Genomic DNA, 71,713 nt, shown 5'->3' with positions numbered 1-71,713 from the left:
TTAAAGGCATCATCAAAGCAGTTCAGAGGCGCGCTGTTATATTTGTCACTGGTTGGTTCGATCAGCGCACAAGTACTGCGGAGATCCATTGTGAAGTCAAATGGAAATCCACGGAGCAAAGACGACACTCTTTTCGCGAAACACCGTTAAGAAAATTTAGAGAAACAGTATTTGCAGCCGACAGCAGAACGATTCTACTGCCTCCAAGGTACATTATACAAAGGATGCAATTGTTAGTGGAAGAAGAGAGGGAATGACTAGCAGCAGTACAAGCAGAGTCAGTCAGCAGCAGCCGGCCGAGACAGACGCGGCAACAGGAAAGTAATCAGAAGCGAATTTTGTAATATCATCTGTATGCTTTAATAGTTTAGTTTCTTGAGTTTCTGCGTGTTAATTTAATATCTAATAGCCGCAGTTCTCGCGTTTTCGTTTGTGTCGGAAAGTAAACCAAATTTGTGACGTATTACAAGAATTATTTAGTTTCACCTGAGTGCTTGGGTAGTTAGGTTTTTGAATCCCTGCGTATTGATCTAATTTATTATACACAGTTCCTGCATTTTCGTCAGTGTCTACAGTAGAGTTCCACAGTACGCGCTAATACTCTGTTAATCTGGGTAGTTTAGTTTTCCACGGTCTTTAGTATGGATAGGGACTGTGACTGTTGCGTTAGGGTGTGAACCCAGTTATTGACACTTCGCTCTCAGCTCCAGGCTGTGATGGCTTCGGTTACACAGCTTAAGGCTGCAGTGGATCGGCGCCACTGTTGTGGGCCAGCTGTGGAGAACCAATGGACACCCAGCACATCTGATGCCTCCAGTCAGTCCTCACCGGTGGCCAGCCCAGTTACTGCTCACACTGAGATTGACCTCTCACTTTTGGTAGAGAGGGAGGTCGGCACATGGCATAGTAGGTAGTGAAAGACTTCCCAGGGGTTGCATGTAAGGCCTCCCCTGTTAGTCGGACAAACATGTTCCAGGTGCTGTCTGTGGCGGGCACTGTCGCTGAGCCAGATGCTGTCGCCTGTCCTCTTTCATAGGAAACCTCTCAGCCTGCAAAATCCGGACAGTCACAGAGGGTGGTATTATTGACAGTTGGCAGCTCTGACGTTACGCGCATTACGGGCCCCTTAGGGATATGGTTGCCAAGAAGGGGAAGAAAGTCAATGTGCACTCCAAGTGCATACCGGGTGGAGTCATTCAAGATGTGGAACAGGTCCTCCCGGATGCCATGAAGAGCACGGGGTGAAGCCAACTGCAGGTGACGGCTCAGTCGGTACCAATGATGTGTGTCACTTTGGATCAGAAGAGATTCTCTGTGGTTTCGGGTGGCTAACACAAAGGGTAAAGACTGCCAGTCTCGCTTGCGAAATGAAAGCAGAGTTGACCATTTGCAGCATAGTCGACAGGACCGATTGCAGACCTCTGGTACAGAGCCAAGTGGAGGGACTGAATCAAAGGCTCAGACGGTTCTGCAGATTCCTCGACTTGCGCCAAAGGGTGGTTGGGTTTCGGATTCCACTGAGTAGGTCAGTAGTCCACTATACACAGGATGCGGCTACGGGGGTGGCAGGGGCTGTGTGGCGTGAATTGGCCGGTTTTTAGGTTAGAGGGTCTCGGGAAAACACAAAAATGGCTTCATTCACAAAGGCTGCAGGCCGAACACAGGAAGAACGCAGATACAGGAACCATTGGGTCGAAACTTTGTTGGGAAAGTATCAGAGCTCCAAGCGCGAATAGAAAGCACTGCTGCTCAAACCGTTATAGGCACTGAAAGCTGGCTAAAGCCGGAGATAAGCTCAGGTGAAATTTTTGCAAAGAGCCTAACGGTGATCCGAAAGGCTAGACTAAACACCGTTGGTTAAAAAAAATGGTGCAAATGGCTCTGAGCACTATGGGACTTAACTTCTGTGGTCATCAGTCCCCTAGAACTTAGAACTACTTAAACCTAACTAACCTAAGGACATCACACACATCCATTCCCGAGGCAGGATTCGAACCTGCGACCGTAGCGGTCACGCGGTTCCAGACTGAAGCGCCTTTAACCGCACGGCCACATCGGCCGGCGAAACACCGTTGGTGGTGGCATGTTTGTTGCTCTTAGGAGTAGTGTATCTTATCGTGAAATTGATGTAGATAGTTCCTGTGAGTTAGTATGGGCAGAGGTTGTTTTTGGCAACCGCAATAAAATAATAATTGGATCCTTTCACTGACCTCTCAATTCAGACGATACAACTCTTAAAAGGTTCAAAGAATACTTGAGTTTGATTTCAAACACATACCCAGTTCATACGATTACAGTTGCTGGTCACTTTAAATTACCCTCGATATGTCGGCGAAAATACGAGTACATGTTTAATTTGGAAGGTAAGCATAAAACATCATCTGAATTTCTGATAAAGGCACTCTGAAAATTATGTCGAGCAGTTAGTTCACGAGGCCACGCAAATGGTCAACGGTTGTGAAAACACACTTGACCTCTTAGCAGCAAATAATCCTAAGTTAATAAGGAGCATCAAAATAGATACAGGGAGTAGTGAACACAGAGTTGTCGTAGCTAGATTGAATATTGTAACCCCCAAATCCTCCAAAAATAAACGAAAAATATACCTATTCAAAAATGCAGATAAAAATTCACTTGACGTCTTCCTGACAGACAATCTCCACTCCTTCCAAATTAACAATATAAGCTTAGACCACATGTGGCTTGAATTCAAAGAAATAGTATCGGCAGCAACTGAAAGATTTATATCAAATAAATTAGCAAACGACGGAACTGATCCTGCTTGGTACACAGAACGGGTCAGACCACTGTTGCAGAAACAATTAAACAAACGAGCCAAATTTAAACAGACGCAAAATCGCATAGATTGGCGATCTTTTAGAGAAGCTCAAAATTTAGCGCGGGCTTCAATGTGAGATGCTTGTAATAGTCTCCACAACTAAGCTTTTTCTCGAAACCTGGTAGAAAAACCAAGGAGATTCCGGTCTTTTGTGAAGTCTGCTAGCGGCAAGACACAATCAGTGCCTTCTGTGCGCGATAGTAATGAAGGTAGTATCGAAGACAATGCTGCCAAAGCAGAGTTACTAAGCACAGCCTTCCGAAATTCCTTCACAAAAGGAGACGAAGTAAATATTCCAGAATTCTAATCAAGAAAAGTTGCCAACACGAGTCATGTAGAAGTAAATATCCTCGGAGTAATGAGCAACTTAACTCACTTAACAAAAGGATGTCTTCCAGTCCAGACTGTATACCAGTTAGTTTCCTCTCACAGTATGCTGATACAATAGCTCCATACTTAACAATCAAATACAACAGTTCGCTCGACGAAAGATCCGCATCAAAAGACTGGAAAGTTGCACAGATCACACCAGTATTCAAGAAAGGCAATAGGAGTAATCCACTTAATTACAGGCCCATATCATTAACGTCGACAGGCAGCAGGATTTTGGAACGTATATTGTGTTCGAATATTATTAATCACCATCAGGTTCCCCTCCATTCAGAGGCTGTTGCACGCAGCGACTGTTATTGACTTGTAAATAACAGATTTCAGCTATCAGTCGTCCTTTTGAAATTTTGTTGGTAGATCTAGATTTCAGCTAGAAACTAGCCATTCTCAATGCACTATCATTTTTGATCAATGCATGTAATGCCTGTTGGTCGGACTTCATTCACAGTTCATTGAATACTCAATTCAATGAACTGTGAATGAAGTCCGACCAACAGGCATTACATCCATTGATCAAAAATGATAGTGCATTGAGAATGGCTAGTTTCTAGCTGAAATCTAGATCTGCCCATAAAATTTCAAAAGGACGACTGATAGCTGAAATATATTATTTACAAATTATTAATTACCTCGAAGAGAACGGTCTATTGACAGTCAACACGGATTTAGAAAACATCGTTCTTGTGAGAGACAAGTAGCTCTTTACTCACATGAACCGTTCAGTGCTATTGACAAGGGATTTCAAATTGATTCCGTATTTCTAGATTTCCAGAAGGCTTTTGACACTGTACCACATAAGCGGCCTGTAGTGAAACTGCGTGCTTATGGAATATCGTCCCAGTTAAGTGACTGGATTCGTGATTTCCTGTCAGAGAGGTCACAGTTCGTAGTAACTGACGGAAAGTCATCGAGTAAAACAGATGTGATTTCTGGCGTTTCCCCAGGTAGTGCTATAGGCATCTTACTGTTCCTTATCTATATAAACGAACTGGGAGACAATATGAGCAGCCGTCTTAGGCTGTTTGCACATGACGGTGTTTTTTATCGATTAACAAAGTCATCAGAAGATCAAAACAAATCGCAAAACGATTTAGAAAAGACATTTGTATGGTGCGAAAGTTGGCAACTGATTCCAAATAACGAAAAGTGTGAGCTCATCCACATGAGTGTTAAAATGAATCCGTTAAACTTCGGTTACACGATAAATCAGTAAAATGTAAAGGCCGTAAATTCAACAAAATACCTAGGAATTATAATTACGAAGAACTTAAATCGGAAGAAACACATAGAAAATGTTGTGAGGAAGGCTAACCAAAGACTGCGTTTTATTGGCAGGGCGCTTAGAAAATGTAACAGATCTACTAAGGAGACTGTCTACACTATGCTTGTCCGTCCTCTTTTAGAATAATCCAGCGCGGTGTGGGAAACTTTTCAGATAGGATTGACGAATACATCGAAAAATTTCAAAGAAGGGCAGCACGTTTTGTATTATCGCGAAATAGGGGAGAGAGTGTCACTGAAATGATACAGGATTTGGGGTGGACGTCACTCAGACACAGGCGTTTTTCGTTGCGACGGTATCTTCTCACGAAATTCCAATCACGAACTTTTTCCTGCAAATGCGAAAATATTTTGTTGATACCGACCTACATAAGAAGAAACGGTCACTATGCTAAAATAAGGGAAATCAGAGCTCGTACGCAAGATATAGGTGATCGTTTTTTCCGCGCGCTATACGAGATTGGAATAATAGAGAATTGTGTAGGTGGTTCGATGAACCCTCTGCCAGACACTTAAATGTGGTTTGCTGAGTAGATACCCTCCGGCATACACCATATGGTGGCTTGCGGAGTATCTATGTAGATGCAGATCAGATGTAGATCCGTCAAAATACTGTGCAGTTAAATGAAATAAACTCGGCTAAACTTCCGAAGGTACACCGTTTATTACTCAAATCTTATACTATAAAAATGTACATCATCATTATCTTCATTATCATACCCATCAGCCATCTGACATCCACTGCAGTATAAAGATTTACTCTCGACCTGTCGATAGTTAATGTCATCTGCTGTACACACTTATGTTCCACCTGCATTTTTTCTAATGTAATCCACTCACTTTCCATGAGGTCGTCAACTCGGCCTTTTCATTACTTTTGGAATCCAGATTATAAGTTCTTTGGTCCATCTGATACCCTTTCGCCCGACAGTCATGACTCCAGCTTTTTCTACGTTTGTTTGTTATCCTCTCCTCCGTAATAATTTGCAGCATACGTTCTGTAACGACCCACCCTTACAACTTCCAAACAGCAGCTGGAAACGTGTCAGACTCAATCGGAGAAGTATACCTTTGTTGTTATACAATCTCAGTACAGAAATACACATGCTATGTCTCCATCTAAATAAGTACTCCGCAAGTCACCTTACCGTGAGTGGCGGAGGGTACTTCGTGCAACATTCTCACTTCCCTTCTTTTCCGTTTTCCAGTCACATCCGGTTCGGGTAAAGAACGATTGCTGGTAAGCCTCCACGTCGGCTCGAACCTCTCTGATTTTATCTTCATGATTTTTTTCGAGGCATACAGAGGATAAAGCAACATATCTGTAGTCTTTTTTTGGAACGAACGCTCTAAGAATTTTGACAGCAGGGCATACTGTGATGCTCATTCAGGTACATCGACAAGATAAGCTATTAACTGCTGCCATATTTAAATAAGTAACTACTAACGCAGGGAATTAAAATGAAACTAACTACATTTTTATTGTCAAGCGGAGAAACTCAAATTCTATCTCCTCTTAGTTACGTGAAACGTATCAAAACGTTATTCCTAAGAATTGAGTCAGTAATATTTGGATAACGTCCTTCACTGTAAGAAGTAAATACTTAAAGACTTTGTGCTCAGTTGCATCGAAATCTGCTCATTTTGCTGGAAACAGATTAAGTTATCGTACCATGTATGTGACCAGACAAAGGGAGGATCTACATAAAAAGTATCATTCATAATATAATAGTGTTATTGCAGACAAAAAATTGTGTCGCCTTTAAAACAAAAGCTAATAAGTATTATAATTGTAAATAAGCTTTCTTATTATAAATTTTCTTGTTGTCAGTTGCACTGTGTAAACGCCTTGCAGGGTAGAAGCTCCAATGTGTCGGAAAAGCGGTAATGTAATCCGACAGCTTTTTGCCAGATGGCCCATCTTCGCAATATGCATTATAGAAGAAGGAGAGGAGAAAAGGTTTTAGTGCTGTCTTATTGGCTTAACTAATCTGCACGTTAATAACAGCATTATCCTCTAAAGTAACAGAGACGTTGAATCGTTATCCCTCAAATTTATTCAACAGCACGTATGGGAAACATAAATAATAATGTAACGAAATCACGCACGCTGCTTTCAGGGGGTTAGGTAATGTCCGCTCGCTGTAATCTCTCTCGCAGCCTGGACCATTACAATCCATTCGTCGCTGAGCAATAGTCTATTTACTTTGAAATTGCATTCACACTCAAAAGACAAGAAATAAGAGTCACAACTAAAAAAAGGAAAGCTATAGATAACAACAGGGATCAAAATATCAAGTGCGAGGAAAAGAGAATTACTCAAATACAGGAAAAACAATAACATACCCCCTCTTCTAAATAGTTACATACAAGAATACATTCAAATCTACAGAAAAGTGATACGACAGGCAAAAAAAAATGGCCAATGATAAGTTCATAACAGAATCACCAAATAAAAGCCAAGCAGTATGAAAAGTCATATAGACGGAAGCAAATAGTGTCCCACAAAATGGAAAATATCACTCTTAACCATGAGAACAAGAGTACAGCTGATACCCAACACATCGCAAATCTTTTAAATGTTACTTTGCAGAGATCACAATTAGTTAAAAAGTCAGTGACAAAACAGATACTAGAAAGACACAGGAAAACAAAGTGCACTCATATTCCTTTTCACTCTACATTGGTGGAACAACCCCAGATGAAATCATCAGTGCTGCACAAGCTCATATGAAAATGTCATCAGTGATTGATGGTAGTGCTGATTACATCATAAAGCAATATATTAAAAATATTTTATTTCCTCTTGCAGAGATGGCAAATTCACCTTTTCTGACAGGCACATTTCCAGACAATTTAAAAATTGCTGAAGTGGTCCCTACCCATAAGAAAGGAGACAAAACAAATATAGAAAGCTATAGACCAGTTTCATTATTATCAGGCCTTAGTAATATCATAGAAAAAGTAATGTATAACAGGTTAATGAAATTCTTAGAGAAAAATAAAATTCTCACTGATTATCAGCATGGATTCAAGAAAAATAAATCAACAATCAGTGCAATCTATGATTTTTTAGAAAATGCCCTGCAAGCAACAGACAAGAAACAAAAAGCCACTGGCATTTTTTAGACTTAAGTAAAGCCTTTGACATAATGGACCACAACATACTGTTTTATAAGCTCCAAGTAAATGGCATTAGAGGCACTGCACTAAAATGATTCACTTCATACTTGACGAACTGGAAACAAAAAATACAAATAAAATACGAAGGAAAACACCAGGAAATGCTTCTCAGATGCAGAAGTTCTAAATAAACGAGCCCCTCGGGGTTCCATTCTTGGGCCAATCCTCTTTCTCCTGTATATAAATGATCTAGACCTGAACATTGAGTCCCAAACAAAAAACTTTCTTTGCAGATGACACAAGCATCCTAATTACAGGAAATACCGCAAGGCAGCTTCAAACAGCTCTTAATAATAAGGCTACAGAACAGCTGAATAGATGGGAAATAAACTTATGATAAACACCAAAAGAACAACATTACTAAACTTCTGTTTAAAAGGTGATGCGTGCTGCACCAGTGTGACAATAAACTCCAACAAATTTCATCTTCTTTGGAAACAAAGTTTTTAGGCTCTTGGCTTCAAAATAACCTCAAATGGCACACACACATAAACAAAATTAATGGAACACTTGTGAGCGTGGTGTTGCTATTCTGTCATTCTGTGCAACTGATTAATCTGAGATGTACTCTTTACCCTGTGGCTTCTGCAAGATGCAATTTCCACCCCCACAATACTACAGAAGTCAAACAGACGCTCCTAACGTTCTAAAGAGAAATGCCTGAAAAACTTTCAGCAACAAATATCTTCTGGAGTCGTCCGCTGTAAGGAAATGACACAAAAATTCACAAAATTTCTTACATAACTAGTGGGATACTTGGGTACTGGAGTAGTGCTAGTTAGTATAAGAGAAACATGAAACTAACGAAAATTATTATTTATTTTGCAAAAATTCTGAGAAATCACAATGGCACTTTTAGTTATGAACTGAACACGTTATTTCTGGGTTCTATTCGGAATGTTAAGTTACCTCTCAAGGATAGAATTCGCTAATGAAAATTCTATACAAAGTTTAAGATTGTTATTGACTTATCAGAATGGTTGAGAGCTGCGCCTACTTAACTTGAATAATTATTTGTTAGAACGTTGCTAGGTACGGTCGAGGCGGTCGTGTGTGAAATGCAGTGAAGTGTACTGTTATGGAGGAAATATGGGGCTCGCAAGAGCTGTAGCGCACAATACCATAAGCTGCCATGACTGCTGTCTGCGCCGCTCGCTGCTGACAAATAAGATAACTTTCGTTCTATCTGGATTGACCTTCGCCAATCAAAATCTCCCTATGCCTTGATGAAGTCAAGGACTCCTATTCGCCCCTAGTCTAACTATTGGCGTGGTACACCGGTCAGATAACCAGTCCACCGCGATGCCACTCAAAAATTCACTAGCAGGCGTTTAACTATAACTCTGTCCGTTCACACAGGACAATAAGTGTGGCGGTCAACACAGTGAACAACGCTTAATCGCAAGGACTCAATGTAGAGTCGCACTCCAATTCGCTCTCGACAGAGGTGCTCTCCCAGTGAAGTACTGAGAAAAGACTTGTTCCTCACTCTTTGAGTACACGTACGAGCACGCACGCTCTCGTTACGTGTTCTCGCTCCAAGACCGACAACGGAACGGCCCCTCTCCACGCCAGACGTGAAGGGGTATACCTTTCGGTCTCTTCCATTACTCCTTCAGCTCAAGTTGTCAGAAATATCGTCTGCCAATCAGCATTGCTCTTCTAAAATGGGAGAATGACGTTTCGTTTAAGGCGACCAATCTGGAAATCTGTAGCATCGGCGTTTGGCGTTTGCTGTCTCCCTGTGAAAATCTCTGAAACTGCATGCTATGTTGTAAAGAATGCGTAGGCTGGGCGCTCCCACACAATGTAGCGGAATTTGCTTTTAAGCCGAACACATGGTCGTCCTTTCACTCGGGCAAACGCTGTCTGCTCTACGGGTGGTCACTGGCCGACGTAGATAGGTTGGGACCGGCCTCCTGGCGTGCGGTTGCGCTCCCGAACTAAAAGCTCCTGTGACCATAGTGTCTGGAATGTATGTGTGTATGCCAGCCTCGAGTATTTCAACCACGGTGCACTTACTTGTTATTTGCATATTGTTTACATGAATTCATACGACATTGACTTTATCATGTCGAGTTTGGAATCGAATGAAGCGTCTTGATGTGCGGAATATGATTCTGAGGGCGGAATATGTAAGCAAGGAAGGTCAGGAGACCACGACGTCTTACACACTAAATAAAATATGTTACAGTCTGCATTTACTCTCTGTCAAAGCAAGTTATAGCAGTGTCCAAACTGCCTACTTTGCCCAATTCCACAGCATCCTACTGTACGGAATTATATTCTGGGGTAATACACAACCTAGTTCAGTCATCTTCTTAACTCAAAAAAGAACTGTAAAAGCAATGCAACATGCTTGAGAAACAGTTTCTTGCAAAACCCTCTTTCAAAAGTCATCAGTTCTCCCTCTTCCCTGTATGTATATACTAGAAATCTGTAAACATATTAGTAAGAATTTAAAAGTTGTAAATGAAAATTTTAATATCCATGAACATGATATAAGACAAAAGTCAATAAAGACATCAGCCTATAAAACCTCCGCAGTAAACATCGTTATACAAATTTACAATAGTCTTCCGTCAGCTTTCTTACTCTTTTGTAAAACCCTAAGGGCATTCTTATTGGATCATTGCCTCTATTCAGTAGCAGAATTATTAGATCATTTGAGATACAAAAGACCAAACAAGACAATGCAGCTACTGCAAGAGTCTTTGTGGATAAAGCTAAAATTCATCCATCTGTTGAAATAATTACTGTATTCTTATATATATATATATATATATATATATATATATATATGTGTGTGTGTGTGTGTGTGTGTGTGTGTGTGTGTGTGTGTGTGTGTGTGTGTGTGTCTGTTCTGTGTCCCCCACAATCTGGAAAGATTTGTAGAATGAATCAATAAATCAATCATTAAGTCAATAACAATAGATAACACTTTCAAAGACCATGACTCAGTGTTAAAAATGTAACTATTCTGCAGATAAAGATGATATTTTATTTACTTTATTGTGCATGATATACTGACATAATAAAAAAACACATTAGCCAGGTAACTTTTCATATTGTTTCCCTACAATCGTCCTAGCTGCAGGACATTTCCAGAAGACAGCGTTTCGTGAATTCTGCTTGAAGTTCACAACACCACATGCTCTTACTCTTTGTTTTCTCTTCCCTTTGTGAAGACTCGATAAACAAGAGAAGCTTCACAGTAATGTTTCCAGTGGACCTACATATTCTGGAGGCTGGACTGACTGCTGTGCTATAAGATATACATTATATCGTTATAGGTATCAAGATGGCAAAAGATAACTATAAGAGCAAGTTTAAAGTTTACTACAAAACTAAATTTCTGTTTCTGTGGCAGGTTCAAACAGACATAGATGCAGAATGCACACTATGCAAGTGAATAATTTACTGTGTATCGTATTGTTTCTTATTTTTCTATTCCATTATACACATTACGTTGTGAATATTGCAATATAATATATACGGATATGTATGCGCTAATGCGGTTTTCTGATTGTTAGTTATGGAATTTTTCTCATTTTGATGGACAAACCTCAATACCTTATAACTAGAACTGTCAGTGCCGTGGCATCTTGTGCATAAAATATTATAAACAACATAGCCAACACGTCTAGCACCTAAATAATTTAATAGTGATACAGCACAGTAAATAAATAAGTAAAATAGGTTTGTATTAATATAGGACTTTAAAACTTATTCTTGTTCCAGCTGCTATTTGAGCATCTCGCGTGGAGAGCATTCTGATTTATTAAACCATAATGTGAAAACCAAACTCAAGAAAAGTAAAGCTGCACAGGATGCAACTCGAAGTGCAATTAAGTTTCTATCTACTGAAACTGATCCAAAAATTGCAGCAGAAGCTTCTCATTCTTTTCACACCATTAAACACCACTGGAGCTTTAATTCCATGGACTACACCAATAAATGTACCAAATAAACTTTCAGTGGCTGAAATATTGAGGCAAATTTCACATGTGAAAGGACAAAATATGAGGCAATAGTGACCATAGTAATTGCACCTGACTGTCGTAATGAACTAAGAACGATATTAGAACCAGTTCATTAGATTTGTGTCAGTACTGATGCCAGTAATCATGGAAATCTAAAGTTTTTTCCTTTTAGTATTGGAGTTTTTCGCCCATCCTGAAAGTGGTATGCGGACTAAACTTATTTATTTGCTGTCTCTCCCTAATGAACATTGGTAGTTCTTAATAATTACAATCTGTTAAGAAAGGTAGTTGCTTTTTTTTTGGGGGGGGGGGGGGACAATGATAATGCAAACGCTGGTGGTCTTAATCGGACTGGATCAAGAAAACTGTACAGAAGACCGAAAAATGAATTGAGTGATCGTATGTTCTTGCCATATTTTTCATAATGCTGGGAAAGCTGCCTGTGATTTTCTGAATTTGGATGTGGAAGCATTTATACGCTTTGTATCTTCACATTTTTCAATCTACGTTGTAGGAGTTTAGAAGTTAATGGAATTCTGTGAGTTTGTGCGAACAGAATACAAGGCAGTATTTTGTCTCACTGTAAAACAAAATGCTTGTCACTGTCACCTGCAATTGGGTGGATACTGGAGATGTATGATGCTCTAAAAAGTTATTTCTTATCCAAACCAAAAGTTCCGCAACTATCAGGCGCGTTTTAGCGTAACCATTGGCCGAAGGCTACTTATAGTTTGTACACAATATAATGAGTTTTTTTGCAGAAACAAATTCTGCATATTGAAGGCGACAATGAAGTAGTTGTAGAAGTCTACTCTGAGAGAGCGCTGTGTCTAGTTTGCACGCATGGACAGAAAACAATTTTCTTCCTTAAAACGTAAAGGAAATTACAATAAGGTGACAGAAATCATGGGATAGCGAAATGCATTTTCACAGATGGCCGTAGTATCATGTACTCGGGGTACAAAAGGGCAGTGCATTGGCGGATCTGACATTTTTACTCAGGTGGAAAGGTTTAAGACGAGATTATGATCACACAACAGGAATCAACAGACATTGAATGCGGAATGGTAGTTGGAGCTAGATATGCATGGCACATTCCATTTCCGAAATCGTTAGAGAATTCAATATTCCGAGATCCACAGTGTCAAGAATCTACCGAGAATACCAAAGTTCAAGCCTTACCGGTCACCACAGACAAAACAGTGGCCGATGGCCTTCATTTAACGACCGAGAGCAGCGGCGTTTGCATAGAGTTGTCAGTGCTAACAGACAGGCATCACTGCGTGAAATAACCCAGGAATCAATGTGGGACGTACGACGAACTTATCCATTAGGACAGTGCAGGGAAATTGGGCGTTAATGGGCTACGGCATCAAACGATTGAGGCGAGTGCCTTTGCTAGCAGCATGACATCGGCTGCAGCGCCTCTCCTGGGCCCGTGACAATATCGACTGGACCCTAAATGACTGCAAAACCGTGGCCTGAACAGATGAGTCCCAAATTCAGTCGGTAAGAGCTGATAGTGGGATTCGAGTGCGGCGAAGAGCCTACGAAGCCATGAAACACAGTTGTTAACAAGCCACTGTGCAAGGTGGTGGTAGCTCCATAATGGTGTCACTCTGCTTACAAGGAACAGATTGCGTCATCTGGTCCAACTGAATCGATCACTGACAGAAAACGGTTATTTTCGGCTACTTGGAGACCATTTGCAGCCATCCTTGGGCTTCATGTTGCTAAACAACGATGGAATGTTTATGGACGACAATGCGTCATGTCACCGGGCCACAATTGTTCGCTATTGGTTTGAAGCCCATTCTGGACAGTTAGAGCGAATGATTTGGCCACCCAGATCGCCCGACATGAATTCCATCGAATATTTATGGGACATAATAGAGAGGATAGTTCGTACAGATAATCCTGACCCGAACACACTTTTGCAATTAAGAGGCAGCATGGTTCAGTATTTCTACAGATGACTTCCAACGATATGTTGAGTCCATGTCACATCGAGTTGCTCCATTACGCCGAGCAAAAGGAGATCCAACACAAGTTAAGAGGTATCCCGTGACTTTTGTTACGTCACTGTATTAGTAAATACGACGACGGAAATTTAGTTAACGTCTTTGAAAGTTAAATGTACACTTTTACACTGTTAGTTATAATTATATTAATAAGTGGATGACTCAATACAGTGTTATGTCTGTATTTCAGTGGTTAACACTGGATAAAGGGCTAGGGTGGCAAGCAGTCGAAAAAACTACGTTTTATTTAAGAGGTATTAATATCGTTATTGATGACCCTATACTCCTTGATGAAATAAGTGCTCTAAGAACATACTAGTTGTTGAACACAGCATCTGTAACGTCTCGAGTCAATACGCAGTTGCATTTATTGCACTACTTTGCAATACGGCTCGTAGCTTTGAGCCGTTGGCGGTGATAGAAACAGCCGATCTCAGTGTGACTCTTTCGCACCTGTCGCTAGCCTAGGCGTGGGAAGCGGTACCTGCATCAATTCGAGCGACAGAATATTCAAGCCCCTAAGAATCTAAATAAACTATATTAAATATTATTCAGTTTAGTTAAAAGTTAATTTACTGATCTTTGTTATTAAAAAGAAGATTATGTAAAAATCTCAGCTTTCTAGCTGGCATACTTTCAGACTCTTACAAGATAAAAGTCAGTTAGGATTCATAGCAGTTTGTCTTTTAGTATCATTTGGAATTAGTACTGAAATGGTAGAACAATTTATTTAGATTTTTTATAATTGAAAACGTTCACTATTTTTCATTCTCATAACATAAAATTCAGAAAGGATTAATATTTATTTAATAACTATTTGTTTTGTTGTGTGAATAAATGAGAGTGAGTGAGAGTGTATACGTGGGACATACGTAAAGATTCAGTATTATCGTATGTTAAACATTATGTAACTGTATCATGGGAAAGTGTTAAGCAAGCAAGTTGCAATGAAAAATGTAGTTTCCCCACCTTGCTGACGACGTATGTTCAAGGGTGCTTGCTTTTGTAAGAAGGCAGCCAGAATAGCCATTTGCAGAGTAGTAGTTTTCTAAAGTTATTTCAAGATTAGTTTTCTTTTCATTTGGTTTTGTTGAACACTTTATTAATATTTGCATGATGAAGTAACATAAATGCATCTGTGTATGTTGATTGGCAAAAGGCAGTTTTAGCACGAAAAAGAACTCGAAGAATTGTTTTGATTGGCTGGTCATTTTGAACAACCAATCTGAGTTAAGCATTTCCTGCGCATTGCAAGTAGTTATAGGCCCTTGAGAGAACGGCAGTGGGTGAGTCGCTAGTCAGCTATCGGACGTGCAGGTCATGTTGAACGCTTCCATCTTTATTATGCGTAAAATGTAGAAATAATTGGCTTCTCACGTACAGATTGTGTGGCCATAATAGCATATGCAATTATGGACAGTTTTGTGAAGTTTGGAAGTTTTTGGATTGTTTTGTTGGAAAGAGAACCGCGTGTGAACTTTCGGCCTTTGTAAAATTCCGCGTGGCATGTTTCATATTCGTCTATGGAATATTAGGCGAGCAATTTCTTTATTAGATATCCACTGGAAAAGGACCGAATATGAAACTCGTATATTGTAACAGAGTAATAACTGTAAATCGCGCGATAATTTGGGTTGGACTTAGTACATTCCTGACTGCCTTGCGTGTGTACTGGGTTGTATAAACTGTGAGTTGAGGATAGTGATATTATTCGTTAATTAAATACGGGCTGATGGCAAGTGTTTAATTTTGAACCCAAAGAAATAAAAGAACGCGTCGCAGAATTCCGCCATTTTTTCTAAAGAGATGAAGCAATCGTACTCCAATTTGTGGTAAGATATTATAGGATAGCTTGCTACCAGAGTTTATGCGAACTTTGCAAACGTCAGTTTTGACGGTGTTTTTCCTCAACGCTGCTTTTAACATCGTCTGGACAGTATCTACGTATGCAGAGAAACGGGCTGGTGATCGGACGCCGTACTGAGGTAGGTGTAACTTTTGTAGTGCACAGTACGACGAGAGAAAGTGATCAAACATTTACGGTTCATTTTTAAACCGCCACGCCGCAATAAAAGTTTCACAGGGAAAAGTGTCGCTGAGTAATGGTACTAATACATGAGTGTTGCTTGCACTGAATTGCTGAAAGTGGTACAGTACTATTTTGCCATACCTGTACATAAAACAGCTGTAGAGTGAATATTTTCTCTGCTAAATGTTCAGTGGGCGAATGAGCGGAATAAGCTCTTTCAAACTCGTTGTTGTTTGTAGTGTACGACATGAGAAATGAAACGTATGTTTAGTACTACTACAGAATTATAGGTAAAAAAAATCCTAAAACGGATTCAAGGAAATGAAAAATATGTCAGATAAATCACATTATCTGAATTCCCTCAGTGTTTGATCATGAAGATATGGTAACCTTAAGACTGTGAGCCAGGCAAACAACGGAAGCGGCTTTGTCCGGTGTGTAACGGTGTCTGTGAAACAGCTGCAAAACGCTTGGCCTTGTTTTGACTGTTTGTCTACGTGCGCCGCACATGTGGAGCATCACACCGACCTTGAATACTACTGTATAAAAGAGAACCCTCGCACCCTGTCAAGCACAGAACAACGCAGAATCACTAAAAGTAAGTATTTGTCTGCCACTGTCTGCCTCATGCACTCTACCAGCTTCCCGGAATAGTGCACAAATAATCGGTACGCATGCGACAGCATTGCTCCTTATATGTTCCAAAACGCCACGCATAAAAATGAGATTTTCGGCGGCTCATAGCTCGAATTCTCTTGGTGCCAGAAAGGTAGGATCGAGCGTTCTGGATAGCGCTTGTGCTAGGGACCACTTGTATACTCGTCTTACCGAAAGTATCCTACAGTACACGGTTCAATTTTGAGTGTAACAGTCTTCTTCTCCAGTTTAGGGGAATGGAGCAAATCGGTTGATTCTCTTTTGCATTAGACGTGGTCTCCGCTGCGCCTTATGAGGCTTATGGAGGCTTTATTTAGTTCATAGGCGATTCCTGAGAAAACCCGAAAACATGATTTTCGCGTACCATAACCGCGCCGAGGATTCAAAGATGGCTATGCACAGCAAATGGCTGAAATTTATGCGTTAGTTGTGGTTTCTGGTGCATCATATGGGGCTTATGGAAGCATTGTTTAGTTCATAGGCAGTTCATAGGCAGTTCCCGAGAAAAACACGAAAAACATGGTTTTTGGGTACCAAAACCTCGCCGAGGATTCAAAGACAGGTATGCGCAGCGAATGGATAAAATTTTTACGATATAATCCTGAGTTCCCTATCTCGAGCAGCTTCTAAAACTGTTTCTTTTCTGAGATACAGAGGTTCAAAGTTACCCTACTTGATACATAAAATACGCACGTACAATCCGGTGGGGGTGGGGGGGGGGGGGAACGTAGTTTATAAAGTGACGTACCACGGAGAAATATTCTGTACAGTGTCCCCGTTATCGTCAGAAGTGTTCTGAGAACCCTATGATGATGTAGTACTGAAGTACATGCAAAATTATTGTGCACATAAAATCCGGTCTGAGCTGTAAGATTATATAGTTTTGCGTTATTTCTATTTCACATAAGTAAGCTATCAAAATTTTACTGATTCATGGAGTTCTTCCATATGAGTGACATGCCGTGCTGTATCAGGGAAAAGAAGGGAACCAGTGGAAAATGTTCCTGTCGGAACACAGGAAAGGCGAATATGCTCATGTTTACTACAAGAGAGTTGGGTACCAACTGTTTCATTCCACATTGCTCTGTTTCTATAAAAAAATTTCCGAAAGCTCTGGCACGCGAACGCATTCGCGCTTTTTAATGTTGAGGGAGGAACAGGCAGTGGAAAAGAGACGGGAAAGTAATGTGTACTGCTTTATGTCTACCTGGAGTGGCAAACGTAAGTTGGAATTGGTAACAGGACGTGACCGGGGTGTGACGCAAGATCTGATGGCCGAGAAAAGATTAGTCTCAAAGTGAGGCGCCAGCGATCAGGAAGATTACTTACCTTTCTTCTCCATACTGAAGCAGGCACCGACTACTGCTCTCATAGCAAGTAGCTACGTAATTAGGTTCACAATACAAGTCACAAATCCACAGTGCAATCCAAATCGTAACTAAGTTCTAAGCCCAAGGTTGTCGTATAAGATCTATACAATAACACTTCGATATTAACACAGCTAGCGAGCAAGAGCGAGTGGTCATCGTCAGGTCTGTGCTCCCGTTATATCTTGTGGCCATAGAGGGAGCTTCAGGCAGGAACTATTGAATGGCGCGACGTCTTCAGCCGGAGATAACGCCAAGAACCTCCGGCGGCCGCGACGTGAAGCTAAGGCCGACCACCGCGCAGGTGCGGCCGGGCTGATCGACGGCAGGGCGCCGCTGATTCGGTTAGGTGCGCGGATGTAGCATACTGGATGATAATAGACAGTGGTTGTGGTAGAGAAAGAGCGAAGGAGGCAATCGCTGTGTGAAAGAAATAAAGGGACGCAGTGGCAGTAGGACGCAGTTGACAGTGAGAGAATAGCGCTAGGAAAAAAAGTGAAGGAGACAGTGCCAATGGGAGAGGAATAACAGTGACAACGAGGAACAGGAAGATAGTGACAATGAGAAGAGACAGCAGCAGCGGGAAGCAAGGAATGAACGAGATTTTAGTAGTAAGAGAGAGCAAGAGGGAAACAGCTACAGTGAGAGGAAACTGTAGCAGTAGGAACAACGAAGGAGACTATGACTGTGATGCAGGGGACAGTGACACAAAGAGATAACGAGTTGAGCTGAATGAGTGAGAGGGACTGGGAAAGTAGTGATGGGTGGGTATGAGAGACTTACAGCGCTGGACTAGTGGGTATGAGCAAGTTACAGCTAGGGAAGCTTGTGGAAGTGAGAGCAGAGTCGGATGTTAAAAACAGCGCGTACAAGTTGGAATACCAAAATTTTTGGGAAAACTTTTTAAGACGCTGAGGATGGTAGAAAGAGGCAGCTGGTACCCCACTTTTCAGTCACAATCTTTTAAATGAACAGGAACGTGTTCGCCTTTTTTGTGCTCCGATAGGAGCATTTTTCCGCTGGTTTATGACACTTTCATATTTCCCACTTCCGTAGCAGAGGTCGCTAACGCACGCCGCAGAACCTATAGTTCTGTATGAAAATTGTCCCCACCATATTTGGCCAGCATAGAGAGAAGAGGCTGTACGTTAAGTTTCCGCATACATGCCTTAGCGTCAGTGCTCTCGGTTAAATTCGAAATCTCTCAGCACCACATCACTGGGTCACGACTCTTGGCGCTGTCGATTTACATGTTCAGACGCTGTTCGCAAATCCTTTTTTCGTAAATCAGTGTCCAGTACCGCTTCTGGGTGGTCATATAAATACTCCAATACAGATGTCACAAATGCAATATTTGCCGCAGGATTATCTCTCCCACAATCAAAATTCGCTCCCATGTAAACGCTTACCGTTTTTGATTAAACGCAGCGACTTCGTCTCCATCGAAGGGAATGACGAAATATCGCTCTGAGCAAGAAATTATCCTGAAGATAAACGCGCCGGCCGGAGTGGCCGTGCGGTTCTAGGCGCTACAGTCTGGAACCGCGAGACCGCTACGGTCGCAGGTTCGAATGCTGCCTCGGGCATGGATGTGTGTGATGTCCTTAGGTTAGTTAGGTTTAAGTAGTTCTAAGTTATAGGGGACTGATGACCTCAGATTTTAAGTCCCATAGCGCTCAGAGCCATTTTTTGAAGATAAACACTCATCGTTCTGAGTAACTTTTAAACCGAAAGAGCTGATTTTCAGAGGCCATTCGTGCGAAACAGCTATTGGAAACTGATATTTGACTCTGCTAGTAAAAGCGATTCAGGATTTAACACGTAATCTCGTCAGAGAATATTGGTTTCCGGCGTTTGGTTTAAGTCGTCCACAAACTGTACTGTGGATAAACGTAGCAGTGAAGACTTCAAGCTTGGCGTACCCCTTGGTGCTGTTCGAGAGGCATAGGCTGCGTGCTGGCACTGAAGTTCATTCCCTCCCTTCTCTCATAATCATACAAAGCAAACGTCAAACGCCACTCACACTCACTTAAGCAGAGCCTTCCTTGTGCGTTTAAGAAGAAAGTCCTCTATAACTAGAGGGTTGAACCTATCCCTAAAAGCTGTCGACACACGGGAAAAGTTAGGTAACGTTGACGCGAAGCTCTACTTGTTTTTTGACGTCACTTCCTGCTATTTCTGGTTGAGATGCCACTTCGTAACGTGAAACACAAAACAAGTTCTGCGGTATTTCGGCAGTGTCACATGTAAAGTAGAACCAACAGTAAGCAAGAACGCCCCCTTGTCACGAGCAGAAAGCAAGACGTCATACTATACCTGTCGTGTTCAGATGAAGCTCATATTCGATACACGTTACACCCTACGAATATATGCTGTTTCTAGTCACCAGCACGCTGAAGTGTCGACGACGTATCGTTCTTGATACGATTTGTTGTAACAGAATGACCGGAAATGTCATATTGGTAGTTAAAGAATTTTCACATTTACTTATTCTCAACTCGTATGTAATGAGAATAAGCCCTTTTAAGACAATGACCCATTTTAGTTTCATGAAAACATGTCGTTCTAATTATGATTTGTTATACAATTCTCAATAACATTTCGGGAACAAAATTAAAGCTAAAGAGAGATGTTTAGAGACGACTTGCAGCACACCGTAGTAAATAAAAAGCTAATAAAATGAAATCGGATGAGGGTTCTCGTCCCGGTAGGTCGAATTTTATTTATTTATTTGTTTTTTCACCTTCGTGTTTCCCGAAACGTTGTGAGAGTTTCACATGAAACCACTAGAAATAATTTCTGTAATATTTGATGTTGTGTGAATAGAAGTGCGCTCTCGGTCAGGAATGACAGTGATTTGGTGAAGCTGACGGCTTTCCTGAGTGGACATGGATCTTCCATTTTTATCTAATTACATGTTCACGGACGTTAAAGTTTTTATTTATATGTGCCACAGAGAGAACAACGGTAGTACCATACGGTCAGGAAAGGAAATGTTCATTTTAACAGAGCTAACGCAGGAATTCTACACACTTCCATTTTTGTGAACTAACTGTATGGTTTGCGAGTCAAATACATGCGACAACCACCGCTGGAGAGAGTGCAAAATCACGTCAATAAACGCGTCCCGTGTGCCGACGGCTTAAGATGTCTAGTCAGCCACGAGATACATTTTCTTCGTAAGATTTCCCACAGTGTTTGCTACCTATTTATCAATTTTTGACTCGAACAATATTCTGCCATGCTCCAGGAACCAAATTTTTCATTTGTAGTAGTCAGTTGCTTTCGCATTTCAATTGCAGTTGCTTAAGCTATTCCAAAAATAGGTGTTTATTATTGGCCTTTACTGTCGTTCATGCAAATACGTATTGCATCAGCTTTACATATAAGCTGTTGTGTATTGCATGGCCTGTGCTTATTCTTATTAAATTGTTGACACCTTGCGCCTGTACGGCAAGAACACAGAAATGCAGCTGTAAAAGCTTCCGCTCCTATGAAAACATACGGAAATGAAACCGGTCAGCAAGTGGTCGTCGTTTAATCTTGTGAAGCATATATGAGCTTAAAGCCATTCAGCTCGTTAGATTTAGATGTTCAGAATAACCTGCTCTATGATTCGTCCTCCCTTCGATAGAATGTTGTTTCTCTATCTTGATTCTTGATTCTTTATTGGTTCAAATGGCTCTGAGCACTATGGGACTCAACATCTATGGTCATCAGTCCCCTAGAACTTAGAACTACTTAAACCTAACTAACCTGAGGATATCACACAACACCCAGTCATCACGAGGCGGAGAAAATCCCTGACCCCGCCGGGAATCGAACCCGGGAACCCGGGCGTGGGAAGCGAGAAAGCTACCGCACGATCACGAGCTGCGGACAAGAACTTTATCTACATCTACATCTACATCTATACTCCGCGAGCCACCTTACGGTGTGTGGCGGAGGGTACTTATTGTACCACTATCTGATCCCCCCTTCCCTGTTCCATTCACGAATTGTGCGTGGGAAGAACGACTGCTTGTAAGTCTCCGTATTTGCTCTAATTTCTCGGATCTTTTCGTTGTGATCATTACGCGAGATATATGTGGGCGGTAGTAATATGTTGCCCATCTCTTCCCGGAATGTGCTCTCTCGTAATTTCGATAATAAACCTCTCCGTATTGCGTAACGCCTTTCTTGAAGTGTCCGCCACTGGAGCTTGTTCAGCATCTCCGTAACGCTCTCGCGCTGACTAAATGTCCCCATGACGAATCGCGCTGCTTTTCGCTGGATCATGTCTATCTCTTCTATTAATCCAACCTGGTAAGGGTCCCATACTGATGAGTAATACTCAAGAATCGGACGAACAAGCGTTTTGTAAGCTACTTCTTTCGTCGATGAGTCACATTTTCTTAGAATTCTTCCTATGAATCTCAACCTGGCGCCTGCTTTTCCCACTATTTGTTTTATGTGATCATTCCACTTCAGATCGCTCCGGATAGTAACTCCTAAGTATTTTACGGTCGTTACCGCTTCCAATGATTTACCACCTATGGCATAATCGTACTGGAATGGATTTCTGCCCCTATGTATGCGCATTATATTACATTTATCTACGTTTAGGGAAAGCTGCCAGCTGTCGCACCATGCATTAATCCTCTGCAGGTCCTCCTGGAGTACGTACGAGTCTTCTGATGTTGCTACTTTCTTGTAGACAACCGTGTCATCTGCAAATAGCCTCACGGAGCTACCGATGTTGTCAACTAAGTCATTTATGTATATTGTAAACAATAAAGGTCCTATCACGCTTCCCTGCGGTACTCCCGAAATTACCTCTACATCTGCAGATTTTGAACCGTTAAGAATGACATGTTGTGTTCTTTCTTCTAGGAAATCCTGAATCCAATCACAAACCTGGTCCGATATTCCGTAAGCTCGTATTTTTTTCACTAAACGTAAGTGCGGAACCGTATCAAATGCCTTCCTGAAGTCCAGGAATACGGCATCAATCTGCTCGCCAGTGTCTACGGCACTGTGAATTTCTTGGGCAAATAGGGCGAGCTGAGTTTCACATGATCTCTGTTTGCGGAATCCATGTTGGTTATGATGAAGGAGATTTGTATTATCTAAGAACGTCATAATACGAGAACACAAAACATGTTCCATTATTCTACAACAGATTGACGTAAGCGAAATAGGCCTATAATTATTCGCATCTGATTTATGACCCTTCTTGAAAATGGGAACGACCTGCGCTTTCTTCCAGTCGCTAGGTACTTTACGTTCTTCCAGCGATCTACGATAAATTGCTGATAGAAAGGGGGCAAGTTCTTTAGCATAATCACTGTAGAATCTTAAGGGTATCTCGTCTGGTCCGGATGCTTTTCCGCTACTAAGTGATAGCAGTTGTTTTTCAATTCCGATATCGTTTATTTCAATATTTTCCATTTTGGCGTCCGTGCGACGGCTGAAGTCAGGGACCGTGTTACGATTTTCCGCAGTGAAACAGTTTCGGAACACTGAATTCAGTATTTCTGCCTTTCTTCGGTCGTCCTCTGTTTCGGTGCCATCGTGGTCAACGAGTGACTGAATAGGGGATTTAGATCCGCTTACCGATTTTACATATGACCAAAACTTTTTAGGGTTCTTGTTTAGATTGTTTGCCAATGTTTTATGTTCGAATTCGTTGAATTCTTCTCTCATTGCTCTCTTTACGCTCTTTTTCGCTTCGTTCAGCTTTTCCTTATCAGCTATGATTCGACTACTCTTAAACCTATGATGAAGCTTTCTTTGTTTCCGTAGTACCTTTCGTACATGATTGTTATACTACGGTGGATCTTTCCCCTCGCTTTGGACCTTAGTCGGTACGAACTTATCTAAGGCGTACTGGACGATGTTTCTGAATTTTTTCCATTTTTGTTCCACATCCTCTTCCTCAGAAATGAACGTTTGATGGTGGTCACTCAGATATTCTGCGATTTGTGCCCTATCACTCTTGTTAAGCAAATATATTTTCCTTCCTTTCTTGTCATTTCTTATTACACTTGTAGTCATTGATGCAACCACTGACTTATGATCACTGATACCCTCTTCTACATTCACGGAGTAGAAAAGTTCCGGTCTATTTGTTGCTACGAGGTCTAAAACGTTAGCTTCACGAGTTGGTTCTCTAACTATCTGCTCGAAGTAATTCTCGGACAAGGCAGTCAGGATAATGTCACAAGAGTCTCTGTCCCTGGCTCCAGTTCTGATTGTGTGACTATCCCATTCTATACCTGGTAGATTGAAGTCTCCCCCTGTTACAATAGTATGATCACGAAACTTCTTCACGACGTTCTGCAGGTTCTCTCTGAGGCGCTCAACTACTACGGTTGCTGATGCAGGTGGTCTATAGAAGCATCCGACTATCATATCTGACCCACCTTTGATACTTAACCCAGATTATTTCACATTCGCATTCGCTAATAACTTCACTGGATATTATTGAATTCTTTACTGCTATAAATACTCCTCCACCATTGGCGTTTATCCTATCCTTGCGGTATATATTCCATTCTGTGTCTAGGATTTCGTTACTGTTGGAGCGTTCTTCTTCATACTGTCACTCGCTACTGAAGCAAAATGAAAGTTCAAATTTAAGATCCCCACAGCAAAGAAGTCACTGGAAACAGAGCAGTACCTCGTCTTTCAGGCGAGAGTACGGAAGGGAATCAGCCACTGTCCTTTTCATGGAAACGTCTCACCATTCTGATAAGTTACATAGGAAAACAAGCTGAATCAGAGCAGTGTCTTGTCCCAGTGTCGTAGCAACGCGCGGTTTCGTTCTATCTCAAAGAATTTTCTTATAGCCTATTTGACAGTATCATAGAGTGGAAATGTCAGTGGACATTTCAAGCTTGTGACAGCATTGAGCCTTCATACGCACCTATGTTGGTTCTTCTCTGTGTAACTTAGAACGTATTCGTTCTGAAAATTGTGCACTAATTTGAACAACACTGAACTAGCAGACAAAATATTCTTAATAATGTGGACTTCAAGAATGAACTTTTCACTCTCCAGTGAAGCGTTGTTTCGAAATCTGCTGGGAAATTAAAGTTGTCTTCCGGACAAGGAGTCAAACCCGGAATCTTACCTGACGCTTGTGATGCTCTTACTGAATCATCCAGGCATGACTTACGATCCAGCCGTAAGTTACAAGTCAACCTCTGCCTTTCCAGACTTCAAAAATCACACTTTCATACGTTCTGGACTAGTAGTCTGGGACGGAATAATGTCACTGATGAATATCTTAGCCACACCCCACTGGAAGTTCCCAGAGTGAATTTATCATTCTGGAGAGGGGTGTGCGCTTGCACTAGCTTGGACCATAGGAGGAAGGCAGTGGCAGAATTGAAACTGTGAGAAAAATTAGTGAGTTGCGAATGAACAGCTCAGCTGATAAGATGAAAAGCAACGTGCAGACAGGTATCGAATTTTAATCCCTCAGTAAGTTTCAGTTTCTGAATCCTCATTTCTGAATACGTCCACATGCCTACTCTGCAGTTCACATTTAAGTACCTAGCAGTGGGCTCATCGAACTACCTTCATGCTATTTCTTTATCGCCGCACACTCGAACAGTGCGCGGGATAAAAGAGCACTTAAATCTTTCCATGCTTGTTCTGATGTTTCTTACTTTATTACGACGATAATTTCTCCCTGCGTAGGTGAGGGTCAACAAAACGTTTTCGGATTCGAAGGAGAAAGATGGTGTTCGAAATTTCGTGAAAAAGTATCGCCGCAAAGGAAAACGGCGTTGTTTTGGTCGTTGTCACCCCAGCCCCGTGAAACTCTCTCCAGTTTCACAATACAAAACGTGCTGTCCTTTCTTTGAACTTTATAGGTGTCCGCAGTCAGTCCTATCTAGTAAAAATCTCATACCGCACAGCAGTACTTCAGAAGAGGAGGGACAAGGGTAATGTAAGCAGTCCCTTTACCAGACCTGTTGCACCTTTTAAATGTTGTACCAATAAAGCACAGTCTTCAGTTAGTCCTTTCCCACAACTTTAGCTGTGTGGTAGTTCTTTTCTTCGTCTTTAGTTTCACCCTCTTTGGGGTACGATGGATCAATCATTTCTTTGTGCGTTGTTCTTTTCTTAGGGCCCAGTATTTCTTCATTCTTTCTGATCTTCTTCTCCCCTCTTCTTCCGAGATGAAGGATTTGGACTTTTGTGTGGATTTGTCTTGGAACCTTATGTTTTCATCTTTAGTAATTAATTTAGCAGTTCGATCAATAAGTGAATTTTCTGAAATATTTAAGTCCACTAGGTCTTTCTCAGTTTCTTTAAACCAGCTGGGCTTCGTTTTTCGGTTACGGAAGAAGTCAAAGATTTGTTTAGTTAATCTGTTGGAATTCATTCTGAGAAGGTGACCATAAAAACTTATTCTCCTTTTTCGCATAGAATCTGAAAGTTTTTCAGTTTTCTTGTAGAGAGTTTCATTTTTGATGTATATAATCTTATTGTCTTGAAATTTTGGCCCAATGATTGTTCTTAAAATTTTTCTTTCCTTTACCTCAAGTTTCTGCATTTGGCCTTTGAAATTCATGTTAAGTGTTTCTGCTGCATACAGTGCTTCTGGCTTAATCACTGTCTTGTAATGTGTAATTTTGGACCCCCATGAAAGGGATTTTTTGTTGTATGTATTTTTTGTTAGTTGGAAGACCAATTCAAGTTTATTTTTTCTGGATTCCATTGCTCTGCTTTCCCCAGAATTCCAAGTAATCCATTCTCCGAGGTATTTGAATTCTTTTACTATTTCAATCTTCTGTTCTTGAACTTTGAGGTATTTACAGGAGTGCTTGATGTTTGTCAATATCTTAGTTTTTTCAGAGGAGATGTGAAGACCAATTTTAGCTGCTTGTTTCTTCAGTTCAAGGATTTGCTCTCGTGCTTCTTCCATTGTTTCAGCAAACAGGGTCATATCATCTGCAAAAGCAATGCAATTTACTTTAAGGTTCTTCTTTTTGCAACCCAGTCTTATACCACTCTTAATATTTGTGTTCCATTCTCTGACTACTTTCTCAAGCGCACAATTGAACAGCAACGGTGAGAGCCCATCGCCCTGTCGCACTCCCGTTTTTATTTCAAAGGGTTCCGATAGTTCGCCCATAAATTTAACTTTCGAAAATGTATTTGTAAGGGTCGCTTTTATAATTTTAGTTGTTTTCTTATCCAAACCCATTTCTTCCAGTACTGATAACAGAGATTCTCTATCAATCGAATCATTGGCTTTTTTGAAATCAATGAAGGAGATTACGTATGTCTTTGCCCTTGATTTTTGGTATGCCATAATGTTTTTGAGGTTTAGTATTTGTTGCGAACATGATCTACCCTTTCTAAAACCTCCCTGGTATTCCCCGATTTGCGGATCCATTTGCGGCTCTGCCCTGTTCAAAAGGACTTTAGAAAGAATCTTGTACATTATATCCAGCAGTGATATTCCTCTGTAATTGTTGAGGTCTGTCTTCAAACCTTTCTTGTGGATAGGGTGGATGAGAGCTGTTCTCCATTCTGCGGGGATCTCTTCTTCTTTCCAGATTTGATCGAAAACACACTTTAGGGATGTAACTGCATTTTTGTCAGCCTTTTTCCATAGTTCGGCCACTATTTGATTTTCTCCGGACGCCTTGTTGTTTTTAAGTTCTGAAATGACCTTCTGTAGTTCTTCAGTCGTCGGTGGTTCTGAATCCGATGTCTCACGGTTGTTTGGAATGGATTCAAATTTTTCAAGGATGGGTTCACAATTCAAGAGTTTCTCAAAGTAGCCTGCTAGTATTTTGCAGTTTTCCGTGTTGTTGTGAGCGATGGTCCCATTTACATCTCGAAATTGGGGGGTGGGTGTTTTGTATCTTGATAACCTTTGTTTGAAAGTTCTGTAAAAGCTCCTTGTGTTGTTTTTAGCAAATTCTTCATCAATTTGGAGGAGAGTTTTGTTTTCATGTGTCTTCTTAATCCTTTTTATATTTTTATCTATCAGTTTTCTAACTGTAATGAAATTCAGTCTACTTTCTTCTGTTTTCTGTGATTGCCAATTTTGCCATGCCTGTTTTCTTGTTTCAATGAGGGCATCACATTCCAGCGACCACCAGGCATGTTTTTTACTTTTTTTGTTAGGTGCTATCCGTTCAGCTGTAGTAATGAGGTTTTCCTTGATATCCCCCCAGCTTTGTGTCTGAATGGTTTCTGTTGCTTTTGTGAATTCATCTCATTTTAATATCTTTTCTGTGCCATACTTCCGACCCCTAATTTGTTTCATGCTGCGTTTCCTGTTTGGGATGACTTTGAACTTAATTTTAGAAAGGTAATGGTCTGAATCCAAGTTTGCACCCCTGAGTACCCTAACGTTCATGATTTCTTTGCTATAAATCTTCTTGATTGCCACATGATCAAGTTGAAATTCCCCAAGGCTAGGATTTGGGGATACCCATGTCTTTTGTCTTCGTGGTAGTTTCTTGAAAACTGTGGATTTAAGAATTAAATTGTGTGCTTGGCAAAGTTCTATTAGTCTCACACCATTTCTGTTTGTTCTCTTGTGTGCAGGATAGTTTCCAACTATTTTCTTATATCTTTTTTCTTTACCAATCTGTGCATTAAAATCTCCAAGAAGAATGATGATGTTTTTATCTGGAATTTTCTGAATAATGTCATCTAGATGATTCCAAAAGGCCTCCACTTTTTCTTTGTTTTTCCTGTTATCCTCGTTTATAGGGGCATGTGCATTGATAATTGTGTAGATTTTGTTTGTGCTTGTGAATGTAAGACTTGAGATTCTTTCTGATTGGGAATCAAAGCCAACTATTGAGTTCAAGATTTGTTTGTTGATTATAAAGGCTGTCCCAAGATGTGGTACATTTTTCATTACTCTCGGTCCCACTTTCCCTTTGTATATCCTAAAACCTTCGGAATCGAAGGTATCTGTATCCGTGTATCGTGTTTCTTGAATGGCTGTTATGAGTATGTTGTGGTTCTTTAGCGTATCTGTTAGATGTTTTAGTTTTCCGGTTTTCAACAATGAGTTTGCATTGAAAGTTGCTAGGTACGTTGATTGCCTATATTGAAATTTGGATGAGATTCCAAGACACTCCGACTTGTCTTTGTGCAATGTTGCAGACTCCCCAGAATCCGAATGTCTGCTGACGTACTGGCGTACGGTGGATCGTCCACCTGGGGTAAAAAGTTTACATCACACACTTCCATGATTGATGAAAGTTATTTTGGGTGTGGCCCAAAGGCCACAAAATGTACAACCAAGATTGTGAGTCCTGGAGGTAGTTCTTCCGCTCTCTCCGCCGTTGGGAATCTGAACTTCCTCTTCCGCCTTTGAGACCGTTGACCAGGTTTCACCTAGTAACCCTAGGCAGGGGCAATTACAGGGTGCTACCATCCGGAGCCAGATGGACCCAGGTTTTTTTAACGAGGTGTTACTCCTCCCCCTCCTCCTTCCTCATCACTTGTGAAATGAGGCCCCGGACTTGGGACCGGCAGTGGTGGAGTTTGTGGTAGTTCTAATTTAAGTTGCTCGTAATTTTAATGATAAGGTATTTAGTTGAAGATAGAGCCAATAGATTTGTGTAATTTATCGCGTAAGCGGAATTTTGGTGGATTCCTTTTAGTAGGCCTACTCATGTAGATGACCTCATATTTTTCATTATTTAGAGTCAATTGCCACTTTTCGCACCATACAAATATCTTGTCTAAATCATTTTTCAATTGGTTTTCATCTTCTGACGACTTTACTGTATGGTAAATAACAGTATCGTCTAAAACAATCTAAGAAGGCTTCTCACATTGTTTCCTAAATCGTTTATACCTAATATGAACGGAATAGGTTCTATGTATAACAGTTCCTTGGGGAATGTCAGACATTACTTCCGCCTTATTCGATAACGTTCCGTCTATTACTACGAACTGAAACCCTTCTGACAGGTAATCACGAATCCATTCGCACAACTGAGACGATATTCCATAGGCACGCAGTTTAATTAGAAGTGGTTTCTGAGAAACGCTGTCAATAGCCTTCTGGAAATCTAGAAACCTGAAATCAATTGAAATCCCCTATGGATAGCACTAATTACTTCGTGTGAATAAGTGTGTTTCACAAGAACGATATCTATATACAATACTGGCCATTAAAATTGCTACACCAAGAAGAAATATTGGACAAATATATTATACTAGAACTGACATGTGATTACACTTTCACGCAATTTGGGTGCATAGATCCTGAGAAATCAGTGCCCAGAACAAACACCTCTGGCCGTAATAACGGCCATGATACGCCTGGAAATTAAGTCAAACAGAGCTTGGAAGGCGTGTACAGGTACAGCTGCCCATACAACTTCAACAAGATACCACAGTTCATCAACAGCAGTAACTAGCGTATTGTGACGAGCCAGTTGCTCGGCCACCATTGACCAGACGTTTTCAGTTGGTGGGAGATCTGGACAATGTGCAGTCGAACATTTTCCGTATCCAGAAAGGCCCGTACAGGACCTGCAACATGCCGTCCTGCATTATCCTGCTGAAATGTAGGGTTTCGCAAGGATCGAATGAAGGGTAGAGCCACGGGTCGTAATACATCTGAAATGAAACGTCCACTGTTCAAAGTGCCGTCAATGCGAGCAAGAGGTGACCGAGACGTGTAACCAATGGTATCCCGTATCGTCACGCTGGCGCCAGTATGGCGATGACGAATACACGCTTCCAATGTGCGTTCACCGCGATGTCGCCAAACACGGATGCGACCATCATGATGCTGTAAACAGTACCTGGATTCATCCGAAAAAATGACATTTTGCCATTCGTGAATCCAGGTACTGCGTTGAGTACACCATCGCAGGCGCTCCTGTCTGTGATGCAGCGTCAAGGTTAACCGCAACCATGGTCTCCGAGCTGATAGTCCATGCTGCTGCAAACGTCGTCGAACTGTCCGTGCAGATGGTTGTTGTCTTGCAAACGTCCCCATCTGTTGACTCAGGGATCGAGACGTGGCTGCACGATCCGTTACAGCCACGCGGATAAGATGTCTTCATCTCGAATGCTAGTGATACGAGGCCGTTGGGATCCAGCACGGTGTTCCGTATTACTCTCCTGAACCCACCGATTCCGTATTCTGCTGACAGTCACTGGATCTCGACCAACGCGAGCAGCAATGTCGCGATACTATAAACCGCATTCGCGATAGGCTTCAATCCGACCTTTATCAAAGAAAGTCGGAAACGTGATGGTACGCATTTCTCCTCCTTACACGAGGCATCACAAGAACGTATTTGTGTATGAGAAATCGGTTGGAAACTTTCCTCATGTCAGCATGTTGTATGTGTCGCCACCGGCGCCAACCTTGTGTGAATGCTCTGAAAAGCTAATCATTTGCATATCTCAGCACCTTCTTCCTGTCGGTTAAATTTCGCGTCTGTAGTAGCACGTCATCTTCGTGATGTAGCAATTTTAATGGCCAGTAGTGTACTTCGGCAAATTAAGAGCTATTTGTGTTTCACAAGAACGATATCTATATATATTATAAAAATGAATGTACGGGCGTATGTGTAGTCCACATCTCCTCCCAGATCACTGGACCGACTTCAACCAAACTTGTTACACATATCACGTACTGTCTGGTAAGAATCACTGTGGGGGGTAATAATCACACGTCTACCAAAGAGGTGGCGGTGAAAAATCAGTGTAGGCCACGACGCATGAGCACCCTCATTTTAGTCATCTAGTATCACACAATTTAAAACCTTTGCGAAACTTTTTCTGGCCCCACAAAATGATGAAAGGAGGAAAGTTTATAGCTTATCCCATTTTCGCTGCTCTTGCAGTAGCACTGCTACATGTAGGATGACAATCAATTTATTGCTTCTTTATTACTAACTACATTCGTGACACATTTTGCACACAGCATTCATATGTACCATTGAATGTACCAGGAAAATTTTATCATTGCACGACACTTAGTTCAGGAGATATGATGTCGTAAACAATGAGATGAGTAAGGAACTACCGCAAAATGCAAGAGGTTTACATTTACTGCTACGTTGCTACCAATTCTACTCGCAACAGTTTTCGCAAACAGTACGCACATCTGCTGCTGCATGTACCTACAAAAATACATCTTTGTCCGAGACATACTTCAAGGGATGCAACGGCAAATACTGAGATGCGTGAAAAACTCTGGAATGACGTATGACGTTTTAATCTATTATCTTTTTTTACTACTAATCCTATTCACAACGCATTACGCACATAGTAGGCACATATACCAGTGCATGTAACTGGAATATTATATCATCGTACAGCACATAGTTCAAAATATACGACGCCATAAACATTGAACAGTGTACGAGGGCAGTTCAATAAGTAATGCAACACATTTTTTTTCTGAAACAGGGGTTGTTTTATTCAGCTTTGAAATACAGCAGGTTATTCCCCAATCTTTTAGCTACACAACACTATTTTTCAACGTAATCTCCATTCAATGCTACGGCCTTACGCCACCTTGAAATGAGGACCTGTATCCCTGCACGGTACCATTCCACTGGTCGATGTCGGAGCCAACGTCGTACTGCATCAATAACTTCTTCATCATCCGCGTAGTGCCTCCCACGGATTGCGTCCTTCATTGGGCCAAACATATGGAAATCCGACGGTGCGAGATCGGGGCTGTAGGGTGCATGAGGAAGAACAGTCCACTGAAGTTTTGTGAGCTCCTCTCGGGTGCGAAGACTTGTGTGAGGTCTTGCGTTGTCATGAAGAAGGAGAAGTTCGTTCAGATTTTTGTGCCTACGAACACGCTGAAGTCGTTTCTTCAATTTCTGAAGAGTAGCACAATACACTTCAGAGTTGATCGTTTGACCATGGGGAAGGACATCGAACAGAATAACCCCTTCAGCGTCCCAGAAGACTGTAACCATGACTTTACCGGCTGAGGGTATGGCTTTAAACTTTTTCTTGGTAGGGGAGTGGGTGTGGCGCCACTCCATTGATTGCCGTTTTGTTTCAGGTTCGAAGTGATGAACCCATGTTTCATCGCCTGTAACAATCTTTGACAAGAAATTGTCACCCTCAGCCACATGACGAGCAGGCAATTCCGCACAGATGGTTCTCCTTTGCTCTTTATGGTGTTCGGTTAGACAACGAGGGACCCAGCGGGAACAAACCTTTGAATATCCCAACTGGTGAACAATTGTGACAGCACTACCAACAGAGATGTCAAGTTGAGCACTGAGTTGTTTGATGGTGATCCGTCGATCATCTCGAACGAGTGTGTTCGCACGCTCCGCCATTGCAGGAGTCACAGCTGTGCACGGCCGGCCCGCACGCGGGAGATAAGACAGTCTTGCTTGACCTTGCGGCGATGATGACACACGCTTTGCCCAACGACTCACCGTGCTTTTGTCCACTGCCAGATCACCGTAGACATTTTGCAAGCGCCTATGAATATCTGAGATGCCCTGGTTTTCCGCCAAAAGAAACTCGATCACTGCCCGTTGTTTGCAAAGCACATCCGTTACAGACGCCATTTTAACAGCTCCGTACAGCGCTACCACCACTCGGAAGTCAATGAAACTATACGAGACGAAGCGGGAATGTTTGAAAATATTCCACAAGAAATTTCCGGTTTTTTCAACCAAAATTGGCCGAGAAAAAAAATGTGTTGCATTACTTATTGAACTGCCCTCCTAGAAATGAATCTGTAGGGCGAAAACCGCTAGACCTACACGTGAAATAAGTGTACAAATACGCATGATATATGCATAAAAAGTTCTCGGTTTACTTGCCGCGTCAAATTGGGATAAAATCCCAAGCTTTCGATGACTACCTCCGTCATCTTCGTCAAGGGTAAAACTGACTGTCGTGGACCGGTGACGTTTCCGATTTTATAAGTAGTGGACGGCTTCTCATTGGCTGGATGACGTCACGGTGAAAACGGCGAGTACGGAGGTGGCGGCCTCTATGTCCATAGATTCTGTTTGCGCGCTTTATCCAGCGTTGCTTGGAGCGCCATCCATCGCAACAGGCGGAGAACTGCGAGGAATGTAAGAAGTCTCCCTCTGCGCTTTTTCTTTGTCAATTGCGCGCTTCCATGCATTGCTGAGTGCATAACCGGAGTCTCTACTGAAATTATTTTCACAGAGTCTAATTTCAACTGCTTGCCTGATGACAAAGTCCCAATAGTTTGAAGCGTGAGCAAGTGATTTTGTTTCATCGAATAAAATCTCATGTTTATTTAACAAACTGTGCTCAGCCACCGCTGATTTCTGCTAGATACCTGTATTTCAGGTGACGCTGTTGTTCCACACAGCGATCGGCAACAGTTGTTACAGACTGCCCCACATAATTTTTGCCACACTCGCAAGGAATGCTGTAAATTCCCGGTACTCTCAGGCCGAGATTATCTTTCACGGGTCGCAACATTTCCTTAATCTTCCTGGGTGGCCGGAAGACTGGTCTGATTCCCTGCAGGCTGAGGACTCTGGCGATCTTGCTGGTCGTTGCACTGCAGAATGGTAGCCGCGCGATGTGTTGGTCCTCTTGATCTGTTCGAACAGCATCCTTCCTAGGTTTATTCGCCAGAGTAGATCTGATATCACGATTAGAATATCCATTTTTTCTTAATAACGTCGTCAGATGGTTAATATCGGAGCCGATATGATTCTTGTCTGAAATAGTCCTTGCTCTGTGTACCAAGATATTCAGCATAGCTCTCTTCTGAGCTGGGTGGTGAAAACTACGCGCGTTTAGATATAAATCTGTATGCGTCGGTTTTCTGTACACAGAATGTCCAAGACGCCCATCTGATTTTCGCACCACCAGCACATCTAAGAAGGATAACTTCCCATCCTTCTCCACCTCCACTGTGAATCTTATGTTCTGGTGTATACCATTCAAATGATCAACAAACTGTTGCAGTGCCTCATTGCCATGTGGCCAGATTAAAAACGTATCGTCAACATACCTGAAGAAACAGGATGGACGTAAGGGAGCACTGTTCAACGCTCGTTCTTCGAAATACTCGATGAAAAAATTAACTCTGGCTGGTGACAGTGGCGAACCCATGGCTGTTCCGTCAGTCATTTCATAAAGAGGTGGTCGTCAAAGTGTGTCGAAAGCTTGGGATTTAATCCAAATTTGACGCGGCAAGTAAACCGAGAACTTTTTATGCAAGGACTCCGTCGCGAAAGACTTCGTAGTCACGCCTGATATATGTTAAGTATGTGAAATATATTTGGCGTATTTGGCATGAGAGTGTGAGGGCAAAGCCATGGGTAAAAAGCTCATGCGAAACACCTTGAACGATATCAGTAGAATCTGGTACACGTAGTAGTTAGGATCTAAAAAGAAATACTTTATGGGGAAAAACTACCAGCCTGAGAGAAGGGAGGACGTGGAGATGGACAGACAGGGGGAAGGAGGAGATAGGTATGGTTAGGACGAGGAAGAGATGGACAAAGAGAGGGGAGAGGAAGTGTTGGATAGAGAAAGAAAAGATGAGGAAATAGAAAGGGGGGAGGAAGAGACAGGCAGAGAGAGGGAGAGGATGAGATTAACAGACCGAGGAGGAGGAACAAATGGACAGAGAAAGGAGAGGAAATGGAGAGGGGAGAGAAGAAGGGAGATATAGAAAGAAAAAGTGAGTAGATGGAGAGCGGAAGGAGGTGGGCAGAAAGAGGAGAGGAGAAGATTGACAAAGAGATGGTGAGGGGGAGTTGGAATTAGAGAAGGGAGGAGGCTAGTGACAGAGGGAGAAGGAGCAGATGGACAGAGGGGGAGGAGCAGATTGACAGAGAGGGAGGAGGTGATGGACAGAGAGAGGGGCAGATGGAAATGGACAGAGTGGAGAGGGGTGGAGGAGATGGACACAGAGAGGCAATGCTGAAGATGAAGGTGAAGGAGGAGATAGAGAGGGGTAAAGAGGAAATGAACTGATAAATGATTGAAATAACGCCAGGTACTCAGCTAGTTTTCTTTAATAAATGTGTCAATAATTCATTTTCTTCAAGATACTGTCCGAATAAGATATTTGTCCAATAACCCTACAGCGAATCGACGTCAGTGATATGGGTCAGCGGATTACTGCTAGGTCCTTTCCTGAGTACTGGTGAGACCGGTGCTGCTTTCCACTCTTTAAGTACGTACATTTTGTCGAGTAGATGTCGAAGGAATCCACTGTAACTCCATACCACTGTAGATGTTACAGCAACACGACTTGAAATCGGAAAAAAGTGAGAGACGTTTAAGTAGTTACTAGTGAAGGCATAGCAATGGCTCGAGAGTATAACTGCAGTAAAGCTTGTGTAACAAAAAATCCTGAACTTGGCTGCAGATGTTCCTGGGTGTGCTGCTGCTGCTGCCTCTGCTGGCTGAGGGTTCGTTCCTCAACGACCTCTTCTGCAACCTGCCTGATGCCTCCACTGAGAGCCTCAACATCACCACGGTAAGCTCTGGAGAAAGTGTAACGGAGGAAGATGGATGCTCTCAGTAAAGTGAACTGTTTTTATCCTGTCTTCCGACCTATAGACAGTGGTTTGAGTCATAAACGTGACAAACGAACTACCAAAGCAAACCAACAGATTCAGCCTCAGACAGGAATGCAAATAGAGCTAAAGGAAATTCCAGACGCCTAGTTATTATGTGCTGGATGCATACCATTGAACAAAATTTCTATTGGAAAAAGGTTGTGGGATTTGTTACTTGTAATTTAATATTATCTCACATGATGATGCTTTGATCCATAAAACTGATCTAAGCACCACCGTGCATGGAATGCAGAAATATACCTCGAACGTACGGACTTATATAAAATAATGAAACATTGTAATTCGTGGATGTAGTATTGTTAGATACATGTCATAGATTTCGGAATTAGCCAACATCGTTATGCTAGAACTGGCGTTTGTGGACTGAAAGAGCCGTGTCATATATTGTTTAGATGGTTGTTCCACATGTGGTCTACTGTAGGGTTAGAACTGCCTCAGTGCCAGGTTTGAACCTCGCCACTGTGCTTAAATTTTGAATAAAAATCACCAGCAACGGCAGCCGATATCTTTCGGAATACGAAGTCACCCTTGTTCTGCCAACGGCCTTGTCAAAGAGGACGAAGGAACCGAAAGAGGTTCACAGCGCTCTCTTGCTGTTGGGGTGGGAAGCTGTCCCTAAAGGCAGAAGAATCAGCAATGATCAACGGCATGAAGATGCGGATTGCAATGGAAACCACTGCATTAAACGCACATAATGTGCATCCACAGGTCACATGACCGTTAATTGGAAAAAAATGTGTCATGATGATCTCTTATAGGCAAAAGACGCCGGACTAGTCCCATATTCGGAACTCCTGGAGGGGCTGCAGTAGGGCAGGTGATCATGAGGAAAAGACCGAATAACCAACGATAGGGTAACATTCTACGAACCGTGGCGTGGAAAGTAAGAAGTATGAAAGTGGTACAGAAGTAGGGAAGTTAGAAAATCTGAAAACGGAACTGCAGGGGTTTAATCTAGATAAGGGGGGGGGGGGTCGCTGAAGCGAAATGGAAAGAAGACAAAGATTTCTGGATATATGAACATAGGATAATACCAACAGCAGCAGAAAATCATATAACGAGAGTAAGATTCATTATGAATAGGAAGAAAGAGGAGAAAGTGGGTTACTGTGAACAGTTCAGTGGTCGTGTTGTACTCATCAGAATCGACGGCAAACGAACAGCGACAGCAACAGTTCAGGTGTACATACCAACGTCGCAAGCAGAGGATGAACCGACAGAGAAAGGATATGAGGGTAGTGAACGGGCATTTCATTACGCAAAGAGAGATGAAAATCTAGTAGTCATGGCGGAATGCAATCCAGTTGTATGGGAAGGAGAAGAAAAAAGAAGAATATGGGCTTGGCAGGAGGGACGATAGAGGAGAACGACTAATTGTGTTACGCAATAAATACCAATGAGTAATAGCGAATACTCTGTTTAAGAATCACAAGAGGAAGACGCACACTTGGAAAAGGCTGGGAGATACGGAAACATTCTAGTAAGATTACATGATGGTCCGGCAGAGATTCGGAAATCAGATACTGAATTGTAAGGATTACCAAGCAGCAGATATACACCCCAATAGCAATTTAATAATTATGAAGAGTAGGTTCTTTAGTTAGTTGATTTGGGGGAGGGGACCATATAGCGAGGTCATCAGTCCCATTGAATTAGGGAAGGATGGGGAAGGAAGTCGGCCTTGCCCTTTCAGAGGAACCGTCAGGGCATTTGCCTAAAGCGATTTAGGGAAATCAAGGAAAACCTAAACCCGGTTGGCCGGACACGGGTTTGAATCGTTGTCCTCCCGAATGTGAGTCCAGTGTGCTAACGACTGCGCCATCTAACTCGGTATGAAAAATAGGCTGAAGTTTGAGGGTGGCGAGCAACAACCAGGAGTAAGTGAAACCAATTAGTAAGTTACAAAGAGAGATGGAAATCGGCGACTTCTAGTCGATACTACTGAACTAAAGGAGTAAATTACTCCAGGAGTAAATTTTTCATTTGCTTCGGAAGTAAACTTATTTACTCCATTGCTGGTGGAGAGCACCATTTAAGAGTACGCTACTGCGTTAGTAACATGAGGAGGAAATAGGACCAAAATTTACTCCTACGCAGTAGTAGGAGTAAAGTAAGAGAGTTAGGTGCGATCTTTAAGTTCTGTGTTTTAAATGTCGAATTCTCTATATTGACTGGACTACGAAGAATATATGGAGATGGAGGAAGACGTGAACCATCCCAAGAACGAGAGTAGTAATGAAGAGAAGAGACCCGTTTGTGACGTATAGCGGCAGTGATTTCAAAGAGGGGTTTAGGTTTCGTAAGGAATCTTTTGAGATGCTGCTCGGTTTGCTGGAGCCGTTACTGCAGCATAACACTGGCAGGAACTGTGATTTGTCTCCTGTGCTGCAACTTCTTTGTGAACTGCGAATCTTTCGCACAAATACTTATCAAATAGTAGCAGGGGATCTCATTAATATCCATTGTACTACAGCTGGAAAAGCTTTTAATAGTGCGATAAACAGTTTAATTGTCTTAAAGCCACTGATGTGTCCAAGCCACAGAGCCAAGAAAATATATCGAAGAACAAAAGGGAATACTATCGAACTGGCGAATTCCCAGGTGTTATAGGGGCCGTAGATAGTGTACTTATACCCATACTTTGTTCTTCTGAAGCACAAGCAGAACTATACAGAAACTGCAAGAATTTTTTTCCTATCAATACAGAAATCATCTGTGGTGCCAATAAGAAGATTTTGAACGTGGTAGATCGTTGTCCGGGTTCCACGCATGATGCACGCATTTGGGACAATAGTAGAATTGCTGCAGGATTGGAAAATGGACAATAAGATGGGTTCCTTGTTGGAGATATTGGTATGTTCTCTCCAAACATCTTATGACGCCTGTGTTCCGGGCCCAAACAGGAGCAGAACGGCGCTGCAACAGAGCCCATATTGCTACCAGATGTGTAATAGAGCGAGCGTTCGGTGTTTGGAAGCAACGTTTCCAAATTATCACCAAACAATGCTATTTAAATCAAACAAGTGTGGGGATGTTATTGTGGCTGCTGCAGTTCTACACAGCTATGGAATAGAAGTTAGAGATGTGTTTCATCCTGATGCTGTGGAGGTGTATGACATCGAACAATATGCAATTCAGCCAGAAGCAAATGCTGCAGGCCCAGCTGCCAGAAGGTCTATGATACATAATTACTGTATTTAAAATTGTACCTAGTTTGCTCGTAAAATTAGAAGTTAGTGTAAAGACTTTCCCTTCTTAAATAAATAAATAAGCCAACGTATTGTCACTACTGGAGTGAAAAGTGATTTATATTATTTATGTGTAATTTTATAGTTATGCTGTTTTTTTATTTTTTATTTTATATATATATATATATATTTTTTTTTTTTTTTTTTGCTAGGAGATTAACATTCTCATTTTATTTCTTAACTGAGTATACAGAGTCATACAATGTTTCGATTATTTCTAGAAAACGGGCTTAGTTTATAATATTGCAAATTCAGATAAATATTAGAATGTGGTATTAACAAAAATTAGTACCGCTCCTGAAATGATAAACACAAATATTATGCCTTACAAGAAACAAGAACATATTAACCATTTGAAATAGATATCAAGGAAATAGAAGATGTTTCATACATATGAATATTTTCTAATTCATTCACAAAAACTTACATTCCTCGAGCTCATTGTCTGAAGAACTGGGGTCTGAGGTTTGCTCCATTACTTTCTTGAACTTATTCATAATTTCCATTTTACGATTCTGCTCTTCTTCCATGATTTCTCTATGTGTTTCTATTTAATTTTATTCCTCTCGTACTAAACACATTTTTAAGGAATGAAGCTCGTCACCTTTTTTCAACAACTCTCGGCTCTTCACTTCAATCGCATGTTCTCTCCCTCTGGGTGCATCTTCTGCTAAGCTCCCACCAGAGAATGCAGGCCGACTTCTATCCATGACTATGGGATAAAGTTCGACCTTTAGCAGTTTCATTGCAGCCTAATGAGCAGTTATCGTCATCGAAGTTGCTTGAAAGTATCATATTATCTTCAGATGTGTCATTGTCGTTAACTGCACCTATTCCCTCGAAAACTTGAGGAATCATATCGACAACCATTTGGCTTATATCGTCAATCTTCGTCTCACCTACTCCACCGTCAGATTGAAATTGTTCTCATTATACACTCCTGGAAATGGAAAAAAGAACACATTGACACCGGTGTGTCAGACCCACCATACTTGCTCCGGACACTGTGAGAGGGCTGTACAAGCAATGATCACACGCACGGCACAGCGGACACACCAGGAACCGCGGTGTTGGCCGTCGAATGGCGCTAGCTGCGCAGCATTTGTGCACCGCCGCCGTCAGTGTCAGCCAGTTTGCCGTGGCATACGGAGCTCCATCGCAGTCTTTAACACTGGTAGCATGCCGCGACAGCGTGGACGTGAACCGTATGTGCAGTTGACGGACTTTGAGCGAGGGCGTATAGTGGGCATGCGGGAGGCCAGGTGGACGTACCGCCGAATTGCTCAACACGTGGGGCGTGAGGTCTCCACAGTACATCGATGTTGTCGCCAGTGGTCGGCGGAAGGTGCACGTGCCCGTCGACCTGGGACCGGACCGCAGCGACGCACGGATGCACGCCAAGACCGTAGGATCCTATGCAGTGCCGTAGGGGACCGCACCGCCACTTCCCAGCAAATTAGGGACACTGTTGCTCCTGGGGTATCGGCGAGGACCATTCGCAACCGTCTCCATGAAGCTGGGCTACGGTCCCGCACACCGTTAGGCCGTCTTCCGCTCACGCCCCATCATCGTGCAGCCCGCCTCCAGTGGTGTCGCGACAGGCGTGAATGGAGGGACGAATGGAGACGTGTCGTCTTCAGCGATGAGAGTCGCTTCTGCCTTGGTGCCAATGATGGTCGTATGCGTGTTTGGCGCCGTGCAGGTGAGCGCCACAATCAGGACTGCATACGACCGAGGCACACAGGGCCAACACCCGGCATCATGGTGTGGGGAGCGATCTCCTACACTGGCCGTACACCACTGGTGATCGTCGAGGGGACACTGAATAGTGCACGGTACATCCAAACCGTCATCGAACCCATCGTTCTACCATTCCTAGACCGGCAAGGGAACTTGCTGTTCCAACAGGACAATGCACGTCCGCATGTATCCCGTGCCACCCAACGTGCTCTAGAAGGTGTAAGTCAACTACCCTGGCCAGCAAGATCTCTGGATCTGTCCCCCATTGAGCATGTTTGGGACTGGATGAAGCGTCGTCTCACGCGGTCTGCACGTCCAGCACGAACGCTGGTCCAACTGAGGCGCCAGGTGGAAATGGCATGGCAAGCCGTTCCACAGGACTACATCCAGCATCTCTACGATCGTCTCCATGGGAGAATAGCAGCCTGCATTGCTGCGAAAGGTGGATATACACTGTACTAGTGCCGACATTGTGCATGCTCTGTTGCCTGTGTCTATGTTCCTGTGGTTCTGTCAGTGTGATCATGTGATGTATCTGACCCCAGGAATGTGTCAATAAAGTTTCCCCTTCCTGGGACAATGAATTCACGGTGTTCTTATTTCAATTTCCAGGAGTGTATTTAGCTTTCATTTTTTGCTTTCGCTTTCATGTCATTCCAAATTACTTTAAGCTGCTCTTGTGATCTTTGCGTAAGAGATTCTGCGTTATACTCAACGTGTATTTTTCTACAGGAATCCTGTTTCCTTTTCGACATGTTGATGTCGTGCTTTCTAGATTCAATAGTATTTATGTACTTTTGCATTATTTCAGCAAACCGCTCTCTTTTATTTTCTGGTATGTTTTTGGACGTTTCCTGGCTATCTCCATGTTTCTGCCAGCTCGTATCCAAAACTGGCACTTAAATTAATACTTGTCACCAAACAACAATGGACGTTGGTAGCTGTAGATGGCGGGGTTAATAATAAATTCACCCATTAATAGCACGTTTCTTTTTCATAATACACAGATCTTATCATTAATTGGTACAATAGTATTTACGCTTTCCAATTTTAATAATTCAATTTAATAATCCTTTCTAGCTTCTAAAATTATAACGATGAACATAAATTACGCAAAAGGTGATGCAATGATGTCTGTCGACAGTTAATATTTTCCGAGAGGGAACGTGAAGCACGTGCCAGCAGAGTGCAGAAATAGCTTACTTCCTTAGTAAAAAGGCGCTTCTATTTTAGTTACAACTAAAGAAGTGAATAGAAATTTACCTCTTCAACAGCTACTAAAAGAGTATATTACTAAAGAAGTAATTTGCTAAAGTAGTCCAGACTAAATAAGTAAGAGTTACTACGAGAGTAATTTACATTAGGTTGATGCCTTCTACCCTAAGAGTTAGCCAGGAAGAATCAATGCTCAAGAAAGTGGGATACGGAAGACGGAAGTGAATATACACACTTGAAGTTCTCTGAGGGTATACATACTGCCATGATGAATATAGCACAGTAGGCAGTTAAGCTGAAGAGGACTGGATATCTCTAAAAAGGGCAATCACATAGTCTGGAAAGAAAACCACAAGTACAAGGAATGTAACTGCGAAGAAATTATGGACAACAGAATAAATACTTCAGTTGATCGACGAAAGAAGGAAGTACAAAAATGTTTAGTGAAATTCAAGAATACAGAACTACAAGTCGCTTAGAAACGAAATAAATACAAAAAAAATGGTTCAAATGGCTCTGAGCACTATGGGACTTAACAGCTGTGGTCATCAGTCCCCTAGAACTTAGAACTACTTATACCTAACTAACCTAAGGACATCACACACATCCATGCCCGAGGCAGGATTCGAACCTGCGACCGTAGCAGTCGCGCGGTGCCGGACTGCGCGCCTAGAACCGCGAGACCACCGCGGCCGGCAAAATAAATACAACTGCAGTGAAGCTAAGGCTATAAGGATACATGAAAATATGAAGAAATCGAAAAAAACGATTGTTGGAAGGACGGACTCAGCCAGCATATAGAGAAGTAAAAAAAAACCTTCGGTGAAATTAAAAGCAGCGGCGGTAACAGTAAGAGTGTGATGAGAGTTCCGTTGTTAAATGCAGAGGAGAGAGCAGACGAGCAGGAAGAATATACTGAAGGCCTCTAAGATGGCAAAGATTTGTGTGATGACGCGACAGGAGAGAAAACAGTAGTCAACAGGGAAGAGATAGCGGATCCAGTATTACAATCAGAATTGAAAAGAGGTTTGCATGATCAAATAAGACAGAAGGAATAGAAAATACTTCATAACAATTTCTAACATCCTTGGGCGAAATGGCAATAAAACGACTGTTCACGCTCGTGTGCAGAATGTATGAGACCTTCGATATACCCAGACTTTCGGCAAAACATCACCCACACAATTCTCAAGACAGCAACCGCCGACAAGTGCGAGATTCATAGCACAATCAGCTTAACAGCTCATGCATCCAACTTGCTGACAAGAATAAAATACAGAAGACTGGAAAAGAAAACTGGCTTTACGAAAGGGAAAGGCACCAGAGAGGCAGTTCTGACGTTGCGGTTGATAATGGAAATACACACATCAAAAAAAGTTTTGCATCACCCCGGTTCCCATAACTCCTGAAGATAGACGTTGACTGTGGATACTGCATCACAGACACATTCCCTTTGACTGTTCAGAGATGTCACTAAACCCGCCCAAAGATGTAAGCAACCATGCATGAGCAGCACCTATTAGACGGAAGGGGTCCGACAGCAGATGCGTTCCAGTCATTCCACCAGGAAGGAGGTACGCGGCTCTTGTTGTCTGTAGTTCAACCGTGCCTAGATTGTCAATACCGCGGTTCGATCGGGTCCGCGTTGTTACTTTGTGCCAGGAAGGGCTCTCAACAAGGGAGGTGTCCAGCAGGCGTCTCGAAGTGAACCAAAGCGATGTTGTTCGGACATGGAGGAGATACAGAGAAACTGGAACTGTCGATGACATGCCTCACCCAGGACGTCCAAGGACTGCTACTGCAGTGGATGACCGCTACCTACGGATTATGGCTCGGAGGAACACTGACAGCAACGCCAACATGTTGAATAATGCTTCTCGTGCGGCCACAGGACGACGTGTTACCACTCAAACTGTGCGCAGTAGGCTGCATGATGTGCAATTTCACTCCCGATGTCAATGGCGAGGTCCATCTTTGCAACCACGACACCATGCATTGCGGCACAGATGGGCCCAACAGCATGCTGAATGGACCGTTCAGGATTAGCATGACATTCTCTTCACCGATAAGTGTCACATATGCCTTCAACCAGACAATCATTGGAGACGTGTTTGGAGGCAACCATGCCAGGCTGAACACCTTAGACACACTGTCCAGCGAGTGCAGCAAGGTGGAGGTTCCCTGCCGTTTTGGGGTGGCATTATGTGGGGCCGACGTACGCCGTTAATGGTCATAAAAGGCGTCGTATCGGCTGTACGATACGTAAATACCATCCTCCGACCAATAGTGCAACCATATCGGCGGCATATTGGCGAGGCATTCGTCTTCATGGACGTCAATTCGAGCCCCCTTTGCGCACATCTTGTGAATAACTTCCTTCAGGATAACGACATCGCTCGACTAGAGAGGCCAGCGTGTTCTTCAGAGCTGAACCCTATCGAATATGCCTGGGATAAATTGAGAAGGGTTGTTTATGGATGACGTGACCCACCAACCACTCTGAGAGATATACGAAGAATGGCCGTTGAGAAGTGGGACAACCTGGACCAACAATGCCTCGATGAACTTTTGGATAGAATACCACGACGAATACAAGCATGCATCAATGCAAGAGACGTGGTATTGGGTGTTAGAGGTACCGGTGTGTACAGGAATCTGGGCCACCACCTCAGAAGGTCTCGCTGTATGGTGGTACAACATGCAATGTGTGGTTGTCAAGAGCAATAAAAGTGCGGAAATGATGTTTATGTTGATCTCCATTCCAATTTTCTGTACAAGATCCAGAACTCTTGGAACCGAGGTGATGCAAATCTGCCGGCCGAAGTGGCCGTGCGGTTAAAGGCGCTGCAGTCTGGAACCGCAAGACCGCTACGGTCGCAGGTTCGAATCCTGCCTCGGGCATGGATGTTTGTGATGTCCTTAGGTTAGTTAGGTTTAACTAGTTCTAAGTTCTAGGGGTCTAATGACCTCAGCAGTTGAGTCCCATAGTGCTCAGAGCCATTTGAACCATTTTTTGATGCAAAACTTTTTTGATGTGTGTAAGACTGAAGAAAACTCAAGACACGTTCAATGGATCTGTCGACCAGGCAAAAGCGTTCGAGAATGGTAAGATGTTGCAAGACGTTTGAAATTATGAGAAACATAAAGATAAGCTGTAGGGAAAGACAATTTGTACAAGAAACAAGATTGAACAATAAGACTGGAAGACCAAGAACGAAGTGCTCGGATAGAGAAGGTTGTATGGGACGGGAAGGAGTCTAGTCTTTTCCCCTAATGTTCAATTTGTGCACTGAAATAGCAATGAGGGAAGCAAGAGTGGTATTAAAGTTCAGGGTGAAAGGATATCGATGATAAGATTCGCTGATGACATTGCTATACTCAGTGAAAGTGAAGAAGAATTACGGGATGTGTTGAATGGAATGAACAGTCTAGTGAGCACAAAATATGGTTTGAGAGTAAATCGAAGAGGACGAAAGCAATGAGAAGCGACATAAATGAGAACAGTGAGAAACTTAACATCAAAATTTGGGGATCACGAAGTTGGGGAATTCTGGTACCTAGGCAACAAACTAACCCATGACGGCCGGAGCAAGGTGGACGTAAAAAGGAAACTAGCAGTGCCAAAAGAGTATTCCTGTCCAAGAGAAGTCTACAAGTATCAAACATAGATCTTAAACTGAGGAAGAAGTTTCTGAGAACGTACGTCTGGAGCACAGAACTGTGTGACAGGGAGACATGGGCTGTGGGAAATCCGGAACAGAAGAGAACCCAAGCCTTTGAGATGTGGTGCTAGAGAAGAATGTCGAAAATTACGTGGACTGATAAGGTAAGGAATGAGGAGGCTCTGTGCAGAATCGGTGGGGAAAGTAACATATGAAGGAAGGGACAGGATGACAGTACATCTGTTATGACATCAGAGTATAACTTCCATGTTACTAAAGGGAGCTGTAGAGGGCAAAACTGTAGAGGCAGATAGAAACTGGAATAAACCCAGCGAGTAATCGAGTATGTGGGCTGCAGTTGCTACGCGTGGTGAAAAGTTTGGCGCGGAAATTGGATTCGTGACGTGCCGCATTAAACCAGTCAGAAGAATGATGACTCAAGAACTGTTATTTAGGTGTAATATACGGCATGCAACGACTACAAGCTAAAGATCCACAAATAGCAAATTACTTCACATACGAGTACTTCTAATAAATTAATCGTCGTATATTGATACATGTTACTTTAAATTATATTCGCTTTCCTACGAACGTCATTACTTGAATGACAACCGGGGAGTTTTCGCTCGTTTACAGGCGGAGAAGACGTGGTACGCGCAGTACCAGTACAACATCCCGGGTGCGTCGCTGCTCGGATGCCTCACTGTGGTACAGTCTCCGGGAGACAGCAGCGACGAGATGAACATCAATGGCACCTTCAGCAGCCTGCCTCTGTAAGTATCCGCTTTCTGGTGTTCCACAGCAGTCGTGTCATTTTCTGCTTCTGCCATCGCTCTATTCAGAGCAGTTACCCTTTAACGTAACATACTTAGGCTGACAGCTGTACGCCTGGAAAACATTAATGTCAATCACCTTTTGTCCAACGCTCTGTTTACCCCGCTATGTATCGCTGCCTCCTGCATGGTCTTTATTTTTATGTTCTCCTCGTGTCTGTAAATTGAGAAGAGTCTGGAATAGGCTGACGTATCCAGCAAGACGGCGATATTTTATGATGTTAAAGCATTTCGTGAGGTGTTGACGTTTAGAATTTATCAGAGATGTTTTTTAGTTGTTTATGTTTTTGCCATCTTCCCCTTCTCTCCACGCCCCCTATTCGTCCACCTGATCACCTCCTGGTTCCTTCACCTCCCCATTTTTCTCTATTGCTGTCTCCAACACCTCCCTCCCCCTCCCCTCCTGGTGTATTGCATTGTTTTTTATTTGCATTACCTCACAGTTTACTTAATTTCACTTTACCATAATATCTCGTTCTTAACTTATTAAGTGCTACCATTTTGTTAATTTTGCACATGTACACTTGACAGCAAAAAAAGTGGGTCACTGCCAAATACAACCAACATAACGTAGCTGTGTTGCAGGTCCTCTAAACACCAAAACCCTATGGGGTACAGTTGTATGACTACACACAATGGGTACCACAAGAGACTACTAGTGACCAAAGGTCTTTATGGTAGCCAGTCTAGGCGTCAACTAATACCGTCATACAAAATATTTTAGAAAACACGTTCTTAGCGATGAGACACCCCCTAACGCTCATAAACTAACCTTAATTACACCAAGTGACATTTCAAAAGTTCTGAGAAAACGGATTATTTTACGTATATCGTACAGTAATCCTTAGACAAAATTAAATACTTGAGGCAATATATGGAGTTACAAAGCTGTACGGCATATGGAAAAAAGTATTTCGCTCTCGAAAATGTTTTCCATCCACGTGCTGAACGTCGCTCAACGGCGAGTGGCTCTGGAAACTGGATATTGGACGAACCAGTAAAAAAACGTGATTAATGGCAACAAGCACTCTACGGAAATCTCAACATTAACAGCGAATCACCAGTAATATCATTGTTCTCGTAACACATCAACAGATACGTGTACACAAATTTGAACTATAAATGACATGACCAACGTCGTCGTTCTGGACCTGGATTCAAACCCAGCACCTATAGCCATTGCTAACTAAGCTAAGCCTTGTTTGTGCCTTGTTGAGACCCGATCACTAGGCGTACAGAGACGTGAAGTATAGACGTTTGCACCAGTATCAGTTATCAATTCGGATCCTGAAAATAAATCACGAAAATGTTTGTACTAAACTGGGAAACCTGTCATAACAGTTACCTTTCTGGGAACTACCCCTAACGACGTTTAATATGGTGTCATTCACAAGGATCAAGGTATGCTCATGTTTAAAATTGAAATGCCATGATGTAAAGCTTGTGACAGGGATGCGAACCCAGCACCTAATCGGATTGTTAACGAAGTACGTAAAAACAGAAGTTAAATATCAAATGTTTTCACCAATAGCGAGATGTTGGAACCTTAAATGACGATAGAATTGTTTTTGCCTGACTAGGATTCGAACACAGCATCTAGCGCCGTCGTTTTCTAGCCAGGAACAGACGATAAATAGCTATTTGTTGATTCACCAGTAGAGAGATGTGCGCATGTTTAGCTAGACATCAGGCGACGAAAAGTTCTGTGCTGAATGGAATTCAAAGCCCGCACACGTGGTCATGAAGACACTTTAACTATCAAATTCTTTTCCAGTAATAGCTAGGAGTGGCATGTTTGTACTTTCAATGATGTGATGGAAAATATTCTGCTGGCTAGAAGTTGAATCCAAAACATATCGTCGTTGGTGATCACAACAAACACAACGTCAAACCTAAATCCGTGTTCGGCAGTGGGATGGAGAGGAATGTTTGAACTTAAAAAGATGTAAGGAAACGCTTGATCTTGTAATGTTGTGATAAAGAGCTCATCATGTGGCTGTGAGTTGAAACGAACACGTAACAGCTGACAATGCACGAAGAGACGTAGAAAATGCAACTTTTTTTCACCAGTAGTTCAGAGTGCACATGCTAGGGCTTGAAATGAAATAGTGAATATTTTGTGTTGATCAGAATTCGAATCCAGATAGGTGCCTTTCGAGGAGGCCTAGAAGAGTTTGCTATCTTGGAGAACACAGTGAAATCGAATTCGAATCCCAGTCCAGCACCACAATTTTCAAAGTCTTAGTTTCAAATAAAGTAAGAGCCTTGTGAACTTACATGGCCATTGGTTCGTTAAATGAAATACGTTTTCTAGTTTACGACGGCTTGCTGGTGACAGAGTCTCTGCCTTCCGGGGTTTCTCCATCTGCCACAGCTCAAACAAATGCCGCTCTGCCCCAGTCGGCAGCGAAGGGAAGTTATCTTTACTGCGGATATTGAACTACGGAGCTTACTGGCGTTCTGCACTTGGCGTTACTAGGGGTGAAGGAGAGTTACTTGCGTGTGTTAAAAATCTACGCTTGACGTAAGATGTGAACCCACACGTTTTACACATCGGTACAAGGTTAATCCACCAGACCACAGAACCCCCTGCCAAGCACATAATTATGAATTGCAGAGTATTCATTTACATGTAGATGCAGATGTCAAGGGATGGGTAACAGGAAGGAGGGCGGGATCTGGGAATGGATAGAAGTGCAGAAGTGCAAAATACAAGCGTGAAATGCTTGCAAAGTATTGCTTACTTAGATGTGTGCCACAGTTCGTTTTATCGTAGGACCGAGAGATAAGGAAGCATTGTCTTCAGAAGGAAGAATGGGTTATAGGGAAGGGGAGATCAAAGAATACGGTTTCATAGGTGTTGAGAGGAATGATAGAGAGTAAAGTCAGCAGCAATTAAAAGAGAAAACGTAGCGTCAATGGACACCGCTAGATTTGTTTATAAAGTTTTGGGGGAATGGCATAGAAGGGCACTAGCGGCGATAGTGTCAGAGAGAGAGAGAATGTGAGAGAGAATAGAGGAGATATTAACAACGAGTAAACATAATATGAAATCCTTTGCGTATTGTGTGGAGGACGGAGGGTATATTCATGGATGGAAGGGAAGAGAGAGACGTATTTGAAATAACAAGGACTCCTGTGACAGAGTCCATCTACGCTGATTAGTTTCTACACAGGGTATAAATGAAATCAAAATAGAATATTTAACAAACTGTATATTCAAAAAAAACCACTTGAATTAAAGAGGCAACTCAAAGGAAAATTAGCCCATATTGTATCTCTTCTTTTGCCACGCGATCTTCCACTAGCTCCCAATGAGGAAAAATAACGAAAAAGAAGACATAACAAAACATTTTAAGGACTCTAATATTTTATCCAGAATCCTTCTTTATTTTGTACTTCTATCATGGGTCTTGACATAGAATGTATAAGCCGTGGGACGTAGCAGCCTGAAGAAGCAACTTCCTCCCAGGCTTCCAGGACACAGTCCCAAAGAGCGTCTGCAGTAGTTGGCAGGTTTCGTGGCCAGTTCTCTGTTAATGTTCTGGCGACCTCAGCCCACATGTTTTCCATGGGGTTCATATCAGGAGCCCGTGGCGGCCAGTCCATGACGTTGACGCCAATCGTGGAGAGCCGCTGCTGAACAAATGCAGACTTGAATGCGAGAATGGTCCTCTTGCAATGTGACGTCCCCTTCTGCGTACAGCATTCGCACTGACGGAAGCATCACATTTTCCAATATGTGGGCATACTGCACGCTGTCCAGAGTTTCTTCTATCCTGTGAAGAATTCCTCCCCCTCCCGCAGAAATCCAACCCCAGCAGGTAACAGATAGCCGGCCACTTCTTCTCGTCCAGGTTACGTATTCGTGTCGTTGGCGAGTCCCTTGCGGCCTGTAACCGATTCGTGGATCGTCGTTTCTGATGGAAAACACCTTCTCATCAGTGAAAATGACGTTGTCCCACGACGCCCTCAGATGGAGCTCCGCAAATGCAAGCCGGTGTAAAACATTGTTTTCGCTAAGCTCTTGTTTCACGGCGGATCGTCGTGCATGCAGTCCAGCGTCCCTCAGCCTTAGGCAAATAGTGTCATTGGAGCCGGGGAAGTTGGTCTCCCGCCGCAACTGCTTCACGTTCGGAAAGGGATTTACTCTGCTCCTAGACACTTGGTCCCTGTCTTCCTGCTGTGAGCTCACTCTCTTCTTGCCTGAGCCAGGAGCCCTGTTGGTGGTGCCTCTTTCAAGGCAGATACTTCACCATCTCGTTGCAGTGGTATGTGGTACGCCATATCGTCTGCCAGGTTCTCTGATGGAACATCCTCCTTCAATGAGAGCGACGACTCTTATCTCGAATAGACTTCTCCCAGTGAGCCATTACGGCAGACAGCCTGATGTGTATTTCTGCTTGCCGCTCTTATACTGATGCCAGGAGAGGAGGTAAACATATTTACGTCAAACGGAGTGGCAGGGGCAGAGGCATGCGACGCAGCCGTGCTGGCTCGTCCCGGACTGTTGGCCCACCAACGCCACCGCCAGCTCGCTCACTTCCGTCTCGTCTCGGCCAGCCTGGCTGGCCCGTAGTTCGTGAGCCGCGGCTAGTTCAGACCCGGGCCGCAAGGCCACGATCACCCATTGAAGGATCAAAAGTTACACCTAACCTACCCAAGTCTGTAGTACAAACTAACGCAGCTACAGCTATTATGCTATAACATGTGCAGGCACACCTACAGTTGACGATTCATTCAAATATTTGACGAACAATACGTCCAAAAATACATTCATTTTAAACATAGCTACCATAAAATATTTCACCTAGCGAGCAATAGCATGACGCAGGAAACCATTGTTTCTTGTAAGCGCTCTGCATTAGATGCAGCCTTAAGAAAACGTGTATTCAACCACGACAACTAAGCGGAATGTAAAAGTAAACAGTTTTGGCGGCAGCTTCTCCAAATAATAGTATATACGTAGTATACAATACACGTTTTGCGCACTTATAACATGTACTCAGTGGCCCTGAAACAATACGTGCTGCTCGACGGAAATTACTTTCGGCCGAGGCACTTCATTTACATCTCAATGATACACGACTACTAGAGAACATTGCTCTTTACGGCAGTCAATCCACTTGTAAATTAACACCATGATATCGCAGATATTACGCAACACGTTGCTAGGGATGAGAAAGGCCTTAAGGTTTGCAACTAAACAAGCTACTCCTAGCTACTACTGAATAAGAATTTGATTATTAACGTGTCCTCATAACCATGTGTGCCGGCGTTCGACTCTCAGTCAGCATAGATGTTTTCGTCGCTTTATTTCTAGTTACACGTGCGCACATCTCGCTAATGGTGGACCAACATTGGACATTTCTCGTCTGTTCCTGGTTAGACAACGACGGTGGTAGGCGCCGATTTCGAATCCCGGTCAGGCAATACAACTTCAGTCGTCATTTAAGGTTCCAACCTCACTACTGGTGACAAACTGTGATATCTACATTCTGATTTTACGTACTTATTCAACAATCCGATTAGGTGCTGGGTTCGCATCCTTGTCACCAGCATTACATGATCGCATTTCAATTTTATACATGTGCATCCTTTGTTCCTTGACAATCCAACAATATACAACGACTTTCGAGGTTAATTACCAAGAATGTAATTGTCATGTTACGGTTCCTGGTTTCGTACAAGCATTATCGTCATTTACGTTCAAGCTGAGAATTGATAACTGATACTGCCTAGTGAGCGAGTTTCGATAAAGTACAAAGCTTTGCTTGGTTAACAATGGCTTTACGTTCTGGGTTTGCAAAACGAAGATGTTGCTCATGTCATTTAAAGTACAATTTTGTGTACAAGTAACTGTTGATGAGTAATGTGAACAATGATATTACTTGTGATTCGCTATTAATGTTGGGATTTCCGTAGAGTGGTTGCCGCCGTTAACCACGTTCTCTTTTAACTGCTTAGTATTACATAAAGTTGATGCGAAACCACTCCCCGTTGAACGTTGAACGACGTTCAGCATGTGTTGGGTAAACCTTTTAGACAGCAAAGAACTTCTTTCCAATTGCCATACAACTTTGTAAATCCATATACTGTCTCAAATATTTAATTGTGACTAAGGATTACTGAACGATTTATGTGACAAAATTAATTGTTCCATAACATTTAAAATGTCACTTATTGTGATTAAGTTTAGTTTACAAACGTTAAGGACTATCTGACCTCTTTTGTACTATCGTGGTGTTACTTTACATCTGGACGGACTGTCATAAAGACCAGTGTTCTCTAGTAGTCTCTAGCGGTACCCATTGTGTATCTTATGACGACTGTACTGAGGAGGGTCGCGACGATGTGCAACACAGATATGCTATGTTGGTTGCATACATTCAGATGCAGCCCTCACATTGGAATTCAGGCGTGACCCACTTTTTTTGCTGTCGAGTGTACATAGCTACATATGATATGGTTTTTAACCCAATTCTGCGTAAATTATGTTTTTCATCTGATTTCTTCAAATTGGATATTTATGTGTTTATTGTCATCAAAGGAACGCAATACAACAATCAAAACAAAAAAATAATCAATAACTGAAACAAAGAAGGCTGTAAATATATGTGACGCTAGGCAGAACATACATTTTAGGCAGAATATATGACAGCAAATAAAATAATATACTGTATGTGATTTATAATCAAATTCAGGCGACAGTACTCACTTTCTGTGATTTGGCACAAAACATTCTATGCACAAACCCACATCACATTTGCAGCACATAGTTCTTGGGGTTCCTTTGCAGTTTTCCGCCGCACAGCGTCTTTTTTTCTGTGGCACCATGGCTACCAAATGATTTGTTTCATCATATCTAATATTGTGCAGCACTCTGCCTTGGTTTGAATTACCTGCAGGACCTCTTGGTACTGCAGCATTGGAAGTTAGGTAACATTTCACAATGTAGCGCCAGAAGTGCAGCTGAGTCATATTTATACCAGTCTTTCTATGAAGAAGTCACCCATTATGTATAGAGATATCTAGATGCCATGTAAAAATTGGCCACCATCATTTCTTTGCTCTGACACTCACTCTATATAACGCTACATTTTCATCCATTCAGTCAATTCCTCCCATATTTTTGTTGTATTCTCCAATTAGAATTAGGTCGAGGTAGAAGTATTTTTTTCTTCTCTTGTCTGGATCGGGCAATGGTGCTGACTGGACTGATACCATGGCTTGTGGAAGCAATTGTTACTGTAGAATTACCTAGCCATCTGACAACGATTATTCCACTTTCCTTGCTGCTCTTGTAATCAAAATCTCCTCTCTTATTCCTTTTGGACGTAGTGTTAGAAAGTATGAGATAACACTCTTTAGGCCGACGATTTTCACGAATAGTCCCAGTTGCTCCAAAACCTCATTGCTTCAGGTAACTCAACAATGTTTGTGATGTAAACAGGTTGACAAAATAAAACCTGTAGGGAAGATGTTTGTTCTTTTCAGGAAGAGAATCGATAATTTGAATCAAAGGAGCAGCACATTTTCCAAATGCTTTCTCATATCTTTCAATCCTCTGAGGGTCAGCTCCTTGGTATATTTGAAAGTCCACTAGATTACCCATGGTTGTGTTTAGACACCATGCTTTGTACCCAAATCTAATGGGCTTACCTTTCAGAAACTGTTTATATCCATGTCTGCCAAAATACTTTATCATGCTCTCATCGTAAGACAAATCTTGCTCAGGCTGAAAGTGGAGAGCAAACTTTTTTCTTAGCATATTTATTAATGGACGAAGTTTCCAGATTCTATCATTAGCATCTATTTTTGTGTTGTCACATGAGTGAATGAATCTCATAATTGTTTCAAACCTGTCCCTTATCATCGTGGTGTGGACCATTTCATTTCTCATGTCAATCCAGAATCCCAGTAATAAAATAAGCTAGGTAAAGCATTATAGCCAGAAAGAATTAGAATTCCTAGAAAACTTTTTATCTCTTCATATGTTATTTCAGAATCTGGACAGTTCTTGAACAAAGCATACTTAAAGAAATTCAATTACTTCGTCGTTCCAAAATAATTCGACGCACTGAACTGGAGACAAGTTTCTGTATTTACGATAATCACTCTCAGGAAATACAGAACTAACACTACGCAGATCGTCTTTTTTCCAATCTCTGATTACAGTTTTTAAGATCTGTGACTTTTCCTGTTCATCTGGTTTATCATCAGGAGAGAAATTAATCTCAGGTTCACTACCTAACCTGTTTTTACTTGCTAAAACCACTTCTGCACCAGCCTGGAGTTGCCTTGGTCCAAGATTATCGACGTTTCCTCCCCTATCTTCCTGCCCAGAATCTTCATCCGAATCCAAATTAGCTTCAGGAGGTTCAATAAATATATCTAATGCATCTTCTTCCTCCCCTTCAAGAACAGCCAGGATCTCATGGAGAGATAGACCTCTAAAGGGAACGATTCGTTATTTTCACTGTTTTGCCTAGTGTGACATATATGCAACACAAAATTAAAACTGTATTTGGAGCCACAAAAATAAGAATTGCATTTTGTAGATAAACATTAACATGAATTTCAGTACTTTTAACATTATAATCAACCATAATTTAAACAAGTTGTATTATAATTTGCGATAAAAATTATACTTACTTCTTATTGCAAGACAGAATCTCACTCAGAAAAATCCTCGTACTTGAAGCACCAGTCACTGACCAATTAATGCTTGCAACAGACTGAAACATATCTAAACATGAACAACAAAGCCTCCTTATCTGAAAGCCATACAACAATAGCCACTCCAAACGCAGGCATTGTTGCCAACGAGAAAAAACAATGACAGGTTGTTCCGTGACATATATGTTACGCTAGGCAGAAATGGGTTAATGTCATAATTTCAATTTTAACGTTTCAAGCAAGTTTAGCACCCCTCGCATATACTGCTAGTGCCCTCTGTCGCAAGTAGCTCCCTTAGCATGCGACGGTAGTGGAGCTATTGAGAATTTTGGTGGTCTTGAAAGTTTTAGTAGTCGTGACGTCATTACTTAATACTGGTGAAGTTTTCAAAAAGGATATTGGTTCGTCTTACTTTTAGTTTACGATGTCTTTCGTTGTTAGGACACGTGGTCGGTGTAAGGTTGACGAGGATGAAGCTGTGTATGTATGGTGTAAGTGTCAGTGCATATGAAAATGTAAATTTTGGTGGAGATTTGACTTGTATTATCAGGAATAAAGATACCTTTTCCCAAAAATAAAGACACCTTTTCCAATTGATCTTAAAAAAAGCAGAGTAGCGATTCTTCTTGGTGTTGTAGCTCTCATGGGCACCCTAGGATGAACTTTGTGTGAGGCACCCCTTCTTTCTCTTTGAACTACGTAGTCTTCTGCGTCGCGGAAGTGTACTTCCTGTGACTGTTGGCCAATTACTAGTCAATGACGACCAGCATGTTGTGCATGCTTTTAATATTACAGAATGAAATTTTATATTTTACTGACCACTTCTGACCATATTTCAACGTACCTCCACTACAACATGTAACTCAGTAAGTTTGAATAATTTTTGTAATCGAAACGAATTATTTTTGTTACTGTGGTATTGGCTGTCAAACTGTTTAGGCTGCCATTACTTTCCTTTTGAAGAAGACTTTTTATAAACGTTGAATCCATGTTCACGACGTTTAAATAAACCTTCCATTTTTCAACTGATTGGATGTATATTATTTCTTCACGAAGATGTTTCTTGTTAACATTTGACGATTAAAATTTCCCACCACCTGGTACTGCAAAAGAAACAAGACCTAATAATACTAAAAAAGTTTAATCATAAAAATTTTAACAGAACGAGGCAATGGAAAAGCGGATACAAAATGAATAAAATTTTAAAAACTGAGTTTCTTTTACTGTTACTGAATTATGTAAAAGAGGAGACAATTTTTAAGTAATCTGATATGAGAGATTAGGGGACTCTTCTTTCACTTTCTATTTCATAGCCGCACGGGATTATCCGAGCGGTCTAATGCGCTGCATTCATGGACTGTGCGGCTGGTCCCGGCGGAGGTTCGAGTCCTCCCTCGGGCATGGGTGTGTGTGTGTTTGTCCTTAGGATAATTTAGGTTCAAATTGTTCAAATGGTTCTGAGCACTATGGGACTTAACATCTGAGGTCATCAGTCCCCTAGACTTAGAACTACTTAAAACTAAAGACATCACACACATCCATGCCCGAGGCAGGATTCGAACCTGAGACCGTAGCACCGTAGCAGTCGCGCGGTTCCGAACTGAAGTGCTTAGAACCGCTCGGCCACCGCGGCCGGTGATAATTTAGGTTAAGTAGTGTGTAAGCTTAGAAACTGATGACCTTAGCAGTTAAGTCCCATAGGATTTCACACACATTTGAACATTTCTATTTCATACTAGTCACAGCAGCTTTATGGATCCTACGTCAAATAGACGGCGTGCTGTTTCCCCGTCTATGTGGTAGGTTAGGTACTCGAAATGTAGTCTTCCTTTCAAACTCGGTTTCAGATTTTAATTCAAATTACAGGTTTGTTCGACCTTGTCCCCTTCATTGTATTTATTCATCCTTATTCCGGCACCGAGCCGTTTAGTTACATTTCTCTATGGTATGTAATATCATTCTGTCTTGGGCATGCATTAGTTCAAAAAATTTTCAAATGCGTGTGAAATCTTACGGGACTTAACTGCTAAGGTCATCAGTCCCTAAGCTTACACACTACTTAACCTAAATTATACTAAGGACAAACACACACACCCATGCCCGAGGGAGGACTCGAACCTCCGCCGGGACCACCCCAAGCATTAATTAATTGGCACGTTCTATTTTGCCTCTCTCTGGGGAAGTAGCAGCTATTGCGTCCAAGGAACTAAATTTTGCATCATTGCACAGTGCCTTATAGACGGGGGTGCTCCATTGCTGCTGTCTCCCTTCTTCCGTGAAGGGTTCACAATCACAAATCGGTTGCTGTGTATTTTTCTGTATAAATGTTCATGGTACGCACCGTTTCCTGTCAAACCCTGAACAAGATAGCGATTCAATCATTTAGATTTTCTCCCTGAGAACCAATGGCAGAGGGCTTCCAATTCTCCTCCCACAAATACATAGATCGCCCTCTCACAGAGATTCTATTGTCTTCTTGAGTCCCAAGAATTCTATTTACTCTACTTTTTCCCAATTTCTTCATTTTGAGTAGTTGGCTGCATTTTCTCTGATATACAGCCGAAGAGAACACACAACGAATAGTAGCGTCGTATATCACTCGAAAAAAAAAAATCCGAAGTGGTAGATCGGTACCCGAACCTTGATATTGAGATTAACAGGTATCCATTCATCAAATGGTCTATCCGATTGGCCCATCCGAAGGGCGCTTCCATCCCTCAAAAATTAAGAGACACCCGCTGTGTTAACTGATTGTTTCTCTTTTTATCTTACCTGTCGAAGTTCATTTTCTTTACGAGATCTATCGTAGTGTCCTATCGGGTGTTGATTCTATTTCGTGGTCAGTATTCCGACGACCGACTCATTCGTCTTCTGTTCGGTGACCAGGCAGCGAGCGCGCAAAACATCTAAACTCGCAGAACCTGAAGAAACTGACTGGGTTGACCGTCGAAAAATGGTTCAAATGGCTCTGAGCACTATGCGACTTAACTTCTGAGGTCATCAGTCGCCAAGAACTTAGAACCAACTAAACCTAACTAACCTAAGGACAGCACACACATCCATGCCCGAGGCAGGATTCGAACCTGCGACCGTAGCGGTCGCTCGGTTCCAGACTGTAGTGCCTAGAACCGCACAGCCACTCCGGCCGGCGTTGACCGCTGAAATACTCGTATTGTGCATAAAATGGAACACCAGAAAGCACACCATGAATCATTAACGCCGAGGAAACCCGGTACATCTCATCTTTTAAAGATCTGTTAAAGTGGAATATCGAGACCTGTATAATATGTAGCTATCATTGTAAGATGACCAAGTGCATTAATTTTTGTAAAAAATTTATTTTCCAGTCTTCCTTGGCATGCTCTCGGCAAATTCAACGGCAACCGCATGGACAGCAAAGTGGACGGCATATGTAAGTGAGACTTCTCTGTGCACCGAAAGAAACAATTTATGCGAATATATCGGGTCTAAGGTTCTTTGTACGCTTCATATTCATGACGAATGCCATTTTTGATAAGCAAAGATCTTCCATCTCTGTACAGAATACTTATTCCTCGACAGATGTCCAGCATTTAATCACATCTACGTAGGCAATATGTACAATGATGGTAAAGTCGTCTCAGTCCTTTAGCAGCGTCATTTCCTTCTTAAAAATTCCTTCAGTGCAACACAACAACAATATTTTGGATTAACCTTCTCTTTCAATATCGGCTCTCAGCATTTTACCAAATAACGACAGCCTCATGGCAGTGCGAAAATTTGTGCCCAGTAACACCAGTTCGCGGGCTGTAAAAGCGCAGGAAAAATACCTAATTATTATAAGAGTTGAGCCGTCTATGGTAACAATTGTAACCCTAAAGAAGATCGCAGCAGAGAGATTGAAGAGTTAAGCACTGAAGAAATTTAAACCTGAAAATAAGGACAAGTAACGATTGAGAATAATTTACCATCAATGACAAAGCACACGAAAGCATGCAAACATCAGAATGAACGGCAGACACTCGTGTTCATTAGCTGATCGCTTTTAGTGTATCAATGTAAACCGCGGAAAAGGTGACATGTACTTTTGATTCCACCTTGTGTTGCTAACTAGTTGCCGTCTATTTACACGGTGTTTTTTTCAAGTTCCTTATCAAATTAATGTTGAGAATTACTAAGCAGAGCACACATTGCGTACCTGGATGTGATTAATACCATTGTAAGTTTCATGATAATCGAGTAGCAATCAAACACAGATCAAAGAATAAATACTGGGCATGCAGCTTCGTGTTTGCTTGTCCAGAATTTCATACATCACACACTTTCCAGCTGAAATTACCTCACCGTTTTACAATAAATGCATGGTGTTTTCTTTGTACAATGAGAGGTAATTTGTGACAACCTGTACACTCTAACTGGTTTGTGCTGCAGGGGACCTTCCACTGAGCGGCCCGCATAACATCGTCTACACCGACGCCGAGATCTTCATAGAACACTTCTGCGTGGCGGGAGTCGGTAAGTTTCAGTTGCCAGCAGGAGATGGACCACGAGCACCTTGAAAATGGAGAGTGAGGGTGAGAGGGATTTTGAAGAATGGCTGGAGGCTACTTTCGGCACTGTCACAAGTACGGACATTGGACAGGTTACAGATGTCTAAACCGACTCACTGGTGAAAAGGTGAAAATCGTGGAGATGAAAGAGACAATTGACGCTGTGTAATGTGTGGTGCGTCTATCGAGAATCAGGTCAATACTGTCAGAAGTCACTAGACATCCTGTCTCAATGTGCTTCGTGAAATCACAGGATACGTGTCCGAGGGTACCTAGATGCAGGCTGACTAATACAAGAGTTAACTAATACGTATGTTCAGAGGCAATTCCGACTTTATGTCTCTTAATCTAAGCAAGACTTAAGGAAAATAAGGACGCTGTCATGTTGCTGTTATAGTGATCTTCAGTCCGAAGACTGGTTTGACGCAGCTCTACATGTTATTCTTCCCTGTGCAGGCCTCTTCATCTCAAAATAACTACTTCAGCCTCCATCCGTTTGCACCTCATTACTGTGTTCATGCTACAATTTGTATCCTCTTACATATCCCTCGATGATACTTTGATTGCTCAGAATGTGTCAACTTGTACCATAATTTACTTTTCACCCCAATAGGGTTCAGTAACTCTTCATTACTCACGCGATCTATCCATCCGATCTTCGACTTTCCTCTTTAGCATTACATACCAAAAGCTTATATTTTCATCTTGTCATAGTTGTTGTCGACCAAGTTTCACTTCGCTACAAGGTTATACTCCAGACAGTCAACTTCGGAAAAGACTTCCCAACACATCCCTTTATACTACATGTTAATAAATCATCAGTGTCTGCTACCTTTAGTATCTCGTTTCTTAATCTAATTCTCTCAGCGTTGCCTGGGCCAATTCGACTACGTTCCATTATCCTCGTTTTATTGATGTTGGTGTTATCTTATAATCTCTTTTAAAGACACTATACATACCGTTCTACACCCACATCTCTACTCCGAAAGCCAATATGCGGTGTGCGGCGGAGGGTACTTCGTGTACCACAGTCGCATCCGCCCCTTTCCTCTTCCAGTAGCGAATGGTTCGTGGGAAGAACGGCGGCCGTTACACCTCCACATGGGTTCGAATCTCTCTGATTTTATTTGTATGGTCTTTTTGTAAGATATATGAGTACCAAGGAGGAAGCAATATATTTGTTGATTCTTCTAGGAACGTACTCTCTCGGAACTTGACCATAAGCCAAACCGTTATGCAGCGACTACCAATGGAGTTGGTTGTCTATCTCCGTGACGCTTTCGTGCTCACTGAATGAAGGCGTGAAAAAACACGCTGTTGTTCTTTGTATCTTCTCTACTTTCTCTATCAGTTCTATTTAGTATGGATCCCACACTGACGAGTAGTATTCAACAACGGTTTTGCAAGCTACCTCCTTAGTTGATGGACTAAATTTCCTCAGGATTCGTCCAATAACTCCCTGTCTGTCATCTGCAGTTCCTGCGATTAGTTTTATGTGGTGGTTGCACTTTAAATAACTCCGTACACCTAGCTCTAGATACTTTGTGGAAGTAACTTCTTCCAGTGATTATGCTACAATTGTGTAATCAAAAAGTAATCGGTCTTTCTGTCTATGCATACGCAATACGTTACGTTTGTTACTATAGGTTACCCGTCTTGAGCTGACTGCAGTTTAATTAAAAAGAATTACGCCAGAGGCGTTTCGCGTTTATTTATAAAGGTCTTCCGTGATTATTCTGCAAATTGGAAACATACGTTTCTACATTCTTGGCTTTTTCAGGTTAAAAACACAGTTTTGTTTATAAAGTTGGTGTGCAAGTGACACTGTGTTTCTCTTCTTGTTAGCAGCGGTTGGAGTCGAAAGATTTTGCACTTAGCAGTTTTTGCCATTCTGCAGTATTGCTTGTGCTGCGTTATTTACATTTCACTTTCTTAATTGTTTCTCATTCCGCACTGCCACAGTGTTTATGTCGGTTCGTTTCCTTTATTCATGTTGTGATTGTGTGTGTGTGTGTGTGTGTGTGTGTGTGTGTGTGTATGTGTATGTGTGAGTTAATGAGATATTTTTCAATTGTCCGACAATTACAGATATAGACAATTTTTAAAAAAAGAAATGAACACCATAATACAAACAGCCACAAACAATGCATACAAAGAGAACTTAGTAAGAAAGCTGAACAAGAAAATCAAGAAACAGAAAAGAAAAAGCACCTGGCTGTCACCAACACAAGGACAAAATCACACACAAACAAATACACAAAACATAAGAATAGAAACAACACAATGTGTGAAAGAAACACAAAGTAAAAGATGGTACACAATGACATACAACCACAAATACACACTCGAAAAACGAGGCATAAAAATAGCCCACCAAACCAACAACTCAATTCAGAAAGGGACCGATGACCTACGAGTATGGTCCCTCCCTCCCCCCCCCCCCCTCTAAACCAACGAACCAATCAATTCAGAAATACTTCCCAAAAATGATAGGAAAAACTGATCTATATCAGAAACAGAAATATACCAACTGAAATGCAGTACATGTGATGGAAGGTACACAGGTCAAACCAAGAGGACATTTGAAGCCAGGTACAAAAAACGTGTAAGAGCATGTAAGTATAGGACAAATTCAACTTTTGCAGAACGCCGACATAACATTACAACCAGAGACACAGACATGGATATATAAGGATAAACAACAACAAAAAAACACCTCCTCACCTTACGAGGAAACTACCGCAACCAAAAACCACAACAGAAAAGAAACAACTTATAAATGATCGCACCAACTTGGCAAATCACACGCTCTTTGACTGACTGAACACTTAACACAACACTAAATGTACACATAGACCAGGCTCGTCCAAACTGTGCCCCTGGGGCGCTAGCGCCCGCTAGCGCCCGCGATCGCCCGCGGCCAGCGCCCCGGGCGAATTCGTATGTTGCTGCAGCGGCCGAGCCGTGCCGCTTAGCTGGCCGTGCGGACCGTCCGAACGCCAGCCGAAAAAAATGGTTCAAATGGCTCTGAGCACTATGGGACTTAACATCTGTGGTCATCAGTCCCCTAGAACTTAGAACTACTTAAACCTAACTAACCTAAGGACATCACACAACACCCAGCCATCACGAGGCAGAGAAAATCCCTGACCCCGCCGGGAATCGAACCCGGGAACCCGGGCGTGGGAAGCGAGAACGCTACCGCACGACCACGAGATGCGGGCGCCAGCCGATAGATATATTTGTTCGCCCGTTTTCCCTTCGGGCAGAGGACGTCTCACAAGTGCTTCAACTGGAGCTGATTGACCTACTGAGCCATATCCGCCTGAAGGACCGCTTTCTTATATGTAAAACTTTGGATGACTTTTACAGCTGTCTTCCACAAGAGAAATATCCTCTTTTGTACAAGCACGCGGCCAAAGTTCTCTCACAGTTTGGTTCCACGTATATTTGTGAGCGCTTTTTCTCTCTTTTAACGCTTGCTAAAACTAAGAACCGTTCATTCCTTGGCGATAAATATTTGACCAATTCTTTGGGGTTAGCAGTCTCACGGAATATTGTACCAAGCCTAGACAAAATCGTTTCCTCGAAAAATAGAAACGTCTAAAATGTTAATTGTCATCTTTAACAATGTTGACTGTAAGAATTAAAGAGCTTTATAACCTTAATTCTATTTTAATAAGTTTTCAAACTGGGTCAGTTAAAATTATTACGTACAAAACAGCAAGCTAAGGATCCGATTTCTAAACTCTGAAAAGGGATACAAAAATTGTAGCACGAAGTATAACAAAAAATACTTACTTGTAACTACTAACAGTAAGAATGAGACTCTATATCCCTTACATAAAATTAATTCTAAAATAGAATATTTTGTTTACGTTTGGTCTGACCGCGGGGCAGCCCAGCGCAGAGCAGTGCTGTGTGGTCACACTCGCTCTGCAGCTCTCTCTCTCTCTCTCTCTCTCTCTCTCTCTCTCTCTCGCTCCTATGGCGACACTAGCGACACACGGTCGCGGACGGGACGCTGAACTCCGGGCGCAATTCTTGGACGAGCCTGACATAGAACCACAGGCTCCATTTACCATCACCATCTCCTCCCAGAATCTGCCCTATAACCACTGTCCAAGCCCATCCCCACTCTATTCCCCCCCCCTCCGCCCCCCCCCAACCCCACCCCAAAAAAAAGTCAACCAGCCCCAACTCCACTCGCGTCTCTATGTACATACAAGATAATTTAGCAAATTTCACTAGCTCTCACACACACACAAACACACACACACTAAAGAAAAAAAGAAGTAGTTTCCCAAGTTGGCAACACTCAAAGTGAACGAAAGCAAAGGAACAAACATAAACACTGTTGCAGTGCGGAATGACAAACAGTTTAAGTAAGTGAAGTGTAAATAATGCAGCGCAAGAAATACTGCAGAAAGGCCAAAACTGCCAAGCGCCAACGGAAACGAAGTCTTTCGACGCCAACCGCTGCTGACAAGGACGGAAGGAGCAGAATATGCACTTGCACACCAACTCTATAAACAACACGCAGTTTTTACTCCAAACCAGCTAAAAGTGTACAAATGCATGTATCCAATTTGCAGAATAACCACGGAAGATGCTTTATAAATAAAAGCAAAAAGTGTCTGGTGTAATTCTTTTTTATTAAATTGCAGTCCGCTCAAGATGGATGACCTATAGTAATAGATTTTAACAGCTACTGCGGACGATGGGTACGCAAACGAACGTAATACGTCATATTTGTTTGTGTTGCGGATGAATTGCCACTCCCTGCACCAAACGACGATCCTCTCCAGATCTTATTGCACTTCGCTACAACTTTCTAGTGCGGCGACATCTCTGTATACAACAGCATACTCCGAGAAAACCCTCGTGGAACTTTGTATGTTGTCTACTATGTCATTTATATACACTGCGCAAAAGTAATGGACCTATAAAACTCTGCCGGGGTAAGGCCGAAGTCGCTTGTACGTCTGAAGTCTTCTTTAAATTGAGAATGACATATGTGTTTTATTTGCTCTAAAATTTTCAGTCCAGTCACACAGTTGCTCTATTATTCTGTGCATTTGTATTTTGTTCGCTCGGCGGCAGTGTGGAATTGTATCGAATTCCTTCCGGAAGTATGCGGCGTCTACCTGGGAGCCCGTATGTGCTGCTTTCTGACTTTCTGAGTCCCATGGGTTTCACACGATCCTTGTTTTCGGAACCCATGTTGATCCCTACAGAGAAGGTTTTGATCTTCAGAAATTTCATAACATGCGAGCACAATACATTTTCCTAATTCTACGACTGACCAACGTCACCGATGTGGGCCTATAGTTTTTTGCGTCTGTTCGACAACCCTTTTTGAAAATAGGAATGTCCTGTGCTTTTTTCCAGTCATCTGGAGCACATTTCTCTCCCAGAGAGCTACTGTACTCTGCCGCTAGCCAAGGGGCTAGTTCTTTCACATACTCCATGCAGAATCATACTGATATTCCGTCAGCAACGCATTTCCTAGTCCTTTGCGTCTCTAACAGAACTACAATGTCATCGGCAAACCTGTACGTTTTTATTTGCTCTCCCTAAACTTTAATTTCCTCAAATTTTACTTAGATTTCCTTTGCTGCTACTTTCAGAATTTCAAGCGGTGTATTCGAGTCAACATGATCAATAGTTTTCGCTAAGTCTACAAATGCTATTAACGTAATTTTTCCCTTCTTTAATCTGTCTTCGGATCATTCGTATAATGTCACTACATTTCTCTGGAACTTAAAATAGTATTCTCAGCGGTCGGCTTCTACCAGCTTCTCCATTCTTCTCTGTAAATAATTCCTGCCAATACTTTGCAACCATGACATATTAAACTGACAAATTTACAATGTTATACCTATAAGTAATTACTTTCATATCACCTTGAAAAATGTTCAAAAATGTTCAGGGATGTAATATTCTTACCATTCACAGAATTTACGATTAATAGACAATGTGAAGAGGCAAGAATAATTATGGAAGAACGAGAAAGTTCGCGCATTAGTCAAGACGTAAAACAGGGTACATACAGTCTTTCTGATATACTGTATAACTTCTATACAGAACAAGCAAAGAGGGTAAAGAAAAGATCGGATGTGAGATTACAGGTTTAACGTACATGGGTGATAATACACGCTGATGACTTTCCTATCGTTTGTGAAAGTCACGAAGAATTACTGCGCCTTTTAAACTGAATGAACAGTCTGTTGAGCATAGTATATGGTCTAAGAGTAAAAAGAAACAAGAAGGAAGTTTTTTGTTGATTTGGACCTGCAGCAAAGTTTCCGACAGATAACGACATTATTATAAAGAAAGGGCAGAATAGCTGCAATGTAGTTAACAGTCTCTATTTCACTACAAATCTGTTTGTTTTTCATTGTCATTTTCAGAATACAATCTTGGTAAGATCATTTCCGGACTTCATACGTTTTGTATTTTTGGTTGATTGCATATTGGTAGTTACGTCTAGGTGAACTAGATGTCCGTATTACATGATACTAAACTGTCTCGTAACTGACAGTGCTTAGTTGTTAGTAAAACTATCTACCTGTAATATTACTTATGCGTTGAATATGTTTTGACTGCATTTCGTCCCGTTTTGCCGATGTAGAAGTTATTGCGGTTGTTTCACGTGATTTAATATGTACCTGGATATTCTGAGGATTTTGTAGTACATGAAAGTACTATTTGACCTAGGTGATCTGTCGTTGTGTACATTGTATATAACTAGGTCAAATATCCAACAAAATAAATGCACTGTTCAAAATCACAAATATACAGCTAGACTTTCCTACTAACAGCCACCTCAAAATAAAACTACATTCGGCCAATACTAAATCCTCAGAATATGCTGACCCGGGTCCACATAAAATCACATGTAACAACTGCAATAACATCTGCATCGGCCAAACTGGACGAAATGGTCACTATATTATAAGTAAATGAGTACTAGTCAAGTCTAATACTTTCCAGTTTACTTTATATGCCTGATTTTTTTCCCTGTTTACCTCTCTGGTCTCTGATGTCCCCTCCTTATATAAACTTCATCACTAATTTTGTTTCCCGTACTACAGAATGTGAATGTAATTCTTGTTGCTAATCCTGGGAAGAAGGTCCTTCTTTCTGCTGACAAAAGTAATTACGTTGCACCACTGTTTACAGCATCTAAAACTGTGACCTTAGCTTTACACTTCATGCATTATGTTTCTAAAATATCCTTATCAGCAGTAGCAGTAATTTTCCAAATTGCTGCATTACGACGGTAATTTACAAAATCAGTGATCTCATGTTTGTCACCAAACTTCATTACTTCAGCAAGCATTTGCCTCATACAGTGTAATTTTCTCGGAATGATATCTCCAGTACCTTTCTTCCCATAGATCACTCCAGTGTTCCTGTGGAGCAGAGATTCAATTCTGCTCTTCAGACTAATTTAAAAAAGAAGCAGATAAATCACTCTGAAACTGCGCAAGTGCTATTGTTTGCTTGATAAGCGCAGTCATTACATTTGCTTCACTGTACAATTTTCTAAGGAACCATGTATCGTACCAAAGGAAGTAAAAAGCGAAACCGTACAATGTACACTGTTCCTTAGACATTTGAGACAACTGGAGTCTTCTACTAAAACTCGTATCAAAAACGGGGTGTCATGGCGGGCGCAAATTGGTGTATATTAATATCGTACTTACTGCAGCTTTCTAACACCATTAACATGGTTCAGCATTTGCATATGGATACAGTCAATGTGGTAATGTGTAAAGGATGATTCCGTGAAGATGTAACAAACTTTCAGGGACGTCGGAGAAGGGTAAATGTATCTGTTTGAGATAAGAGTTCCCAGTACGGAAACGACCGAACCGTAAAGTGGAAGCGAAAATCTAGTCAATTTATGCCTAAGCGAGACCGAAAATACTAAGTCTACGGTACAGCAGCAATGAATTTCATTTCCTGCTACATTTGCAACTTTTATTCAATATGGCGTCACCAATTTCAATGCACGCATTGGACCGTCGCACAAAGTTCTATCGTACCAGCTCTAATACCCCGGCGCCTTTTTAACAGTGTCACAGGTAGCAGGAATTCTTACCGGGAGATTCTCTTCAGTCTCGACAGACGTTTCGTACCCAAACTTTCCACATGACCCGAAAACAAGAAATCAAGTTGTTTGAGATCCGGTGAACACATTCGCCACGAAACAGGACCTCCTCTGCCTATTCAGTTTTCAGAGAATATCTGATTCAGGTGCTTCAGTCCAAAATGAGGTGGGACTCCATCATGTTGGAACTACGTCCGTTGACGAATAACAAGTGCGATATGTTTCAGGAAACTGGGAAGAATGTCTGTGTTAAACACTGTGTACGCTGATGCACGTATTACGCTGTCAGAGGTATCTGAGCGATTTTCGCTTATAAACTTTGACTCGGTCGTTTCCCAGCTAGGGTCCGTTACCACAGACCGGTACATTTAGTCTTCTCCATCACCGCTGAAAGTTTGTAAAATCGTAAAGAAATCATCCTGTAATATTTTCTTTTATATTCCTCAAATAATGTCGTGTTGAGCAAACAGTTCAATCAATCTGAACAAATAGCACTAGACCACTGCTGTCATGAAGTGAGGTTTCCTCACAAAACAGTTTTTAAGTTTCATGTCATTCAAAGCCTATGGAAGTAAATAAAAGTTCTGCTAACAACAAATTTTCCTTACAGAGACTTCGTTTATTCTGACAACCGAAGAGACTCCCAGCGACGAATTGGAAGCCAAGATCTGGGAAATCGTCGAGAATCATCCTGAGGTGAGCAAGTCGAGATACGTGAAAGTAACCTGCTGACGACCTACGAGTGAAATCTACGAATGTACTTTTTTATGACAAATAAATACTGATTTCAGCATACCTTTATCTTTAATATTAACAGATCTTAGTCTTCCTTGCCGTTCTGAAATGAAATGAAATGGCGTATGACGAGGGCCTCCTGTCGGGTAGACCGCTCGCCTGGTGCAACTCTTTCGATTTGACGCCACTTCGGCGACTTGCGCGTCGATGGGGATGAAATGATGATGATTAAGACAACACAACACCCAGTCCCTGAGCGGAGAAAATCTCCGACCCAGCCGGGAATCGAACCCAGGCCCTTGGGATTGACAGTCTGACCACTCAGTTACCGGTGGGCGGACGCTTGCAGTTCTAACAGCCACTATGTAAAATGCACTACAACGGTTTAATGGTCTACCAGCGATGTTAACTGCCTTGTTTCGCCGAATAGCATTCCAGAAGAAGAAAAATTGTCTTTACTCCGATGATTCCTACGCATATTCACTGAGCATGCCCGTTCCATTTTCGTGTTTATATTACTAAATAATTAGAAAAAAGTGCGGAAAGTAGGACGTCTGATGTCTGTCAAATAACTGACTGAACACTTTCAATAGGAACAATATCTCACCACCCCACTCGAATTGGGAATTCGAATAAACTTCATTGCTGTCCCAGCTCATTGTAAAGGCTTAGGACATTTAATTTTGGCTATTACTTTGTCAACTCTTCGTAAATAATGATTAAAAAACACCGAAGACCAACGAATTTTTTCCAGCGTTCGGTTGCACTTTCGATTCCAGACGGCCTTTTTTACTGAACATTTTGATAATCTATCGCACAACCAATAACATAAAACCAGCAGGCATTTTCTGTAGTCTAATGTACTGAATACTTCGCATTCGATTTTTTTACAGATTTGAAATTTTGTGTCTTGGCGGGAACAACTCAAAAGCTTTCTGAAAGATTAAACCAGTCTGAGGGACCGAGAACTGGAATCGTACATTGGCCTTTTGTGGCGAATGCTATGACTGACTCCGCAATCCAGGTACGCCTGACGCCCTACCCGGAAGTTAAAATAACGCAGTAGCTCTCTTGTAACAGTGTAAACTTAATAACGTGTCGGGAAGTTTCGGTAGAGTATACAAGCCGCTGCCGAGAGAAAAGTTCATTTCAGTTGCCGCGTATTTAACTAAAATAGAGAAGGTTCGGGATGGGGGGGGGGGGGGGGGGGGGAGGAGAGAGAGAGATTCATCACTTTGTAGGTTGCGTGTCTAACGATTGCCATGGGCAACAAAAATTTGATGTTCAATATTTCGCGTGATTATCGCCAGAATTTGAAAACTTTAAGTACTGTGATAATATACCCATTAAGGCTTATAATAGCGTATTACAAATTTAACACAACATGTCACGTTTTACAGTTAGAAGCCTTTTGTTTATCTTGAGGCAGTGCAACTGACGCCGCACAAATACCTAGACTTAATACATCCAGTATTTGAGATTGAGGGCATTGAGCGACTTCCAACGGACTTTTAGCATAATTTCAATAATTTCTAAACTTTTCCTCGTTTACATGCTTAATGTCAAATATTTAACACAATAATTCATTCTTAATCAGGGGTTTTGTTGTAAATGGGAGTTCTATTCTTTGAAGAATCGGATGTTTACTGGTTCACTGCTAATGTACTTTATAGGGGACGTGCTCCAGTTCTCTTCTACCTTACATTGACACATCAGCAACAGCGCTATCTACCAGTGATGGACCAATAAAATAAATCACGGAAGATAGATATCAAAATAAGCAGAGTTCGGAATAACGCGTTACTTGTACGCCGTTACTAGTATCAGTTACTTTTCAAAGGTAACGGTTGGTAACGACGTTATTATTTCGATAAAGTAACTTTAACCGTCATTAAGTTAGTTTTATCGGTAACGATTTAACGAAAGTTTTTTTTTATGGTTTTAGCGTGCAAAACTGCTAAGGTCATTTAAGTAAAGTGTCGTTACTTTTTTATCACAAGTAACATATTTGGTTGTGGCAGTCTTAGAAAGAAAAACAATATTTGTTTGTAAATTAATTTTTTCGATAATGAGCGCATTACGCTTGCTGAAAACTTGAGTTCGCTGCGGCCGCCGGTCACACATTTCCTCCCAGAAAAGCAGCTGAACACAGCGCCTAATGGTTTCGTTCCTGTACAAGTGTTCTCATCTGTATGTAATATTCTAAAACGTAGGTCCCACATAGGAAATGTCTGGCGTCTGAATTACAATTGTTCGTGCTGTCATTGCGTTTAATTCTTATTCAGTCATTCATATGATAATTATTTACACAACAATGAGTGTTTTCTACCAACGTTTTGGAATATCATGTACAAACGATAAAAATAATAACTAGGAGACATATTGGTGACCTGGTGACCAAGTGACGTCAGGAAGTAAAAGATGGAGAAGCACGTGCGGAAGAAAACGATAAGGCGTTGTGTTCAGCTGGTCTGCGGGAAGAAAATGTGTGACCGAAGGCCGCAGCGAACTGAAAGGTTTTCAGCAAGCGTAACGCGCCCTTTAATTTCAAAGCAACTAGTGATTTTCTTTCGAAGGAAATGCCATTCCGATCCTGGTTGCCGAAGACGGCGGACATGTGTGCTTGAGGTATGCTTACTTGTG

At 41.9% G+C, this 71,713-nt stretch overlaps 1 protein-coding gene across 1 annotated transcript; it reads left to right on the top strand.

The window, feature by feature from the left end:
• Positions 1 to 16,280: 16,280 nt before the first annotated feature.
• On the top strand, positions 16,281 to 69,130 carry LOC124804663. The gene is made up of 6 exons (XM_047264903.1): positions 16,281 to 16,324; positions 36,097 to 36,207; positions 46,812 to 46,948; positions 59,035 to 59,099; positions 60,098 to 60,181; positions 68,946 to 69,130. The coding sequence occupies exons 2-6, from the start codon at positions 36,097 to 36,099 to the stop codon at positions 69,065 to 69,067; spliced, it is 519 nt and encodes a 172-aa protein (XP_047120859.1). The 5' UTR covers positions 16,281 to 16,324; the 3' UTR covers positions 69,068 to 69,130.
• The last annotated feature ends 2,583 nt before the right edge of the window (positions 69,131 to 71,713 follow it).

Source organism: Schistocerca piceifrons, chromosome 7 (assembly GCF_021461385.2).
Source record: "Schistocerca piceifrons isolate TAMUIC-IGC-003096 chromosome 7, iqSchPice1.1, whole genome shotgun sequence".
NCBI lineage: Eukaryota > Metazoa > Arthropoda > Insecta > Orthoptera > Acrididae > Schistocerca > Schistocerca piceifrons.
This window is presented reverse-complemented; position numbering and strand designations above follow the sequence as displayed.

Coding starts and splice junctions, on each gene's coding strand:
- LOC124804663 (XM_047264903.1), top strand. CDS start 36,097: ATGTTCCTGGGTGTGCTGCTGCTGCTGCCTCTGCTGGCTGAGGGTTCG. Junction 46,949..59,034: donor ACCTTCAGCAGCCTGCCTCT/GTAAGTATCCGC, acceptor TTTATTTTCCAG/TCTTCCTTGGCATGCTCTCG. Junction 59,100..60,097: donor CAGCAAAGTGGACGGCATAT/GTAAGTGAGACT, acceptor TTTGTGCTGCAG/GGGACCTTCCACTGAGCGGC.